This window comes from Abramis brama, assembly GCF_963993115.1.
Source record: "Abramis brama genome assembly, chromosome: 8".
NCBI classification, from domain to species: Eukaryota; Metazoa; Chordata; class Actinopteri; order Cypriniformes; family Leuciscidae; genus Abramis; species Abramis brama.
Window position 1 is genome coordinate 9,813,561 of NC_139970.1, and position 67,715 is coordinate 9,881,275.

At 40.0% G+C, this 67,715-nt stretch overlaps 4 protein-coding genes across 6 annotated transcripts in view; 3 read left to right on the top strand and 1 right to left on the bottom strand.

Annotated features, from left to right (window-relative positions):
* The window catches only part of rbm45 (RNA binding motif protein 45), a 15,111-nt gene extending 13,036 nt beyond the window's left edge, over positions 1–2,075 (bottom strand). The window contains exons 1-2 of the mRNA XM_084121851.1: positions 1,622–2,075; positions 472–594 (exon numbers count right to left, since the gene is read on the bottom strand). Coding sequence (XP_083977977.1) covers positions 472–594; positions 1,622–1,897 — 399 coding nt within the window. The 5' untranslated portion in view covers positions 1,898–2,075. The remainder of the gene's footprint in view (positions 1–471; positions 595–1,621) is intronic.
* Positions 2,076–25,138: 23,063 nt separating this feature from the next.
* Positions 25,139–53,966, top strand: LOC311088962 (nectin-3-like). 3 transcript variants are annotated; one of them, XR_014607601.1, is made up of 7 exons: positions 25,139–25,491; positions 25,580–25,921; positions 26,863–27,165; positions 27,478–27,583; positions 27,762–28,280; positions 42,611–42,750; positions 42,966–44,965. XR_014607601.1 is itself a non-coding variant. In XM_084123378.1 (7 exons), exons 1-6 carry the CDS (start codon positions 25,413–25,415, stop codon positions 43,058–43,060), a joined length of 1,065 nt encoding a protein of 354 aa, XP_083979504.1. In that variant the 5' UTR covers positions 25,139–25,412; the 3' UTR covers positions 43,061–43,094; positions 51,625–53,966. The 3 variants fall into 3 exon arrangements, 2 of the variants coding, with proteins under 2 accessions (XP_083979504.1, XP_083979503.1); XM_084123378.1 differs by lacking the exon at positions 27,762–28,280 and adding an exon at positions 51,625–53,966 and having other exon boundaries at positions 42,966–43,094; XM_084123377.1 differs by lacking the exon at positions 27,762–28,280.
* Positions 45,721–53,966, top strand: LOC311087828 (uncharacterized protein; the record flags this gene model as incomplete). The annotated part of the gene is made up of 3 exons (XM_084121299.1): positions 45,721–45,732; positions 46,311–46,427; positions 46,852–53,966. 3 exons carry the CDS (start codon positions 45,721–45,723, stop codon positions 47,821–47,823), a joined length of 1,101 nt encoding a protein of 366 aa, XP_083977425.1. The 3' UTR covers positions 47,824–53,966.
* Positions 53,967–64,675: 10,709 nt separating this feature from the next.
* Positions 64,676–66,076, top strand: LOC311087829 (zinc finger BED domain-containing protein 5-like; the record flags this gene model as incomplete). The annotated part of the gene is made up of 1 exon (XM_084121300.1): positions 64,676–66,076. One exon carries the CDS (start codon positions 64,676–64,678, stop codon positions 66,074–66,076), a length of 1,401 nt encoding a protein of 466 aa, XP_083977426.1.
* Between the last annotated feature and the right edge of the window lie 1,639 nt (positions 66,077–67,715).

Genomic DNA, 67,715 nt, shown 5'->3' on the forward strand with positions numbered 1-67,715 from the left:
CACAAAATATTAACGCATCTTTGGTGTTTTCATGGTTTCTACGAAAGACTGGTTAAAACAGCGGATTTCTCTGGATTTTAAACATTGTTAGAAACATTTGGGATCATTTAAGTACACAAGTCAACAAAATATTTGTTCTAGTGGTTTTTGGATATTTTCATCTAAAAATCTCAGACGTTGTGCCTTTAAATCGTCCCCAGTACAGGATTTTAGGATCATTCCAGATATTCTGGTGAGCTCCTCTTCCTTCACAACCACATTTTCTCAACTTAAACGAACCATTTAATCATATTATAATCTCAAAATAATTAGATACACGATAAATTGGTCATTAGAAATTCACGTGTTTGCTTTTATGCAAAATATAACTACATGCAATGTCAATTTCCTTTTAATTTGGGGGTAAAATTTGACATGCTTTGATACATTCAACCCTCAGGACATGCTTTCAAACTTCCCATGAGATAATACCTTGAAAGTGTCTTTTAAATCTTCCTCAGTGAAGGTCTTTGGGATCATCACGAATATCCTGGTCAGCTCCTCGTCCTCCACATCCCGGTGGCTCCCGGAGGATCTGGCCTGAGCGATGAACACCTGGACGAGCAGGACACGCTTACATTAACAGCTGCGATGAGGACTCATACTGTAACCAGCCTTGGGGAAAGCTACTTTCAAAAGTAACGCATTACAATATTGCGTTACTCCCTTAAAAAGTATAATGTTACTTTTTTAGAAAAATAATGCGTTATGTTACTTTTGCATTACTTTTTATAACAAAAAATATATATTTTTGGGCAAATGTAAAGATCCTTTCACACCAAAAGTGAAATAATAAGCCTCAGGCTGAAGGAAATGTAAATTCAGCTGAGCAGAAGAATAGATGCAGGAGAAAAATAGTTTAACACTTGCTTTACCAATAAATTAAAAAAAAATCTATTCTATAGTCATTTTTGCTCATGGTTTAACTGAATCATCAACGTTCAGAAGCAAGTACATTGGTCAGTTAAATTGAGATTAAATGCATAAAATGATTATGTTTTATTTAACATATTTAGTCATTGGAGGTTTGCATAGTATTCTGATTCTGCATTTCACTGATTTTATTCATTTTGAGGAATACTGAAACTTTTTTTGTGCAAGTGAGATGAGTAAATGCACGCTCACAATTAGTCTAGAACTACAATAACCATCATGTTCTCACACACACACACACACACACACACACACACACACACACACACACACAAACACACACAACGCCTCTGCACTTCGATTTGTCTCAACATGAGGACAGGAGAGCTGTCAGTCAATAAATGGGAAAGCAAAGTAACTTGCGTTACTTATTTGAAAAAGTAATCTGATTACGTAACTCAAGTTACTTGTAATGAGTAACACTGCATTTATATAGAGATTGTATTGCTTTACCCTCATCCCAGACCCAGTCATTAAATTGTAAAACATAAAAGTTAACGTTACTTGTAATGAGTTAACGTTACCCCCAACACGAACTGTAACTGTGTCTGGCACTATTAATGTCTTATTATCACTGTAAAGCTGCTTTGAAACGATCTACATGGCTAAAAGCGCTATAAATGAGGTGTTTGCCTCTGTTATGGATCACCTTGATGGGTTTGGTGCCCTCGGCCAGGCTCCTGCCGTGCATCTCCTCCATCGCCGTGCAGGCCTGAGAGGACTTGGAGAACTTCACAAACGACACTCCTTTCGACTCTTTCGTGTGCTTGTCCTTCACCACCCAGATGTCCTGGATCTCGCCGAAAGGGGTGAAGTGTTCTCGGATGATCTCCTCGGTTATGGACTTACTGGTGACGAGAAACAGACGACTGTTCGCCGGCTCGTCCAGGTACGAGGAGGCGCGGTTAGATTCGTCCATAGTCATGGATCAGATTTCTATTATTGATTTGTTAGACTTTCTAGTCAGCAAAACTGATCTAAAAATCCCTTTGAAGAAATACAGCGTAGGCTATAACTCGTTTAAAATTATATTATCCTGACAACATTTCAGCAACAACAACAACAGCTCTTCTTCTTCTTCTTCTTCTCTTCTTCTTCTTTTTGTTCCATGGCCGTTGACTCCTTAGGAGTATTACCGCCACCTACTGTTTACTTAGTACATATGGTTGATGGATCTGATTTGCGGAAAAAAAAAAAAAAAAAAAAAAAAAAAAAAAAAAAAAATACATCCCTTAGGATCAGAGCCCACTTTCAGCTGGCGCTGCGTGTTCAGCTCCTCCAGCTTACACATTAAGCTCTTCACCTCCAAGATGATCAGATCTATACTTTCTCCTCTTATAGTCTAAATCCGGTGATCTAGTCCTGTAACCTCTAAAAAAGTTATTACTTCCTTAATCCTCTGACTATTACTCAAAACCTTTCCCAATATATCCATAATGCCCACTGGTCTGTTCTTTATATTAATAAAAAGGTCTCTACGCTGTTCTTCATATTTACTACATTTTAAAAACACATGTTCTACTGTTTCAACAACACCACATTCATCACACATACCATTCCCATGCTTTCCCATTAATGCCAGAGTTGAATTTAACCCTGTATGACCCATCCTTAGTCTAGAAATCATTACCTCTTCCTTTCTATGCCTTCCATAATACAATTATTTTCCCGCTACAGATTTTACAATACTATAGTACCACCTACCTGTACTGCTACTTTCCCATCTTTGTTGCCACTTTCCTATTATTTCTCTATTAATTATTGATCTAACTTCATTTCTTCCTAAAAGTATCTTTACTTCTATCAAGTCTTTTTTTAACGCTTCTTTTGCTAATTTATCCGCTATTTCGTTTCCTACAATCCCAATATGTGCCGGCACCCAACAAAAGTATACAATTATACCCTCAGTATTCAGCCTATATAATAATGTATAAATTTCTAGTAGCAGGTCATCTCTATCGGTTTTTGTTGATATTATACTTTTAAGTGCTGATGCAGAATCTGAGCAAATTACAGTCGGCACCAGGTTTGGCTTAGTTTGCTCTAGCCACTGCAATCCTATTATTATAGCAGTTAGTTCTGCTGAATATACGGATAATTTGTCACTCAATCTTAAACTTATTTTTGTCTCAAATTTTGGAATATACACTCCTACTCCTACTTTTTGTTCTCCTGGATCTTTAGAACCATCTGTATAGATCTGTATACAAGAGAAAAAACGTTCTCTAATAAAAACATTAATTTCATATCTATTAGAATATTTTCCTTCTGCCTTCTCTCGATCCTCCAGCAGTCTCATCTCAACATTAGGTTCGGGAATATTCCAAACCGCTACCCCTTTTAATGGCATATTAGGACAAATATCTATATTTTCCATACCGCATTCCTTAACCCATTGTTTATGCTTCCACCCAAAACTATTTCCGTTATCCTTTTTATATTCCCAACAATTATTTAAAATTTCTCGTGTACGATGACTCTTTGTACAACCCTGTAAATTAACCCAGTACATCATTGTAAGCTTTTTCCTTCTTAAGTCTAGTGGCATCTCCCCCATTTCAACCCTGATGGCATCTAAAGGTGTTGATCTTATTGCTCCACAGCAAATTCTAAGTGCCCTAGCTTGTACACTGTCCAACCTCTGTAGCTCTGACTTTGCTGCATCACCATACACCGCACACCCATAATCTAAACTAGACCGTATTAAGGCTTGATACACATTTAATAGTGCACTTTTCCTTGCTCCCCATTCATATTTGGCTATAGCTCGCATGCAATTTATGATTCCTTTACATTTGTTCTCAACTTTCCTAATATGTTTATTCCATGTTAATTTGTCATCAAATATTAACCCAAGGTATTTAAATTCTGTCACTCTCTCTAATATCTGATCATATAATTTCAACTTCACTTGTTCCACTTTCCTTTTCCTTGTAAAAATCAAATATTGGGTCTTTAATACTGAAAACTTTAGTCCCCACTCCACTGACCACCTTTCAACTTCGTTTATTGATTCTTGTATTCCTTTTACTACATACCTTAAGTTCCTACCTCTTTTCCAAACTGCACCATCATCTGCATATAGTGCTTTCCCTATACTTGGTTTCACTCTTTCAAAAATATCGTTAATCATTATATTAAACAATATGGGACTGATTACACTCCCTTGTGGAGTCCCATTCAGAATATCTTGCAATGTTGACATTTCTTCCCCTATTCTTACCTGAAATGTCCGTTTAAACAAGAAATCCAATATCCAGTTATACATTCTCCCCCCCACTCCGATTGTGTCTAACTTAATTAATAGTCCCTCCCTCCATAAAGTGTCGTATGCCTTTTCAATATCAAAGAAAACAGTAACAAGATATTCTTTCATTAATAAAGCTTTTTTAACCTCATTTTCAAATAATATCAAGGCATCCATTGTAGATCTTTTCCTCCTGAATCCACTTTGAGCTGATGTTAAAATCTAATTTTTCTCAAGAAAATAATTTAATCTTCTAACTATCATTTTTTCCATCACTTTACATAATGTAGATGTAAGAGCAATTGGCCTATAGCTACTTGATTTTGTTGCATCTTTACCTGGTTTTGTTACTGGTATCACTATTGCATTTTTCCACTCTTTTGGTAATGTTCCTTCACTCCATATCTGATTATATACATCCATTATTACTTTAAGAGCTACATCCGGTAAATTCTTTAACATACTATAACTTATACTATCTCTCCCTGGTGTTGTATCCTTTGATGTGCTAATCGCAATTTTAAGCTCAAAAATATTAAAATCATCATTCATATTACTATAGTCATCTTGTTTTTTCATACACACATTCTCATACATTTTATTTAACTCTTGCCTTCTCTTTAAAAACTCATCACTCAAATTGTTTATACTGTGGACTTTAGCAAATGTTTTGGCCAATATTTCTGCTTTATCTGTTCTGGCCACCTTTCCATCTTCCTCAATTACAGGGACTTGTTTGTGTATATTAATACCATTCATTTTCCTTATCATTCTCCACACTACATGCATTCCAGTCTCTCTCCCAATTGTGTTGCAAAACTCCTGCCACGCTTTCCTCTTTGCACTTTTAATTACTCTTCTTGCAGCTGCCCTTTTTATCTGATAATCAATTACTGTATCTTGAGTTATTATCCTTTTTAAAACCCGGAATGCCTTATTCCTTTCTTTAATCGCTATTGTGCATTCTTCAGACCACCATGGAACATTTTTCTTTCTTTTTCCATTACCTCTTATTTTCTTCTTCTTCTTTTTCTTCTTCTGTGGGTTTATTGGCGGGTTTTCGGTTCATACCGCCATCTCCTGTGTGGAGTGTGAAGTGACTTCAGTCTACGTTTCTTAAAGGGGTGGTTGAATATGATTTCACTTTTCTAACTTTAGTTAATGTGCAATGTTGCTGTCTGAGCATAAACAACATCTGCTAAGTTACAATCCTCAAAGTTCAAAGCAAAGGGTGATATTTGCTTCTAAAGAAATTACTTTTTAAGGACTACAACAAACGACTGGTTGGTCAACATTCCTCCCGGGTTAGTGACATCACCAACCCAAACATTTACATAAACCCCGCCCCCAGAACACGATTTATAGATTATTAAGACAGAATATGCTAATCAATGACTAGAAGATGACTACACATCAGCAACTAACCATTCAGAAACGTCCTGTTGCTTCTACATGTTGTTACCTCTTTTTAAGTCTCTCCATCATTGTCTGAATCCGGTTTGAACATAAAAGGCTAAAACTTTTTGAAATTTTCAGTGCATGTCTGTGTGAGTGTAAGCTGTTGAAGCTCCGCCCTCTGTGCTGGGAGCAGAAGCTCATTTGCATTTAAAGGGACAGACACCAAACGAGGCGTTTTTGCTCATCTTCAAAAAGTGACAATTTTAACATGCTATATAAAAATATCTGTGGGGTATTTTGAGCTAAAACTTCACATACACACTCTGGGGACATCAAAGACTTATTTTACATCTTGTGAAAAGGGCATTATACCACCCCTTTAAAGAGATATTTCACCCAAAAATTTAAAATCTATCATCATATACTCAAACAGATATGGAAGCTTGTTTCCGCCACTGAATAATAAATAAATAATAATAATTGCTTTTTATCTCACAATTCTGACTTTTTTTCTCACAATTGCGATATACGAAGTCAGAATTGTGAGAAATAAAGTCGCAATTCTGAGAAAGTCAGTTTTTTTTCCCCTTAGAATTGGACTTTATATCTCACAATTCTGAGAAAAGATGTCAGAATTGCGAGAATTATGTGTTATATACAAAGTCGCAATTGCGAGAAAAAAAGTCAGAATTCTGACTTTACATCTCGCAATTCTGACTTTATAACACGCAATTGCGACTTTATTTCACGCAATTCTGACTTTATATCTCGCAATTCTGAGAAATAAAGTCAGAATTGCGAGATGTAAACTCGCAATTGTGAGATAAAAAGTCGCAATTATCTTTTAAAATGTTTTATTCTGTGGCGGAAACAAGCTTCCATAAACAGAAATTGTTTCAAACCTGTATGAATTTCTTTGTTCAACACAAAAGAAGATATTTAGAAGAATATGGGTAACCAAATATGTGATGGGCCCCATTGACTTCCATAGTATGGAGGGGGAAAAGAAACACAATGCAAGTCAATGGGGGCCGTCCTTTTTTGAGTGAACTATCCCTTTAAGGCGACTATTCTTTATGCATTTTAAAAATGCCTGTATCATTTTACCTGATGCTTGTTTTGCATTTAAGACTAAAATGCATGTTTGAGCTGTTTAAGCTGGAAACAACTTGCACCGGCATATCTTTAAAATCTGTCAGCAATTGTTTTGTCTCAAGATTCACACCAGTAATGTTTTGTTTTTCTAAGGCAGGTTTATAAAAGCTAGGTGAATGTCCTTGAACTAAGGTCTAATGGCTTAATCTAAGCCCTGTCTGTGAAACCAGGCCTAAGTGTGTTAAGATGACTACAATATGACAATTCAAAGTGCTTCACATAAAAGTGATTTAAAATAACCAGTAGTAAAAGATACCTGTAAATAATAAATAAATAAATAAATAAATAAACCTGGTCTCACTCTCAGTAACTGACTTGATCCTAATTACCTGAACAGTCTTTTAGGTTCACAATACTGTTCAAAAGTTTGGGATCAGTATATATATATATATATTAGGGCTTGCATAGACTAGTCGAGTAGTCGATAGATCGACTACTTCAACCACTAGTCGACGCTGTCAGAAACAATCGACTACTCGAGCGTCCATTAACCATAAATTAATTAAAAATGGCGAACGTCACCAACAGACACCACACGTCAGATGTGTGGATGTATTTCATCAAGGATGACAAAAATATTGTAATTGGCCAACTCTGCAAGAGGCCGTTCACATATTGCGTCTAAAAACGCGTGGAAAGCGCGGCCGTGCCGCTGTCTCCTACTTCCATGGCGTCTGTCGTTGCTATGCAACCGTGAACTGCGCTCTCCATGATGACTACGACGAAGAAGTATCAGCAAAGGATTAATTGATTTCTAGCCCTTGCATTAGCTTTACTACTAGGTATATTTCTGGAGATGAGAAGGAAAAACCCGTCTGGAAAAACTAGCGCACCACGTTGCTTTCCATTATAAGTGCACTTGCCGCGTGCCTACATTTTATGACAACCTTGAGCGCGAAAAAGACGCGATATGTGAACGGCCCCTAGAAGCAGACGTCTGAAATGAAAGGCAAGAACGGCTATTTATTTGGCTTTAGACTGTTACATGAAAATTTAAAAATATAATGTCATAATTATAATGTTTTGAGACTTTACTTATGTAATTGTTGCATTAGGCTATGAATTATGTTTATTGATAAGATCTAGCTATTTCATGTCTTTTCATTTACAGTAGCATGAACCACGAGTAGTCGAGTAACTCGAGTATTGTTTTGATAAGAAATCGACTAGCAGAAATCAGTAGTCGTGCAACCCCTAATATATATATATATATATATATATATATATATATATATATATATATACACATTTTTTTATATATATGATTCTTATGTTCAGCAAGTCAGCATTTATTGGATCAAAACTACAGTCAAAACAGTAAGATTCATTTCCAGCAGCCTTTGCTGCAGTGTCACATGATCCTTCAGAAATCATTCTAATATGATGATTTGATGCTTAAGAAACATTTCTGATTATTATTATTATTAATATTGTGATGCTTAATGACTGTGGAAACTGTGATGCAGTTGTTACTTCTGCAGTTCCGCACTTTGGTCAACAGGTGGAGCTATATTGATATTTGAAAGCTCGTCGGTTCAACGCTCATCCTTCAGCACTCTTTCCCCATTTTATGGGAATCAAATGATGCTCAAACGGAGGATGCAATCAACATTTTGTTTTAATCTGGACAAACAGGTGAGTTCAAATTAAATAATGCTCTTATGTATGTGCATTAAAACTAAAACAGCTGTGTTGACAGAATTAGAAAAAGTAATTTCTCAAATTTACACAACTCACTTAAAAATACTCTCCAGCCTTTGCTGAGGACTTTACAGAACTGTTATCAACACTTTCCTCAGAGTTTGACTGTTTTGCTATTGCTGGAGATTTTAACATCCACATAGATAATGCAGAAACCAATATGACAAAATAAATCAAAACTGTTTTAAAAACTTTTGATCTGACTCAGCATGTACACGGACCCACACACAATCACGGACACACTCTAGATTTACTGATCAGTAAGGGTCTAAACATTTCATCGATTGTTATTAAGGATGTAGCACTGTCTGATCATTTCTGTATTTTCTTTGATATATTGATCTCTCCTGCCACTGAAGCTAGATCTGTGTCTGTCAAGAAGAGATGCTTAAATGAGAACACTAGTGTACTATTTATGAAGGCTATATCCTTTTATGGGATACTTCAGGATTTAGCATTAAGCTTTGTATTAGTAGAAAACCTGTAGTATTTTCGAATTACCGTGCTTTCCACCCTCATATCCCCCTGAGACGAGAGATTTATGTATTTTTTGTCTGGAAAAAATCCTCCAATGACGCAAAAATCGTCATTTTGCGTCATCTGAGGATTTTTTGGCCAGAGGCTAAAGACTACAGCCAGTAGTAGGGCTGTCCCGCATGTTTTCAACCCGCCCATAGAGGGTGGGATCTCACTCACAGAATGTACACACAGTGTCAGCCGTCTTTCTTTGGAAGTTAAAAGCTAGCAGGTTCTTGTTCTGTGGAGAAAGCTGAGTAGTAGGGGTTACCATCCTCTTTTTCCCGGACATGTCAGGCCATCGAGATCGTCCAAAATGTCCGGGATTCGGCTTTTGCTTTCTGCAGTCGCCATTCATTGTTTACATGCACACCTTTTGTTTCAGTCTAACTGAATTCATTCCGATTGGTGAATCTGAATGTAGTGTTTACATGAACGCTAAACAAGTGATCGGTTGATGTGCGTTTTAACATTGCTAAGAAAATTCCCGCTCCTCCGTGAGAGATACGAGACCGGTGCGTCTCACAGGTGTCGGTCATCAGTAATCACGCCACCGGCCTCGCGCCGTTCTCCCGCGGCCCTCAGCCTCGTCCTGCTCGCCACAGTAAACATAATGAATGGCGACTATAGAACGCAAAAGCCGAATCCCGGACATTTTGGGCGATCTCGAAATCCCGGGCAGACTCATCACGGAGACTCACTAGTGGCCTAGTCTTGATGTTAAACTGCTCTCTTACCGGTAGGCGTGGCTTGGGAGTGGCTTCCTTGGGCAGCGAAGCAAATGCATTCTGGGAGTTGTTGTCTTTCATCCACATAAGCCAAAAATACATTTTCTGGCTTTTCTCAGTCTAGAAAGCTCCAAATTCAAAAATAATTTCACATTTCTTCTACATAAATGACCCATTTTAAATACACATTCATCTTTCCAGAGGTGAAGTATCCCTTTAACACCAAGCATCTGCAGACTCTGTTGATTTTCTCCTTGATTCGTTTAACTCAAAAGTTAAAAGTGTAATTGATGATATTGCTCCTGTGAAAGTCAGGAAGAAGAGTGGGAGACAAAAAGCACATTGGAGAAACTCAACAGCGGTGCAGAATATGAAAAGACAATGCAGAAAAGCAGAGCGCATGTGGCGGAAGACAAAACTTGTAGTCAGATTCCCAGGAAAATGCTCTCAGACAGCAAATTCAGTGAGTTTGCTTCCTCTTTCTCTGAGAAAATCAATAATATTAGAAAGACGATCAGCATATCCTCATGTGGCACTGAGTTAAAACAGATCAGATCACATCCTCAGAAAGTTACTATGTCTGATTTCACAGAAATTGATGGCAAAACTTTGGAAGAAACCAAACATCACCTTAAAACATCAACCTGCGCTCTTGACACACTCCCCACCTCCTTTTTCAAAAGTGTGTTAAACTGCTTAGGAGCAGATCTCCTAGAAGTGGTAAATGCCTCACTTCTCTCTGGGAGTTTTCCAAACTCCCTTAAAACTGCAGTTGTCAAGCCCCTCCTGAAAAAGAGCAATCTGGATAGCAGACCAATCTCAAATCTTCCTTTCATAGGCAAGATCATTGAAAAAGTTGTCTTCAATCAGCTGAACAAATTCCTAATCTCAAATGGATACTTTGACCATTTTCAATCTGGTTTCCGACCGCACCACAGCACAGAGACAGCACTCATACAGATAATAAACGATATTCGCTTAAATACTGATTCAGGAAAATTATCAGTGCTGGTACTACTCGACCTCAGTGCTGCATTCGACACTGTCGATCACAACATACTTCTTGACAGGCTGGAAAACTGGGTGGGGCTTTCTGGGATAGTCCTAAAATGGTTCAGGTCACTTAGGAGGGAGAGGTTATTAGTCTGAGTGGACATCCATGACATGCGGAGTCCCTCAAGGCTCGATTCTTGCGCCACTCCTGTTCAACCTGTATATGCTCCCAATGAGCCAAATAATAAGAAAGAACCAAATTGCTTACCACAGCTATGCAGACGACACACAGCTCTACTTAGCCCTATCGCCTAACGATTACAGCCCCATTGACTCCCTGTGCCAATGCATTGATGAAGTCAACAGTTGGATGTGCCAAAACTTTCTTCAATTAAACAAAGTCAAAACTGAAGTCATTGCGTTTGGAAACAAAGATGAAGTTCTCAAGGTGAACGCATACCTTCACTCTAGGGGTCAAACAACTAAACATCAAGTCAGGAATCTCGGTTTGATTCTGGAGTCAGACCTTAGTTTCAGTAGTCATGTCAAAGCAATAACTAAATCAGCATACTATCATCCGAAAAATATTGCAAGAATTAGATGATTTGTTTCCAGACAAGGCTTAGAGAAACTTGTTCATGCTTTCATCACCAGCAGGGTGGATTATTGTAATGGACTCCTCACTGGCCTTCCCAAAAACACCATAAGACAGTGTCAGCTCATACAGAACGCTGAGCAGAGCCAGAACAAATGAACACATCACACCAGTCCTCAGGTCTTTACACTGGCTCCCAGTTACATTTAGGGTTGATTTTAAAGTATTATTACTGGTATATAAATCATTCAATGGCCTAGGACCTCAATATATTGCAGATATGCTCACTGAATATAAACCCAACAGATCACTCAGATCATTAGGATCACATCAACTAGAAATACCAAGGGTTCACTCTAAGCATGGCAAATCTGCTTTTAGCTATTATGCTGGAACCAGCTTCCAGAGGAGATCAGACGTGCTCCTACAGTATCACATTCACATCCAGACTCAAAACAATTCTGTTTAGCTGTGCATTTACTGAATGAGCACTGTGCCAATGTTCGTCCGACTGTTTGTACTGTACTGTATTTTAGTTTTTTTTTAATTATTCTTATTTCTTTTTATTATTTTTAATTTCTTCTATGTAAAGCGCTTTGAATGGCCATTGTGTATGAAATGTGCTATATAAATAAACTTGCCTTGCCTTGCCTAACCTCAATACACAAGACCAGCCTAGGCATATATGTGGTCAGACATGAAGGAGCAGAGGCTACAGATCCTTACAAAGATGTTGGCATCATGATTTAAGGCATCTAAATACAGGAAAACCTGAACAATGTGCAGATGTGCGTTCTTCGATGCTTGGTCTTATTTATGCCTGAAAAATAAACTCCTGTAATCTGAGGACCATTTCTGCTTTTCCCATAATGTTGCACTGTTGGCTGTAGTCCATTTGTTTCAAAATCAACCGTTACATTCCTTTAGCGGAATGTAATAGTCTTGTTTTTCTCGATTGCTTAAACACTATAACCAGGCTTTTGAACTAAAATTTCAAAACCATAACGCCATTTATCAAAAAGCACACCCATTTCACTAAACTATAAACACTATTCCCTGTTTTGACACATGAGTCAGATTTGTTGAACTGTCACTGCAAAACTCTACACACAAATCCCTTAATTTCTCATTGCTTAGACCATGTTGTCATGTATAAAGCACTAGCATTCAAAATTGTTCACTCAAGTCAGCACAGCTTCAGCTCAGTTAGCACACAATTACCCAGGTGGAAACACTAAGAGTCAAAATTTAACACACATCAATCAGAACCTTCAATGGATAGATAAAAGGGCCCAAATCAGTTTATTGCGTTTTGGAACAATGGATCCAGAAAGACATGAAGGAAGAGGGATAAGAATGAGGAGGAAGAAGGGCAAGGACAAGAAGACAAGCAGTCTCAGATGAAATTCAAGCCACTCTAGTTGCCCATGTGTTAGTCAATGGTGTGACTATGAGGGAGGCTCGGCTACGAGTAAGGCCAAATTTGAGTCGCTTTACCGTCGCCTCGAGAACCTTCAGGGAGGTGTGGTGGCAAACAAAATTATATCACTGAATAAGAGACAAACATTTCCAATAGTCTTTGATGAGGTTTATTTTCTTGCAAGAAAAGGCCAGCAGTCGTACAGTCACACAGAGTGACACAGAGTGTGACAGTGAAGAGAGGGCATCCTTTCTCCTTTATAGTCTTGACTCCCAGAATGTTATCTTTCTAGGCAAATGATGGTATTTCAACCATATGTGGAACATTCTTAGACGTATCCATCATATTGTATCCTTGAGTGGAGACCCTCCTGTCACGTCCCAACACTCTTTACCATTCCAATACAATTCGAATTCCATATTAGAATAAGGTTTGTGTGTGCTCTTTTACTGTCATATGTTGGTCACACACATCTTACTGTAAGTATATATAAATAAAAAAAATTAGAGGAGAGAGTAAAAAAAAAAGAGTAAAAAAAAAAAAAAAAAGAGTAAAACAGGAAAAAAAATATTTTTGTGTGTGTGTGTTTTCTGTGTATGAATAAAAATGTGCCAATGTATCCACTGGTTGTGTCTTTTGTGTTCATCATGTGAAAAGGTTTGTGAGGGGGGGAACCACAAGCAACATAACTTACCAGTTTTGGAAATGTTGTTTTGAATTTATTGCACCAGTGTCTTAGACTATGTTGTAGTGTGTGTGATTTTGAGGGCTTGTGTGTCCTGTCTGAGGGCAAAGTTTGGTTTTTCAGCAAGAGTGAATGGTTTTGAGTGTAGAGCTTCATTTTGACCTGAAAATAGGATGTTTGGGGAACTGGGTGAGACGTTATGGATTTGTGTTTACAGTTTTGAGAATATGAGGCATAGTTTCAAGAAATGTGTTTAAGCAATCGAGAAAAACTGTAATGTGTTCTGCAAAAAAAGCAGCAAACAATTGATCAGTTATTACAGTTTTTCTCGATTGCTTAAACACATTTCTTGTTCCTCATTTCACTACCTCCTCGATCTCTTCCTTCATGTCTTTCTGGATCCATTGTTCCAAAACGCAATAAACTGATTTGGGCCCTTTTATATATCCATTGAAGGTTCTGATTGATGTGTGTTAAATTTTGACTCTTAGTGTTTCCACCTGGGTAATTGTGTGCTAACTGAGCTGAAGCTGTGCTGACTTGAGTGAACAATTTTGAATGCTAGTGCTTTATACATGACAACATGGTCTAAGCAATGAGAAATTAAGGGATTTGTGTGTAGAGTTTTGCAGTGACAGTTCAACAAATCTGACTCATGTGTCTGTAATAATTGTGGAGGAACAATAACACACGCAGAGACGGAGCCAAGGTGAGTGCTGTTTACTTTGTAGTACTTCACTTTCCAAACAAGTTCCGGTGTGCGTCACCCATCCCCTTTACCGTATTTACTCTAGTACTGATACTATCATTACCGTACAGTATAAACTACTACACTCCTTCCCCCTAGATTTGAACTCCTAACAAGAAATAACTGTACTGTTATCACTATTTTGTAACATAATATGCAGTGCTTAAATTATACCACATATACAAACCTCATTAACCTAACAGTAAGCACTCAGAACATGAATACTGTATTCATAACTCCTCTCTAATGAACACTTAGAGATTCAATCTACTTGGTGCTGTCCGCTGCCTTTCTGGATAGCGCCGCTCTTGTTGCACTTCCGAAGATGGACCAGCAGCAACATTTTCTGGCTCTGTGCTTTCTACTGGATCCCCACATCCTGCTGAGTACTCCAAGAAATCATCGTCATCCCTTCTGCTTGGTGAATATGAAGCTTTAGATGCACGCAGGTGATCCACATGCACCTTGACTTGACGATGATCAACTTGTACCTCATAGGTCAGAGATCCTCTTCGTTGCAGAATCGTTCCTGAAACCCACAGCTTCTTTGGATGTCTGAAATCCCGAACTAACACCCTCTCTCCCCGTTTAAACGTCCAGAGTGGCTTTGCTCGCTTGTCATGAGCCTTTTTCTGCTGTAGCTGATGCTTGAGCACTACTTCCGATATGTCCGGCTTCAATAATGACAGGCGAGTGCGAGGTAGTCTCTTTAGAAACATTTCAGCCGGGGTGCGCTCAGTGACTGTGTGAGGAGTGTTTCTGTATGTGAACAGGAACCGAGCAAGCCGTTGCTGGGGTGACACAGACTGAGCTTCCAGTCGAGTCCAGGCTTTCTTGAATGTCTGCACAGCTCGTTCTACTGCTCCATTGGATGCAGGATGGTAGGGTGGTGATAGAACATGGCGGACTCCATTATTCTTGAGGAACTGCTCAAACTCTACTGATGTAAATGGAGGGCCATTATCTGACACCAACACCTTTGGCAGGCCATAGGATGAAAATAGGTTTCTGAGAAGATGTGCAGTCTTCTCAGCTGTTGTCTGCTGTGTAGGCAGAACTTCTAGCCACTTTGAATAGACATCCACTACCAGCAAGTAGTGCTGCTTATTGATCTCAGCGAAATCAACATGTATTCTTTCCCACGGTGATGTAGCCCATGACCAAGGATGGAGGGGTGCTACTGCTGGCCTGTTCAGTGTCATCTCACATGCAGCACACTGACCTACAAGGTTCTCTACTTCCTGATCTAGTCCTGGCCACCACAGGAAACTTCGGGCTAATGCCTTCATTCGTGTTATTCCAGGATGTCCATCATGTACATCAGACAATAGTCTCCGTCTGAACTTTTGTGGTATAACCACCCTTGACCCCCAGAGAATACATCCCTGCTCTGTAGACAACTGATCCTTTCTCAGATAGAATGGTTTAAGATCGGGATTTGGCACAAACTTCGGCCAACCTGACAATGTCAGATCAAGAACTTTGGAAAGGACCGGGTCATGTCTTGTCTCTTCTGCAATGTCTTTTGCTGACACAGGCAGCTCATCAATGTGTGAGACACAGAGTACTCCGCCTTCATCTGTAGCGTCATCCATGTCATGATCACAAGGAAGACGTGACAATGCATCCGCATTGGCGTGGTCACTGGATCGTCTGTACTGAATGTCATAATCGTACGCCAACAGGATTAAAGCCCAGCGTTGCATGCGAAGTGCAGCGAGAGTTGGAACTGCACATTTGGGGCCTAGAATTGTCAGAAGTGGTTTGTGGTCCGTCAACAACTCAAACTTTTCAAGTACTTTTTCAAGTACTCAAAGTACTTATGGAACTTCTTGACACCGAAAATTATGCTCAATGCTTCCTTCTCAATTTGAGCATAATTCTTCTCACTAGATGAGAGAGTTCTTGATGCAAAAGCAATTGGTTGCTCTTCACCGGATGGAAACACATGAGAAATTACAGCTCCGACACCATATGGACTGGCGTCACAAGCAAGCCTGAGAGGCTTCTCTGGATCATAGTGTGCAAGACATTTGCTATTTAAGAGACGTTGTTTACAGCCCTGAAATGCATCTTCACATTGTGGAGACCACTTCCATGGTGCTTCAGCTTGTAGCAGCTGGTGAAGTGGGTGCAGCAATGTGGACAGATTTGCCAAAAATTTTCCATAGTAATTAAGCAACCCCAAAAATGATCTTAACTCTGTAACATTTTGCGGAGCTGGTGCGTTTACTATGGCCTCGACCTTGCTTGTGGTTGGGTGCAGTCCCTGTGCATCTATTCTGTACCCTAGGTACTCCACTGAGTCTTGCAGGAATGCACATTTGGAAAGCTTGATTCTCACTTGATTCTCACCCCATCACTTGATCCAAAATTTCCAGGTGTTCTTCCTTTGTAGGTGCTGACACAAGAATGTCATCCATAAAGCACACAACCTTCTCCATCCCATTCAGTATTTGATCCATTGTGTGTTGAAACACTGCTGGAGCTGTGGAAACTCCATAGGCAAGGCGATGGAATCTGAAGAGGCTTTGTGTGTGTTCACTGTAAGATACTGCTCTGACTCTGGATCTAATTGCAGTTGTTGATAAGCGAAAGACACGTCTAGCTTACTGAAAACTCTCCCACCTGCCAAAGTAGCAAACAAATCCTCAGCATTTGGAAGTGGATATTCATCCGGGAGTATGCATCGATTCACGGTCACTTTGTAATCACCACACAATCGCACTGCCTTGTCTTTCTTTGGCACCACGACCACAGGTGCCGCCCATTCACTCCTTTCCACTTGAGTTATGATGCCATTCTTCTGTAAGCGTTCCAGCTCTTTTTCCACTGATTCCCTCAACGCATAAGGTACTGGTCGTGGTTTGTGGAAGATGGGCTTGGCCTCACTTTGCACTCTAATCTTCGCTCTGAAGTCATTAATCTTCCCATATCCGTCTTTGAAGAGATCTTTGTGCTTTTCAAGCATTGCTTGCAGGGTGAGCTGTTCATTTTTCTCGCCGCCTTGAAGACTGAAAATCTTACCCCAGTTCAGCTTTATCTTCTGCATCCAATTTCTTCCCAGTAGTGGTGGTTTACTGCCTTTCACCACCACAAGTGGCAGCTTCCACTCATATCCCTCATACTTCACTGGCACTAGAATTTTCCCAAGCACAGGAATGGTTTCTCCTGTGTATGAAGACAGATGAATGGCTACTGGCTGCAGAGAACAGTCCTTCAGTTGGTCATGATAGAGAGACTCTGGAATCAAGGACACCGATGCGCCTGTATCAACTTGCATTTTCACTGGGTTCCCAGCTACTTCAACTTTGACAAAAATTCCATCTTTTGTTCCTTGAGCGGTGTACACCGTAATCAAGTCCAGTACATCATCTTTACAATCATCAGAGTCATCAGTTACACCAGTTGCGTTCACCATTTTAGCTTTGTCCCTATGCTTTATTTTCTTGCAGACTCTTTTTAGATGTCCGACTTTTCTAGCCTGGCTCCGCCCTCCTGCGTACTTCCGCTCAATTTCATTTTCCTTCAGTAACTCCGTCTGGGATTGTGGTGTATTCTTTGGTTTTCTCCGATCAATTTTTAACCGGTCCAATCAGCGAACAGAGGGAGTGGCTGAGAATGATGACGTTGAGATCGTGCGCTAGTTTGAGTTGACATACGTCACGACCAAAAGTTAGCGATTGGTTATGGCAGATCCAGAGTGACTCTGGTCAGATCCAATAGTTTTAAACTTCAACAGAGTACCCGCCTACAAGGAAGTAAACGCTTGTCAATGGAGAGAGGCCAGACTCTCTGTACAAATGAAATGTACGAGAGTCTGGTAGAACCAGGCTACGACTTTTCCACAGCCATGGCAGGTTTCGGTGCGATAGTAGCATTCAGTTGATTGATGATTGTCCTTGCCACATCGATAGCACTTCTGCTTTTTCTCTGTAGAGAAGCGCTGTTTAGCTCTTCCATCATCCTGCCGGTTGTAAAATGAACTGTTACTCTTCTTGTGATGCAGCCGGTCACCAGAAGTGTTAAAGACTCTGTGAACTGCCCCTTTTGGTTTTTCAGCATGTTCTCTCAATTCCATAGTGTCTTTGTAAGCCAACTCAAGAGCAAGTGCAATATCGCAGGCCTTTTTGAATGTAAGATCTTTTTCAGATAATAGCCGCTTGTGATATCCCTCCCCTGAGAGGCCGCAAACAAACTGATCTCTGAGGGCATCATTGAGAAATTGTCCAAACTCACAAGTGCTCGCTAATGTCTTCAGTACAAGAATGTATTCAGCCACAGTTTCATCTTGCTTTTGCTGTCTTTTGTAGAATCTGAATCGTTCTGCAATCAAAATGGGCTTCGGCTTAAAATACAGTGACAGGGCACTTGTGATATTGTCATATGACACTTCTGTAACCTTCTGAGGTGCAATCAAATTTTTCAACAGTCCATATTCAGTGGGACCCAAGACACTCAGAAACACGTCTGCTTTCTTTCCAGCATCAATCTCATTTGCTGACAGCCATCTTTCAAATCGTTCTAAATATGAATCAAAATCTTCTTTCTTACTTTCAATTTCTGGAACTCTTCCAATCAATGCCATCTCTTCAGGTGTTTTCTTTATTTAATTTCTTTACAATTTCCCCTCTTCCAGCACAATTCTTCCTATGGCTCCTTCTGTTAATCTCCACCTTTCATTTATAACTTGCTTCGTCTTGCAAGACACATTTTTGTTTTCAGTTACATCCACTCACCACAGGAGGGCGCTCATGCGCTTTCATGCGCTGTCCCTGTCCTAGCCGTTTGAGTAGCTAGCAGTCTCGATTTCCTCCGAACCCGAAAACAGGCGGAATGTTGCCTTTATACTGAGTTTCACTCGTCAGATATCTTCAATATCCTTCCTGATGTGGATTCATTAACTCTATTACCTCGTCGCCACTGTAATAATTGTGGAGGAACAATAACACACGCAGAGACGGAGCCAAGGTGAGTGCTGTTTACTTCGTAGTAGGCTACTTCACTTTCCAAACAAGTTCCGGTGTGCGTCACCCATCCCCTTTACCGTATTTACTCTAGTACTGATACTATCATTACCGTACAGTATAAACTACTACAGTGTCAAAACAGGGAATAGTGTTTATAGTTTAGGGAAATGGGTGTGCTTTTTGATAAATGGCGTTATGGTTTTGAAATTTTAGTTCAAAAGCCTGGTTATAGTGTTTAAGCAATCGAGAAAAACTATAATAAGTATTTAATAAACCCTTTCACTTAAAGGCAACATGCTTTTATTTTTAATTATTATTTAATTAACAATAATTTTTCTTGAAAAGTGAAGGCAGTCTTTACAGATTAAATCTTTTGTACATGTTCATGTTGGAAATGTTTTTAAAAATGTAAAAAATTGTAAAAAAGAAAAAGTGAATGTATTCATTGAATAAACTCATAATGAAACTGGATTATTTGTTTTGGTTGAATGTAAAAATATTAATTTTAGGATAATTAAACTTAATTAACTTTATTGTTTTGGACAAAATTAAGACTAAACTTATTCAACTAAACGGCATTGGATTAACCTTAATAATTAACTTAAGTTTATTGAAATAAATAATGTTACGTAAATGCAACGTAACCCAGTTACGTGGAACCTGTTGACATAAAAAAGTTAATCATATCATGTTAGTATCATAATATGTCCTTCATTGAAAACAGAATGCTTGTTACAACATGTTATCCTCACATAACTTACAGTAAACATTCTTTATAACAATTTGGTAAACAATCAGTATTACGCCTTTGTATAAATATATTAGCCCACTGTATCATATTTGATATGCACATTTCTAGAGCCTATAAATTATCAACAGGATCAAAACTTTGCTGAAAAACCTGTTGCACTCAATCTACTTCATGCAACTACAGGGATTTGAACATGGACATCAGGAAGACATGAACTGGGTGATCTAATATTCACATGCACCTATAAGAGAAACCCAGAAAAAAAGAGTTCATAAGCTGTCACTGGGGCAGTACCCTCAAACAAGTTTCTAATATGTACCATTTAGGTAGTAATATGTAAACTTTTGGTTCCAAATGTACCTCTGATGCACTAATATGCACTCGTGTGATCAGTGTTTATTCAGCGGATGACTGCTATTACTATTGAAACTATGACTATTAAAAAGAACAGCTGAACATCAGTTCACAAATAAAATGTATTGTTTAAATTGTTACAGTAATTATATTTTTTGGAATAAATGTAAAAATACTTCTTTTTTTTTTTAGACTGACTTGAGATTTATATTTAACCAGGAAAATGTAACATGAACTTGCATTTGATTTATTGATTTATATTATGAAGTGCACTTTTGAAAGGGTGATGCCACAGTAAATTATGTTTTAATAGTTTTGTTATTCATGGACTTTCAGTTTGTTTTCATTTGTCACGTCTCTTCCTTGCTCAGTTTTCCTGCTCCTCGTTTGTGTTTGTTTTTGGTTTCAGCTGTGTGTAATTATTTAATCTGGTTTGTGTTTGCTATATAAGTTGAACCTTCACATTCATTCTCTGTTCGGTCACGTTCTGTGTGTTTCTCTGCCCTTATTGGATTGTCTTGGATTATATTCTTCTTCTAGTCTTCGTCCATCCGTCTGCCTGCTACACACACACACACACACACACACACCCTCACACAGCCTCATATGCAACAGAGTTTGATGCACTGTTTGTGACACACTCCTCCAACTGTTGGTAAATCCTCATGACCTGCTGACCGGGAGCATCTCACGTGCCTCGCCGTTTCAGAGATGCTCTCTGACCCACTCGCCTTGTCACTCTTTATCAATAAATCAATATCTGTATTCCTGCCCTTTTCTCCTGCCTCCAACACAGTGATTACGAGAACTGATTGACATCTAATCTACCCAGACCTTAATATGTGGCTTTGTTAGGAGATAATGTCAAAGAAGAACCATTTTCATTTCCGAAAGAACCTTTCCGTAAACCGTTCTAAAAAGCTTCTCTTTTTTTTTAATGTATGAAGAACATTTTATAACCAATGGAAAGTTTCCATTGACATTGAAGGATCTTTATGGAGAGAGAGAGATATAATACAGTTTTTCTGAATTGCTAAAACACTAAACTCCATTCTCTGAACCAAATTCTCAATAGCCTAAACCAATTTGTCGAATAAATCACTCTTTCTGTAAAACATTAAACAAGTTCAGGTCGGTAAAACACTGTTTGCAAACTCATGCATTCTTTTTTCAAAACTCTAAACACAATCTCACTCATTAAAACACATTTTTTCACACTGTGATGCACTTATGTTTCAAAACGTTAAACACAGGCAGTCAAAAGTTGAACACAACTACAACACAGTTGTCATCGTTTACACACAACGACTCAAAATAGTTCACACTTATTATTTCTAATGATGTGACCAAACCAACTGTACATCATACAAGTCAGTTCAGAGTCCCTAAATTGACTCAAAATGTTGCACTGAATGTTGATACCAACAATGGATTGAACAATATTAGAGGGAGGGGAGGAAGAGTATGTGTGTAAGAGGTGGTGAACAAGGAGGAAGAGGAAGATGTGTATAGTGTTGTCAAGGCTGGATCTGCTTTAGGGTTTTTCTCTTCTCCTGCAGAGATTGTCTGTGATGTGGACAAACTCCTCAGACTGACTCAACATGAAGACGTGATGCTGAAGCAGAATTCTGCAGTCGCACAACTCTTCTGAGTGACTGTAACATGCTTTTCATTTAGAGTTTTTTACTGTAACCTTTTTGGCTTTTGCAGTTGGGTCACTGTATTTTCACAGTGTGCAAGAGCTGAATATACAGACATTCGATAGGCCTATACTATTCAATATTCAGTGCAATACTACACTTGCAGTGGACACAGTATACAATTTATTCACCTTACTTCTGTAAGTTGTCATTACTATACTTTTTTACGTAATTGCAAAATTAGTTTACTTTGTTACGATATACTTTTTTTTCTGTTACTGCACGCTTTGTATTCTGTATTCTGTAGTGTCTAATGAATGATCTGTAGTGTTTATAATACTGACTCTCTGTGTGTGTGATCTGAGAGCATTGTTTGATTCTGAGCTCAGATAAAATGGGGCAATTGTTTGATTTTGCCAGAAGAGTCAGAGGTTCTGTGAATGTGGTTTGAAAAAATGTTGAGAAAGTGAGTGATGGTTTCAAGAAATGCATTTTAGCAATTCAGAAAAACTGTAAAAGAACCTTTATTTTTGAGAGTGAACACTTCATCACCAGTCGAGCAACACACTCCTCCAGTGGATTGTGCAATTGACAGTGAATTTGAAAAAGCATTGTGATGGAATTTTTAACATAACTAACATTTTTTTTTCTTGCAGGATTAATATTTGCCCCATTTGTGTAAGACTTGATTATAAGACAAAAGCTGAGGTCAAACCCCCTGCAATAAAGTAATAAAATACACCCTGGGGAGAAGATCTCAGAGAAAGAGTGTGCGACATCGCCTTGCCAAAACTTCTCTCATTGTTTATCCATGCATCCCCCTCTCCCTATACTCCCTTCCTTTCCCCGATTCAAGTCACGGAAAGTTCACTGAGAATGTCTATATACTAATACCACATATGATGTATCTTGTGAATCTGTTGTTTTTTCCTTTTCATGTGTGGTATCATTTTAAAAGTCTCAGTGTGATTGGTATAACGGTCTCAATATCAGTGCAGTCATTGGTATTATGAGAAAGATTGAAAACTTAGGAGAATTCTGTTCTCCTTTTTTCTCTTCAAAATATCTGAGAATCCTCTCCTCTTCCCCGATAGGTGTTACCCGCCTTGGGTACATGAATAGACCCTTTTGTTTTGGTCTGGTTATGGGGAAGTGGCAGAGCAGTCTTTTAAAATTACACCTTTTGTTATGAGTCAGCAGAGAGCGACCGCTTAAGGGTAAACTAGTTTGCACTGCACCCTCTGACTATTTCAGAACTGGCTAGTTTGTGTCCGTGAGCTCACATTCACGACATGCAGTCTCGAAGCGACACCGGGTCTTTTAATGAATGAATAACTGATGGTTTCAATGGGATACCCAGAATAATCAAAGATCTAAATTAAATCATAATCAATATTTATAATTATTTTCTAATAAGAAACATGATCTAAATTTTATAAGCATTTGGAATTGGAGTCAGATTAAACGTGGAGCTAAAATAAAATTGAAACTAAATTCTAATAAATGAAGTGAACTTCACAGAACGCTGAAAAGACAAACGCGCATTATACCTTCGCACACACCGTTGGAATCCGTCGTTGGGCCGACGGGAGGCCTTTACATTTGCTGAGTTTGCACCAATGTAGAATCGATCATATTAGAGAAAAATTATGTGCTGATGAGTAATATGTCATGTTACCTTTTCTATGCTCCCATTCTATCAAAATTCTATCAAAACTGTTGTACTCTTTTTGTTGGTGGGATTCTCACTGAAATTGGTCTGAGGTCCTCTGGCCGTGATTAAAAGCATATTCCACTTACTTCCACTTACTTCCACATACTTCCACTTACTTCTCACTTCTATTCTCAAGTGAGAGTGTTTAGTGGAGCAATAGAGACCTTATTCCTGAGTGATCGTGTTCAAAAGGGTCGAGACGTCGGCCGACTCGAACAGGTATTGAAGTACGCTTAGTAGAGTATAAACTCATAGGTGTCTGGGACACCAAGTTTTAACTTAAGTCTGATGCGTTGGGGAAAGTCTGCCACAGCATCTGAGAGCGTCCCAGAGCATCTGAGAGACTTGAAAAATTTTTAAATAATAATTTTTATGCAGCCATTTTTATTCCTTATAAAGGAATGTTTTCACATCACCACCATCAGCAACTTCACAACCTAAATGGCTAAGTACTCTCCACACTCATATCTGTTTCCGTTCCTAAGTCGTTAATCGTGTCATCCGTGTCTCTCGCAGACTCTAGGGGATTTTCCTCTTAAAAGCCTTGGGCGGGTGTCTCCAGCATCCTGTAAACACAGAGCTGGACACTGCCGACAAGGGTAGCTAGCCCCAATGGGGTCTCTTTCCTTTTAATCTTTTACGATTATTAGGGCCCGAGGACCGATGGTGAGAGGACCCTATTGTTTTTGCTCCGTTTATTCTTCTTCTTCTTCTTCTTCTTCTCCAAAGTGAATCACTTTTTAGAGGGCCTAAACATGCTCGAAAACTGGTTTTCAAAATTGGTTGGGGCAAATTCGGTAAATTATTGCCCCCACATTTTGCCCCGGCTCTACGTTTCACGTACAGGTATGAAATTTGGTACATACTTGTAATGACCCAATACCTACAAAAAAGTCTCTTGGAGCATAGCCCTAAACACAACAGCAAGTCAGCTATTTTGAACTTCCTCTCAGATTTTGGGCAGTTTTTGCTATTTCCTGATGTTGTACTTTAACAAACTCCTCCTACAGTTTTGATCTGATCCTCTTCAAATTTGGTGAGTGTAATCTTAAGGCCTTTCCTGAAGGCGCCGGGTGGCGGTGGCAGGGGTGCGAGGGCCCTTTTCATCGCTGCTTGCAGCTTTAATGATTTGAAGTTATTTTTTGACTCTATCAAAACATTTGCTGTGGAAAACTTAACAGACTAAGACTAACTTCCATATGCTGTGGCACTCTGTGTGCTGACCTGGACTCCACCGTCCCCCACTGCTGTGATTGTCACAACATATATGTTCACACCTCTGTCTCTTAAGAAGCACTCAAAAGATTTTATATTACTAAAAATTTAGTAAGATGTTTATTTTTATATTGAGTGATATAATCATTTCATTTATATTATTTTAAAAGAACAGAATGATTTTTTTTTCACTTTCTTCAACTTTGGTTAACGTGTAATACTTGTTTGAAATGTGTGTGTATGCGTGCGTGTATGTGTGTGTGTGAGAGAGGGAGAGAGAGAGAGAGAGAGAGAGAGAGAGGAAATGACTCCAGCACAGGTTCTGTTCTGTCCTGTCAGTGGAGGAGCCGCATATTGTGATTCACCCTTATGATATGGTCTGTTATTTTATTTTTTTCCTTAAACTAGATTTAAATTTTGAGAGTGACCCCATAAAATGCCCTTGAGCTGGAATGCAGAGGGAGTGAGGGGTGTGATGCTTGCATGCGTCATTTTATAATCTGAGGTGCAACCCATTGATGTAAATTTAGGGAACTGCCTTTGAATCGGGGACAGTTGGTTCACTCTGAGCACTGAGAGGGAAGTAGATTTTTAACAGCTGCACGACAACATGCACGGGAGAAGAAACACTTTCGATCTATCACTCTATGGACTGTTTTTGACTTATCTCAAATACTCCAGCATAGCCGGTAAGTGAAATATTTATACTTTTGTTTATGTTAGATATGCCAGCAGATATATATACGTTCACTCACTCTTTTTCTATTATTTGTGCAGGTTTTAAGATTATTGGCCATGATTCAACAGTCATGAAAGGAAGGAATGCCACTTTGTTTTGTCATCTGACTGAGACAGAAGATAATTTAACTCATATCGTCTGGCAGAAACAGACAAGAGGAAACCCTGAACAGCACAGCTTCTTTATCATCTACAAAGATGGGAAAACTGAACACACAAAGGATTTACAGGACAAGGTCAAATTTATTGGGAACTTTAAAGAGAAGAATGGATCGATTCAGCTGCTGGGAATGTCACTTCTGGATGACGGGATCTACACTTGCATCTTCAACACATTTCCTATTGGACAAATTCTGACAAACATCAGTGTCACAGTACATGGTAAGACTGCGAATGTTATTCTCTCACTTTGGGTTTCAAGTTCAAACAAAATGGACAAATCTGTCATTTATTAACCCATGTAGTGTAACTGTGTAACTCTCTTTCTTTCACAAAATACACTGTTTTCATGCAATTACAATGGTTGGGGACTGAAGCTTTCAAGCTTCAAAACCAGGACACAAAAGCATAATTGTCATAGTGATATATTCCAAATCCCGTACAGTTTTAGGAAAACATGAAGCGGGAGAAACATGACGACAGGATTTTCAGTTTTTGGATGAACTACTGACAGTCATTTAAATGATTCATGAAGATATTTCCCCTCACAAACATGGTGTAAATCAACACTTGGAAAGTGAAATTACATTAAAATAGATAATTCTCTGATCCTGTTACACACCCTTCATGTCTTTCCAAACCTGTATGGATTTTATTTTTTTAATAATAAGGGGATGTTTTGAAGAGTATTATCTTTTCCCTACAATTACTATAAAGTTCCTCATGTAAATCTACCATATGGTTTTACAAGATTTGTAATATCGCAAATGAGTCATATAAATCACTACTATTATATTTTAATGGTGTTTTTGTGTTCTTTTTTGAAGCTTGGAAGTACGGATATTTTTATTTTTGCAAAGGTCCCATTAGGGGCTCCGTATGAAAGTCTGCAAAAAAATTAAATAAAGGATTTTCAGTTTTGGATGAACTACTGAATGTAATATGTAATGATGTAATGTAAAAATAATGTAATAATACTGAGTATATTTCATGAGTATATTTCCTCTCACAAACATGGTGTGTGTAGAGCAAAACTCGTAAAAATGTGAAATGGCAGTGTTTGTAAGTTAGGTATGCACAATCTGGGCCATATCAATTATTGGCTAATTTTGATGACTCATGGTTCACAATTCATTTATTGTCCTTTTTCTTTTAAAATGTAGTTCCTCCTGCGGGGAAAGTAACGGGAAGCACACATGTTTCTGATCATTACGACGTTACTTTGGCATCATGTGTAGCCTCGAATGCCCGTCCTGCAGCAGAAGTGTTGTGGAGATTAGGAGCTCTGAATGACTCTCTGAGAACAGAAACCAGCAGCACACAGCACTCAGACGGCACCGTCACTGTTGTGACCAACATACTGGGAGCACCGTCTAAACATCTAAACCAGAAGACGATCCAGTGTGTGGTCAAACACAGCACACTGACAAAGCAGCTTGAACTCGACTATGTGATAAATGTCCACTGTAAGTAACACTGTATACACAGTAAAAGTCAAGCTAGCGTACAAATTATATAACAGTCAGGGGCATCACTAGGAGGTCTGGGCCCCTGTTTATCATGTTTGTTTGTTGGTGGATTTATTTTTTACTCCTATAAAAACATTAATCACTGTTTTTGGCCTAACTAATGATTATACTTGGACAGAAGTGTAACTGGGTCAGTACAAGTTCAGGCTGCCCTCCTGTAACTAAGCATACCTAAATTTCAACGCCACATGAACAATGTTTATGATAAGCCAATATTATTATTATTTTCATATTTTTGAATTCTCTTAGATGCTCCAGAAGTGGTGGTGATAATCCCTGATGATCCAACAGAGGCTGTAGAATATCACTGTCTAGTGGATTGTAACCCAAAACCGACAAGCTACATCTGGATCAGGTAATTAAGTCCTTAGTTCCCTTCCATTTGCATCTCACGCTCTGCCCTGCAGTGCGGGTATAAATAGGAAGCAGATGCACGTACCATTGGTCTTTCGCTTCGGAGCCGAACAGTTGACTGTATGTATTTTGGCTGAGCGCTCTGGCCCCTTTCATGACCAGCCAGTCGTGTCATTCAGGGCTCCCCCTGCCGATCAGATGTCAATCGCAGCATCAGAGGGTGAGCTTGGGTTTTTGGAGATGAGGACTCGGCTGCACTTCCTCCTTCTGTGAGAGTTGCATTGCCCAAGCCTGATCCAGAGTTGATGGCTATGCTTGCCCGGGCCGCCTCTCCCGCCCGGCCTGCTCAGCAGCCTTCACCCAGACCCCAGCGTGGAGCCAGCCGCAGGAAGGCCGCCCAGCCCGTCCCAGCTACTGCCAAGTCAGGTGGCAAGCGCAAGCACAAGCAGCCCTGAGACGGGAAACCCAGGGATGGATGAAGTAGCTCTTTGGGAGATGGTGTCTGCATCTCTCCCTCCCCCGGAGGAGGGCTGGGTGGAGGGGGCTTCAGTTTGATTTCTGTTCTGTTCTGCCAATGGCCGTACAGCCAATAAAAGAGCAATTTCCTCTGTCCCTGGGTCCCAAGAGGGCAAGGTTGGCGGTGTGTGCCTTGCCACCCTCAGCCCCTCTTACAACGCCAGCCGGCAGCGAGTATGCAGGTAAGTGTTGCACCGCACACTCAGACCCCACTTTGGACCTCTATGCCGTACGAGTCGGGTCCCTGCCTTCCATCTTGCTGACCCACTGCGGGTCTGTCTGTGGTCCCGTTGGTCCCCCTGGCTAGGTGCCTGGGAGCCTGGCTAGCGCTTCCTAGTCTGGCATAGCCAGACCTTCAGACTGATGGCAGAATGTCTGGACTCTATCACAGCTTTTCTTGCCCAAGGACCAGAGTATGTGAGCGGTGAGGAGTGGGAGTGGAGCGAGGAGCGGAGTTGCGTGATTTTGCCAGGAGCGAGGAGCGGATTTTTTTAATTTTGATTTGATTTGATTTTGTTGTGATTTTCTCTCACTCTGAAAACGCTCCACTATCGCTCAATTACGAATTACGAGCCAGGACCAAACCACTGTGAGGCAACAGAGGGGGACTCAAAATGTTTCTAATCATATTTTGCATTTGTTTGCATTTGTATTGTTTTACTAGTACTTTATACAATACAATACAATACAAACTTTATTTCTATAGCACATTTAAAAACAACCATGTTGACCAAAGTGCTGTACATTGAGAAGAAACAATAAGTAGACAAGATACAACACCAGACAATTACAACAATTCTCATGCCGGATTATAAGCCAAGGAATAAAAATGTGTTTTAAGTCGCGATTTAAAAACCAGAAGACTGGGAGCCAGTCTAACATGAAGAGGCAATTCATTCCACAGTCTCGGGGCTACGACTGAGAAAGCTCGATCCCCTCTGCTTTTGAGACGTGTTTTAGGGACGACAAGAAGAGACTGGTTTGCAGATCTTAAAGATCTTGAAGGAGCATGTGGCTTCAACAGAGAAGTAATATAAACAGGAGCTAGTCCATGAAGGGCTTTAAAAACAAACAATAGAATCTTAAAATCAATCCTAAAATTAACAGGGAGCCAGTGAAGAGAGGCAAGGACAGGGGTGATATGCTCACGTTTACGAGTTCCAATAAGAAGACGAGCGGCCGAATTTTGAACCAGTTGTAGACGAGAAAGGGAGGCCTGGCTAACACCTACATACAGAGCATTACAATAATCAAGACGTGTTGTGATAAATGCATGTATAACCCTCTCAAAGTCTGTGAAGGATAAAAAGGGCTTAAGCTTAATGAGAAGCCTAAGTTGAAAGAAACTGGCTTTCACAACAGAATTGATCTGCTTCTCCATTTTAAAATCACAATCCATTTTAACTCCCAGGTTTATTACAACAGACTTAACATAAGATTGCAAAATGGCCAGATTTATTTGTGAGACATCAGAAGTGCCACTGGGTTTAAAAATCATGGCCTCAGTTTTACTCTCGTTAAAGTTTAAAAAATTTACAGCCATCCAGGCTTTAATATCATTAAGACAGTCAACCAATCTTGTTAAAGAATTACCATCATTTCTTTTGATGGGCAGATAGATTTGCAAATCATCTGCATAGAGATGGAAACTGATGTTGTGTCTTTTTAGTATTAATCCAAGAGGGAGCAAATAGAGTGAAAAGAGAATTGGCCCGAGAATCGAACCCTGGGGAACTCCAGATGTGAGAGACACAGAAGGTGAAATAGAGCCACCAAAACTGACTTTAAAATCTCTGTCTGACAAGTATGACCTAAACCATTCTAAGGCAGTGCCCTTAATCCCTACGGCATGCTCGAGGCGAGATATAAGGATACTGTGGTCAACTGTGTCAAATGCTGCTGTAAGATCTAAAAGCATAAGAATTGCACAATCTCCAGAGTCAGTTGAAATTAAAAGATCATTAAAAACTCTCAAAAGTGCGGATTCAGTGCTATGAAATGTCTTAAAACCCGATTGGAAAACCTCAAGAACACCATGTGTGTCTAAAAAGGACTGCAACTGTAATAGAACTGCCTTCTCTAAAATCTTCGAGACAAATGGAAGTTTAGAGATAGGGCGATAGTTTGAGAGTACTGATGTGTCCAAATTAGTTTTTTTAATGAGTGGCTGCACCACTGCTTGTTTTAAATAGACTGGTACAAAGCCTGAAGCAAGGCTGCTATTTATAATTTCTTGAATATTAGGTCCAATAGTGTCCCACACCTCTTTAAAAAGGCGAGGTGAGACAATATCAGTGTGACAAACTGAGGGTTTCAAATGTGTAACAATATTTGTAAGAGTAGCGATGGATACAGACTCAAATCGGGTGAAAACAGCTGCACACTCTATGGAAATGGAGGGGTCTAAAGCAGGAAGTGAGATGCTTGCTCTGATTGAGGCAACCTTATCCACAAAGAAATGGAGAAATTTTTCACAGGCCTCAGAAGATGCTACATGATAAACGGATTGGGGGGTATTCAGAACAGAGTTAATTGTTTTAAAAAGAACATGAGGTTTATGGCAATTATTTAAAATAAAATCTGAGAGATACTTGGTCTTCTCAGCTTTAACAGTTCTCTGATAACTATGCAAACTTTCTCTAAGAATCTCATAAGAAACCTGCAAATGATCTTTTTTCCACTTGCGCTCAGCTTTTCTACACTTTTGTCTAGCAGCCCGAGTAAAATCATTTATCCAAGGTTCAGATTTAGGTTTTGAACACGTGGATTTAAATGGGGCAATGGTGTCAAGAATGTTGCAACAAGTGGATAGAAAAGAAGAGATTAACTCCGCTGTATTTTGACAGGCAGAGGATCCCATAGTCTCCCTAGCAATATTAAAAGCACCAGAGAATTGCGCAGCAGTGGTGGGTTTGATCATCCTGCAGATATGAGGTGGAACGTATTGCTTAGTGGTTTGATAGGGAAGAGAAACATCAAATAAAACAGGCGCGTGATCAGAGAAAACAGCTTCTAATACCTCTACATTACAAATAGGTACACCATATGACAGAACAAGGTCTAATGTGTGACCATGGACCTGTGTCGGACCAGAAACAAACTGTGTAAGATTAAAAACATCGATAAGATTTAAAAAGTCTTTTACCAGCGGGTTCGTAGGACAACACACATGAATATTCATATCACCTAGAATTAAAATCCGATCATATTTCGGCATAATTTCAGACAGGAAATCAGAAAAATCACTGATGAAGTCCTTATTATACTTAGGAGGACGATATATCACTGCACATAGTACTGGCTGAGCTTGACCCAATTCAAACATGGTTAGTTCAAAACTTGAGAAGGAGACCGGTAACAGCTGTCTACAGCTGTACTTTTTCTTAAAGATAGTAACAAGTCAACCTCCTCGACCAGTAGTCCTCGGAGAATTAAAATAAGAGCAATCAGCCGGTAAAAGTTCAGAAAACACACTCGACTCACCAATGTTTAGCCAGGTTTCAGTCACGAATAAGAAATCCAATTCATGACAGGTAAAAAAGTCATTTAGGATAAAAGTCTTATTCGCCAGCGATCTAGCATTGACCAAGGCAGCTCTGACAGGAGCAGCCTGTGTCGCCGGACTGGCCGTCCTAGGTATTCGACTCAGCGGCTGAAGATATCCATGGTTGACGCCACCTCTGTGGAGTCGGGGCGAAACTCGGCGAGCAGGCCGAGCCTCCACATCCGTGCCGACGACAACAGGTACCAGCCAGGTGTCCGCAGGGTCCAAAACTCGAAACGAGATATTACGACCATAACTTGATCCATATTCTGACAAGAAGCTTCGAGGAGTCCGACCCGATCCGACCGATCCAGGAGTGAGCACCAGGTATGCTTTAAGCTTCACCAGCTGTCCACTGCGCTTTCCCCGCCGCTTGTAGCGACTTCTCCGAGGCCGAGATGACGGATTGTACAGGAGATGAGCAGGTATCTCTGACAGTAAAGGAGGAAGAGAGGTTTTCTGCCCACCCTGATCATATTTGATCAATGATCCCACAGATATTCGGAGATCAAACAGCGTTTGGCGATCGTAGACCAGCAGAGAGTCAATATTTTGTATTAACAGTGACAAAAACAGAAAAAATACAAACAAGTTTGACAGCGACGGACGGCCGGCCACACACACTGGCGCCATCTTTAACCAGACAGTTGACAACTTTCACAAACATTTATATAAAGTATATATCATGTAATTAATTTTACACATGCTTTTAATGATATTTTTACCGACCCCCTCGCGATTTCCGCCTGTGCAACTCAATTATATGATGGACGATTTTATAAGTTGTTAATAAGCACAGTTAAAGAAAGACAGAAAGATGGAGTTTCTGAAATATTACCGTGAAGAAGGGGAAAAATATATAAATGTATTGTAAAAGGTAGTGATGACAAAGGAGAACGCGAGTGCGGGGAGGTGATTACAACGTCAAAAGATTCCTTGTGGAATCTTAAAAGGCACGTGTCAAGGAAACACGATCAAGTTTCTCGCTCACACGTGGAAAAAAAATCTGAAGGTCGGTATTATTCAGCTTGAACAACCTAAACCACCAACGCAGAATTAATACATTTGTAAATATTTTGCAGCATTTAGGCTACTTATTATTTACATTTAATTTTAGCACCATAATATGTTCAATTTACATTTATTTGCAGAGAAAAAATCACAGCAAACATGTAAAGAGACACAGAGCAGTAAATTTAAAGGCTTCTTTCAACAAAGAACGACAAAAATAAATATTTCACAGGAGAGGAAGAGTGAACTAGACCAGGCTTTCTTTAAAAAGATCTACATGGACTATGAGCCACTCACCAAAGGAGAAAGAGAAGGGATGCGCTATTTTGCGAACATTGCACAGCCTGGCTACACCCCACCTTGCAACAGCACGGTCCGTGACACACTCATGCCACATGCTTTATTAGAGTTGGAGAATAAATTGTGCATTCTGCTACAGAACTGCAATGGACTCTCAGTGGCCCTTGATATTTGGACGAGCCGACGAGGTCACAGTTTTCTGGGTATCGTGGGCAGTTTTGTAGATGAAAACTTTCAAGGCCACACTGTTCTTCTGAGTTGTGAACACATTCAGGGACACCACACAGTGAAGCACATTTATGAAAAATATGAGGAGGTCCTGAGACGCTGGAATATTCAGCGTGGTGTGATCAGAGTAGTAACTGATAGCGCCAGCAATATGGTAAAAGCCTTCAATCTGCCTGGTCTTAGCGAATTCGGGGATCAGCTGGACCAAGATGTCGGGGACAGGGAGACAGTTGGTGAGGGTGATGCTCCAGATGCTGCACTCCTGCAGCTCCATGCAGACCAGCTGGCCATCCAATTGAACATGATGGTAGAGCACTACATCACAAATCTTGATGTATGTACAAATCATCAAATCTTCACCTGAGATGTCCGATCCACTTACTCCAACTGGCAATTAAAGACGCAATCGCAAAGCACAATGCAATCAATTCAATAATCAACAAGGTTGGAAAAGTAGTCAAAACAGTCAGAAAAAGCACACTGAACACAGAGGAAATCGACAAATTAGGAGTTCGTCCCACAACTGCATGCGCAACCAGATGGAACAGTCAGTTGCGGATGACCGAGTCGATGCTGAAAATGTTTGTTGTGGCAAAACAGGCTGACGTCGATCACAGATGATGGGAAAATCACATGCAATGATGTCCTCATTCTTCAAGGCTTAGTGAGAGTACTCACACCATTTGCTGAACTGACAGACAGTTTACAAAAGGAACTGGGAAACCTGGGGATGATCCTACCGGCAGTTGCAGAAATACACAGAATGATGTCTGATGTTTCCAGTGACACTCCACTGGGAATAGCCGCATTCACAGAAACTCTAGCTGAGAACTTTTCGACTCGTTATCAAAGGTTTTATGATGACACCCACGTTATTCTGGCTGCATTATTAGATCCACGCTTCAAGAACGAGTGGATTGCAAGAGATGAAAAGGCAAGTAATTTATTACACAAAGGCATAGCATTCAGAAATTAACCATGGTTTATTAAAAGAAAAGAGTAGTATGCTAACTAACAATAATGCTAAAAAATAATACAGTAGGCCTACATGTATGAAAACTCATTATTATTATTATTATAAATAATAATAATAATAATAATAACAATACAGAAGGGCAAAATAATCATAGCTAATTGTATTGTTCTTGTAGGTTCAAGGCAAACAGATTGAGATCCGGGAGTTGTTAGTTCGAACTTCAGAACTTCTCTGCAGTGTAAATAAAAAAGTAACATCCCCTTCCCTTGTCGCTGACCCTGTGACTGTCTCTGACCCTGAGCCATCGAGCGCAAAAAAAGTCAAGTCAGTGTTCCAGTCATACGCAACTGTGACCTGTTCGTCTTCTACAACACTAGACGTAAAAGGAGAAGTCGAGCAATACCTTGGAATGCCAAGATTGAACAGCGAAGTTGACGTCCTTCGCTTCTGGAAAGAAAACTCTAATGTACTGCCACAACTTTCACAAATTGCAAGACGCATATTTAGCATTCCCAGCGGCTCGGCCAGCGTGGAAAGGGTGTTTTCTATTGCTGGTCTGATGTCCAGCAATAATCGCATGTTCTTTGGCACCTGCCACTCTGCAAAAACTCATTTTTCTGAAAGTTAACGCAGCACTGGAGATATAGCTTTGCTAATAAAAAATATGTTCAACCAGCCAGCATTTTTTCTGTTCATAGTATTTCTCAATATTAATATAAAAGTTGGCTTAAAGAGATCTATATTTTTTCGTTTGGCAATTTGTTTAACTTCATATTTTAGTTTGTGATTTATTTATTTTATTTAATGTAATGTTTTTCATTTGATAATTTATTTAATTTAGCCTCATTCAACACTAATTTTTTATTTTGCTTTGTTTAAAAGTGAGCTAAAGGATAGCCTAATTTATTGGTTTGGGGCAATATGTTCTTCTCTTAGTACTGCGTATTCGTTTTACAGTACATGCATCTTCTGACCAGAGGTTGGTGTTATTTAAAAAAAAAGAATAAAAATTTACCGTGGAGCGAAAACGGAGCGAGACGTATTAAGGACGGCGTGGGGAGGGAGCGAGGAGCGGAAAATTGTACACCCAGAGCGGAGCTTGAGCGGAGTAATTATGAAATGATTTGAGCGTGGAGCGCAAATTCTTTCCGCTCCGCTCCGCTCACATACTCTGCCAAGGACCACCCAATAGGACGTCTGACTGACATGTAACGCAACCAATCACAGTTCATTTTGTTCTGCGTCATGTTTAGGGGCGTGACAATATAATGGGAAGCTGTCGTAAACACCATCACTTCGGCGAGAGCGCCCTCTACGATGTACGCTTACGCCCTAAAGTGGAACCTATTCGTTGAGTGTTGTTCTTCTCACCGAGAAGACCCCTGAAGATGTTCGGTCAGCACGGTGCTTTCCTTCCTGCAAGATGGGTTGGAGTGAAGACTGTCTCCCTCCACGCTCAAAGTGTATGTTGCCGCGATTGCCGCACATCACAATGCAGTGGATGGAAAATCCTTGGGAAAGCGTTCCTGAGGGGAGCGAGGAGACTAAATCTGCCGCACCCTAAATACCCTCTTGGGACTTATCTCTGGTGCTCACGGCACTGCAGAGTAGGCATGGGCCGGTATAAGATTCTGACGGTATGATAACCTTGGATAAAAAAATATCACGGTTTCACGGTATCACGGTATTGTAATTACTGCTTTACAATGTTATATTTAAATGTCTGGGTAAAAAAACAACTCTTTTTTTCCCAACTGAACACAGTATATTTTATTTTAGGAAACATATAGAACATTTTGTAACATTGAACATCAGGCAAAATAATTAAAATAAATAATTGAATCTTCTTAATTAAATTAAATTGCAGTCACTTGTGTGAGCCTAATCCTGCAGCTCAACAATAATCAACATAAATAAACATAAATGTTTATTCTCCTTCTAAATGGAAAAAATGCAATCACTAATCAAAACAAAAACATGACCATTTGTCACAGTTCCAAAAATAAATAAATATATAAATAAATAAATGTAGTCATTTTAGCAGCTCAACAATTTTTGTAGACATGCTCACTTTTTACACATTCTTTATTCAGTTCAGTCCAAGTTAAGATGCAGGAATGTGAGCATGTTCACCTTTCCTGGATTAAGTTTGGACCGGTGAGGTACGAGGATATGTCCGCTACAACTGAACACCCTTTCTGAGGGCACACTGGTGGCTGGGATGCAGAGAAATTTTCTTGCTACCTTGCCAAGTAGAGGTAACTCTTGAGCATGAATTTTCCACCATGCCAGTGGGTCAGTATCAGAGGATATGGGAGACTGAGACATATACAATTTAACCTCCGCTATCACTCTTTCTTTTAATGGGACATCTCCTTCTTTGACCGTTTCTTGTTTTGCTGATGTAATTTTTTTGAGCAAGCAAGACAGAGATTTGTATTTCTTCTTTGTTGCAGCAGAAGGGACAGTGGTTGTGGAAGTGCTGTTTCCTTGCTCTTGAGCAGTAGTGAAGGCAGGTAATTCTTGAGGTGGCCGTGATGTAATTTCTTCCAGTTTCACAGCTTCCTCTACAGTGAACATGACAGTCTCATCCTTGTTCTGCGAAAAGTTGCCCTTGAAACGGGGATCAATGAAGCAAGCAATGTCAATCAGCTTACTGACATCCTCAGAGGAGTAATGTTGTTGCAGATCATCCCTCATTACTTTTTTCATTTGTTTTGTTAGGGCATCATCTTCCTCTTTTTCTTCCAGTATGCCAGTGATGTGCTCCATAACAGGCTTCACTGATGACAGGGTGGTCTTTGTTTCAGAAGCCAGTAGATCTGTGAAGTCATTTAGAGGCCTCAGAAGTTGGCAGACCATCTCCAAAGTGCGCACATCACTGTCTTTTGGCATTAAATGCCATGAGCTTCTGTCTGCTGCAAGCACTGCACAACAAGCCTGCTGCTGTTCCAGAAATCTTTCAATCATTTTGAAGGTGGACCCCCATCTTGTCACTACATCATGAATGAGTGATTTTTCAGGAATATTCAGGAGTCCCTGATTTTTCTTTAGTTCCCTCTTTCTTCTCCAGCTGCGAGAGAATCCTTGAACAAGATGCCTGCATGCTCGAACAGCGGATTCAACTCTTTGAAGTTTTAGCACTTTGACTATAGCCAAATTTAGGTTATGGCCAAAACAGCTGAGCCAGACACAGGGTAAGCCTTGGAATGCTTTTTTCATGTTTGACGCATTGTCTGTTGTGATGCTGGACAAATGGTCCCTTGTGATGCTCCACTCCTGCAGAATGTTTTCAAAAAATTCCAAGATGTTTTCAGGTGTGGTCCTCTGGAAAAAAAACAGCTTCGAGGCAGAAGGACTTCAATTCCCAATCTGGAGAGAGGAAATGAACTGTGAAGCTTATGTATGGTTCTCCACTACCACCACTGCTGGTCCAAACATCTGTAGTAACAGAAAACCACACCCCTTCTGCCACTTGTTTTTGCACATGACCCCTGACTTCTGTGTACATCGTGGGGATTTCATTCTTTGAAAATAATTTTCTTGATGGTGTTGCTGTTTTCATTAGTTTTAAAAAAACAGGTTTCTCCACAGTTTGAAAAGGCATCATGTCTTTTGCAATAAAGTATGCCACCGCACTGTTCAGGTCCTTTGCAGCCTTGGATGTGGGTGCATAAGCAAGCTGTTTCTCAAAAGTTTCTTGGATTGTTGGCTGACCTGCAGCTTTTGAGGAGGATGGTCCTTTGCTGCTGAAGCCACAGCTGCTCTACAAAGAAGAAAAACAAAGACTGACATGTTAAATTTAAGCTAAATCTGTAACTAGTCTTTTTTTTCACTTCATCTTTTAATCAGTATACTTTTAAAAATAGATGCGATGTGGTAATTTACTAGATTTAACAAAAACAACTAATTACATTATTTAATTTTTTGTGTGTAAAAACAAATAGTACTGCTAAAAATATCAAAATAATGCTCTAAAATAAATTTTAATTTCAGTGTTGATGCATATTAACGCAGAGAGTGCGAGTGTACTGCAAACATGCACACACACACACACACACACAGTCTCATCAGTTCACGAACACTCAAAGACACGTGAGAGCCAGCGAGGAGTTTATTTTTTTTTAATGGCGTGATTTTGAAAAGATGTTAACGTGGCAGAAGGCTTAAAAGCAAAGACGTGATTTCACCTTAACTTAATTGTTGTACTAATGTTCAATCACAGAAACGTAACGTTAGAACATATAGGGCCCTATCTTGCACCCAGCGCAATTGACTTTGTACACTGACGCATGTATCATTCCTATTTTGCACCCGCACAAAGCGCGCTTTTCCCTCCACAGAAGCACGTCGCTAAACTAGGGAATGAACTTGCGCTCCCTGGGCGGTTCAGCGCAAAAAAGGAGGCGTGTTCCGGCGCAAACGTTCCTTCATGCTATTTTGCAGGTTTAGAAAACAATTGCGCCACTAACCAGGAAAAAATAGTTTAAAGTCAGTGGCGCGTTGCGCATGTTATTCATATACTATTTTAAGGGCGCATGCTTGGCCATAATCAATGTAGCGTGTGCACAACGCGCATACACTTTGATTCTCTCATCTACACAGAAGCAGCAGTTTTCATTTTTGCAAATCATACATTATTATGATAGATAGATAGATAGATAGACAATTTATTATAAAAGCATACATCTAGCTTACACATTTACCCAAATTATCATACGCCTTTTTAACCGAAGTTAATTTGGGTGTGTTTCTCCATCCCCAACGTCCCTGACGAGAGCGTTGCTCTCCTTGGCTGTGAACCGCTCCTGGCGCGCGTCTGGCAAATCCGCCGTTATAATAGGAATCCGCTTTAGAACAAAGCGCGTCTGCTCTTAAAGGGAATGTGAGATGACGCTCTGATAGGTTTATTTCACGTTACGCCCAAACCACACCTATGAATAATGAAGCTACTTCAGACCAACCCATTTTAGATTTGCGCCTGGCGCAAGAGTCATTTATCCCGCTGGGAAAATAGCAACAGCGCCAAGACCCGCCCACAAAGTTACTTGCGCTTTGCGCTTTGACACTTGCGTTTCAGATCGTTAAAATAGGGCCCATAGTCTGCTATTCCCCACTCTGTAAAGTAACGTGCAAGAGGAAATTAGTTGATGTTAGCTAATGTTTATTAATTAGCCGTGTTATCTGACTCGGTAACTTAGATGTTTGCAAAAGTTCATTTCAAGACAGCTTTAAGTTAACAACTCACCTTGAATTTAGCGAAGAGTGCTGGATGGTGCTCCCGTAGATGAGAAATCATATTTGATGTATTGCCTCCTTTAGCAGCGACTCTTTTTAAACATGATTTGCATGTCGGTTGACCTTCCTCTTCCAAGCCGTGGCCGTCAGAATTTTTCCGGTACCCAAAAAAATCCCACACCGCTGACTTGGTCTTTTTTGATGGGGGGAAAAGTTGTGGGGGTTCACCTCCTTCGACCATCCTGAACTTAAATTACTGCTGAGTCTCACTGACTGCGGATCACGTGCACAATCACATACACATGCGTGCCTGCCAGCAGTAACCGGTGGGGGAGGGGCTGCATTGTCTTCGCTACAGGTACGCACACACACAATCTAGTAGGGAGTCCTGCGCTTTCACTTTGACGACACAAAAAATGCACATATCGTAGGAACGGTATAACTTTTTTTGTTTGCGGTTTTGAAACTGTGACTTTTTCAAACCGCGGTAAACCTTGAAACCGGTTATCATCCCATGCCTACTGCAGAGACAACCCTTTGAACTACTGCAGGCAGCCGAGTTAAAAATTCTGTCCATGAAAACAGTTCTCCTGCTTGCTTTGGCTTCCATCAAGAGGGTAGGGGGACTTGCACGCATTTTTCTCGCCCGGATATTTGCACAAGGTTCCTACCACGCCAGGTAGTGAACCTTCTAGCGCTGCCCCTGGAAAGGCAGACCCAGCCCTGGCTTTTCTCTGTCCCGTTCATGCTCTGCACCTGTACGTGGACAGAACGCAAAGCCTCAGGACCTCAGACCAGCTCTTCGTCTGTTACGGAGGCCAGCAGAAGGGAAAGGCTGTCTCCAAGCAGAGGTTGGCCCACTGGATAGTGGATGCCATCGTCTTCCGTACCAATCCCAAGAAATAATCGTGCCCCCTCAGGTTGCTAGCCCACTCCACTTGGAGTTTTGCTTCTTCTTGGGCACTGGCACAAGGTGCCTCGCTGACAGATATCTGTAGAGGTGTGGGCTGGGTGACACCAAACGTTCACTAGGTTTTATAGTCTTCGGGTCCTCCCGTGTACTTGCTTCCCATAGCCAGTAAACACTGTAGGCCCGCTCAAAGTGTCGGCTTGCTGCGCCATTCCCCTCCTATGGACCGGATACGTGTGCCATTCTGCTCCAGGTGAGTTCCCATTTAGCCGAACCCTGTAGTGTTCCTCTGCACCCCTAGGCCTGAGCCCTGTCCTGTCTTCCTCCCCAATGTGCGGGGGGATCAGGAGGCTTACGCTGGGCACCGGAAGGTGGCAGAAATAGGAGGCATGTTACTTGGGATCCCAATAGGTTGATGACATCGGCGTTATGTCGGATGTGACCGACTGAAAGGGAACGTCTCGGTTACGTATGTATTGCTGGACCACTGCTGAGGCCAGGCTCCTGCACGGCTCCTCAGTGAAAAACCAAATGGTGCGTGCTTCCGCTTCCTGTTTATACCCGCACTGAGGGGCGGAGCGCGCGATGCATCGTCCATACTGGCGTTTCCACTGTGTTTAAGAAAAGATCTCCGTCAACACTACATGACCAAAAACGCATGTCATTCATACACAATGGTGTGCGTGTAGTGTAAACTGTTGCCGGCTGTTACGATTGCTCTAATAATAGTCAATAATGGGCAGCTGCAGTATTATAAAATACAGAGTTTAACTGCACAATGGATGCTAAAAAAGGGCAACAAAGTCTTGCAGTTCCATCTCCATGTTAATGTTTACACCCATGGTTCTCAAACTTGTCCTGGAGTACATTTTGTTATTCTTCCAGTTATTTACCTAGAGCTGCAAATAAACCTGAAGTGCCCTACACATTCACAGAAAATAGCCTGCTTCTGCATTTAAAAATAAGGTGGATAGCTTGAGTTTGGGGCTACTATATTTGGGGCGAGTCCAAGTCATGACAGAGTCCAATTATTTCCAGGTCCATGACATTATCAAGACCATTGCTGCATCTAAATTCGCCTACTTATGCTACACTCTAAAAGTATGTACTCTTTTTGTGAAGAAAAAGTAGATACATTTGAGTGTGTAGCAGAAGAGTAGACAAGCTTTGGTACATACTGTCACGTCATAAAATAGTGTCTTTTAACGGTTGCGCTCTGTCGCTTAGCTACACGCATCCTGTCACGTAATCTGACCTGTCGATCATGTCAAAGATAAAATCCTTCACATTTAATTTAATTTCCTACTGTATCGGAAAGAAATGCAGAAGCATGTTGATCTGCCAGTCACGGGTCTTGCATTTAAAAGCGAATGGCCAAACGGATCTACACTATATAAAAGTTCACATTGTTGTTGCAGATGAAATACAACATGGATACATCGAATCCTCCTCGAAAGCGCAATGGGTTGTGGGCGATATTAGCTGTTATAGTGAGCATGGATCCACACTTTGAAAATCCACCGGAAATAGTAGACCATCCGGGGACTGGTCATACTCTTTTCAACATACTATGCTTTGGGACACACTTATTTTAATCTCACATACTGTTTAGGATGGATAGTGTAGATATTGAGACGCAGGGCATGATGAAAATCCAATCTTGAGTATACATGACTATACTATTCATCACTTGACTATACATCACTCCCATGTATTACATTTTATATACATTTGCAATCCATCATCCAAACTAGGCTAAATATAAAGTATAGCAGGCCAGGCCATTGTGATGCAATTATCCAATTATCCTCTCGTCCTATGTATCACTTATTAGTGTAAAACGGTGGTAAAAATTTTATGCTTGGGTTTTAAATTTTATATTTATATATTAACCTGTCCCTGTAGTTCAATGTAAGAATATAAATAAGAATGTAAATGTGTACCTTGAAATGCAATGTAAGTCGCTTTGGATTAAAGCGTCTGCCAAATGCATAAATGTAAATATCATAAACAACAAAAATGCCAGCCTGGCCCGTTGAAAGCCCTGGCTCACACTGGCCTGACAGTGGAAATGCGACTAATAATGATTTAATGATTGATACTTCAATAAAAAAAAAAAAAATAAAAAAAAAAGAGGAAATAAAAGTGTAACGTGCCAGTCCAGTAAGGAGGCTACACAAAATAATGATATGTGCAATTTTAAATTTCAAGTTTCCAGATTATTGCCCTTTACCATTTTACATCATCACACATATACATGTACTTTCTTCTTATGTCAGTTTCTCTCATGTGTCTTCATTAACAGAGTGAATGGAAGTACTCCGCATTCTGAAGGCAACAAACTTTTCATCCCAAAATCATCCTCTGATTCGAATGGTGTGTACATCTGTATAGCCTCAACCGAGTATGGAAGTGTGTCAGGTGTGCTCTATGTGGATAACACTGGTGAGTCCTTTAAAATCTTTATATTTTAAAATAATTATGTTTTTTTTATTATTATTTATTCATATTATTCTTCTGTTCTATTTAATTTTAGTCTATACATGTATGCATTTAGGAACAGAAGTAAATCAACAGAGACAACAATATTCATAGACAAAACTTAAATATGTAACCTGACAGTTCTCTTTTTCTCGACCCCTTATTCCATGTTTTTGTAGGATCCACTGATGTCTGTTGGGATCTGTTGGGTTTTATCTCCAGCTGTGCCATCCTGGGTTTACTTTGCACATTCTGCACAGTGTCTCGAGTTTGAAACTTCTACTGAAGTAAAAGTAGATTTTACTAAAGTAAGCACCATCATAGGTCATCTCATGGTAAAGTCAACCACAGCTAAACTGATGTGTTGTGACAGAACAGTGCTGGTCAAATTTGTATAAAGACAACACATTTGTCATAGTAAACACTAATTACTTTTACATTCACGTTTTACAGCGTTCAAATAACACCCGATAGTACTTAAAGGCAGAGGCGGACAGAGTACACAGCTTCATTACTTGAGTAAAGGTACAGATACCCCTTGCTAAATTTTACTCAAGTACAAGTAAAAGTACTACAGTCAGATGTCTACTTAAGTAAAAGTACTAAAGTACTTGTTTTTAAAAGTACTTGAGTATCAAAAGTACAAAAGTACATTTTCTAAATATTGCATTAGGCCTACTACTGCCACAGTGCTTACATTGGTAAACACAGCAAACACTTGAAGCGAAAACTATCATTAACTTGTTCAGAAAATTGAAATAGTCTGGCGAGGTGGGGCCACGGGTTCGGGATGCGATATTTTTTTTCCCAGGATGGTAGGGGAAGACTCATGAAAATTCATTAGGGAAGTCATCCCTGATTGGTCTGATGACCTACCCCTAACCCCACCCCTAAACCTACCCGTCACTGGGGTTAAGACCAATCAGGGATGACTTCCCTAATGAATATTCATGAGTCTTCCCCTACCATCCTGGGAAAAAAAATACTCCCAGGAAAAAATACTCCTGCTGCGTCTTCATCTATTGTTTCATCCATGGTATCTAAATCTGACCATGGAGTTGACTTTGGCGGAAAGCTGAAGGTGATTGCTGATAGGCTGTCCCAATCAGTGGCGCCTGCACAATCCAATCACATTTGAGAGGGAACCAACAAATTGAGGGTTTCCGAGATGTTTCTTTTTTCCTTTTTTTTTTTTTTTTTTTAGAAGAAGTAATGGGTACTCACAGTTATGGATAGAAATGTAGTGGAGTAAAGAGTACAATATTTGCCTCTCAAATGTACTTGAGTAAAGTCATGAGTACTCCCCAAAAATGATACTCGAGTAAAGTACAGATCCCTCAAAATTGTACTTAAGTACTGTACTCAAGTAAATGTACTCCGTTACTGTCCGGCTCTGCTTAAAGGTAAATACAATATAACAAAAAAGAAAGTTTTTTTTCTTCTTCTGAAAATGCAACATTTTTGATATGTCTGTATCTGCCCATGTCATGTTTCATGACCGTTTCAATGCTTGTGTGTGAATTATGTGTGCATCTGTTTAAAGCTGCTGTCGGGAACATTTTTTTTATCATACCCAGCGAGCAAAAAGTGGTCTAGAACACGTCTAAAAGACGTAATTGTTAGACATCCAGAAGACGTCCTCACAGGAGTGTGGTGGATTTTTAATAAATAAGATAGTAAACTAATTTTTCTGAATCTAACCTGTGTTAAACTTCTAACCTTAATTCAACTTGTTAAACTTTTAACCTGACTTCTCCTTTGAGTCTAACATTATGATAAACACTTACCTAACTTCCTCCTCTAGGTCTAAAAAAATAACAAACTAAATTTTACTTCTTCTTTTAGGAACAGGTCTTACTAACCTTTTGTTTTTAGCCTGCATTATGTCATGATATATATATTGAGTAATCAACTGACTAACCCTGTACAATGTTTTTTTGATGATTCTGCATATGCCAGTAACAGAGGGTAAAGAAGGGAGGGGCTTGCTTTATAAATTGAACCAATCATATTGATAGAAGGTGACGATATGTTAGTGATTTTAGTCATGCTGAGTTTATTTTGATGTGTCTGTATTTTTGTCCTATAAAAACCTGATGTATTCTTTTTCTTGAGAGAGATTCTCTGAGAATTGCTCGAGTACTCTCCCGGCCGTAAATAAAGAACTCAAAGGACATTTGCTGAAGTCTGTCTGTCATTTTCTGCTGCGCAGCAGGTGAGATAGTTTAGATAAATAGGTATTTATCAAGTGTTGATTGGAGACGTTAGGGATCGTCGATTGGAGACGGCCCAGGTGTTTATTAAGCGTCGATTGGAGACGTTAGGGATCGTCGATTGGAGACGGCCCAGGTGTTTATTAAGCGTCGATTGGAGACGTTAGGGATCGTCGATTGGAGACGGCCCAGGGAGATCGTCGATTGGAGACGGCCCCGGTAGATTTAGGTCAGATGAGATAGGACTTAGTTAGATTTAAGAAAAATCTACGACAATTTTGGCGAGCTGCCAGGAGCCCAAGGACCTCCCTCCGTCGGCGAGGGACTTTCTTTGTTCTGATAATAGAGGAACTTTTATTTTTCATATCATTTGAATTCGTTCTGCCAACTTGCAGCAGATCCTACACCGACGGAGGGACCATCCCGGACGGGCAGAAAAAAAAAAGAACTTAGGTTGAGGTAAGGACCCACAGACTTCAGTTTTTCTCCTTTTGATGTGTGAAATTGAAATATTGAATTTTCTGTTTTTATCTGAAATCTATAAGAAGGATTTTAAAAGTGAAATTTTAGTATGTAAAGACAAAGAGAAAAAGAGGAAAAAAGTAAAATCAAACACTGGCAGGGGCCAGATTTAAAAGGTGTATCCCATTATCCTATGGAGAAGACGAAAGTCGACTAAATTCACCACAACAATATAATTTCTATTTAACAAGATATACGTATGTACGGCGACGTATAGGATTGGGATTAAGTGGCCAGATAGAACAAATAATTGAAGAAGATTCTGCAGTGTTAGCAATTGGGTGCACTAGGGCGTGGCATCAATCTCACCCAGAACCAGAGTTAACAGTAGGGCAAACATCTCTATATTTGATTATCAAGCCAAACTTTAGGCCTTATATGGATAGGGCCACAGGGGAATTGGGATTAATTCCTATTGCTACCATTCTACCAAGATATCCACAGATTTGGGCTTGGAGATATACATCTGATATATACCCAGTGAACTGAAATTATAAGATTGTTCTCTTATACGCAACGAAGAACTTGCTTTTTCCTTGTTTGTATACTGCTGTTTTCTATTAAATTTCTTCTGCCAATTTTTCTGCAATTGAAGAACTGCTTTTGACTAAAAAATGGGGAACTGCTGTGGTAAAGAAAAAACAGATAAAACAGAAATTCAGGGTCCGTTTAAAGAGTTGATCAGGAAGTGGAATTTGTGAGAGGAGCAAATTGCTCAAATTAAACTGTGGTCTAAATTCACAAAGGGACAGTTTGCTGATTGTGGAACTTTGAGTGTGTCAATTTTAGGAGAGACGCGGCGTCTCCTTGAAAATTTGCCCCCAAAGAAACGAAAGAGGATTGACTGGACACTTTTCCGAAGATGGGAACGGGAGGCAGAGAGACGTTACGAAAGCCAAAAAGAAGGTGAGAAAGCTGCAGATTCTTTGATTGCTTTGCAGACAAAAAAGAGAAAGCAGGAATTGGACTACTTGCAGCAGCCGCCCATCAAAAAGCCTCCTCCTTACACTGCGGATGCTGCTAAAGCTGAAGAAGGGGAAATTGACCAGGTGCCAAGAGCTGGAGGCTCTGCAGACCTGCTCCAAGAAAAAGAGGAAGTGGAAACGGAATGTGAGAGTTCGGACGAGGGTGAATGTGGCATCTACAGAGAGGTTAGACAACTGTTAGATGAAGCGATGACACCTGAGCTAAAAACACCACTCAAAAAAGTGTTTAAAAGTGTTAAAAGAAAAGCAGCTGAAAAACCACCTCTCCCTCACCCAATGAAACCTCTGCAATCTCCATGATTGAGGGAAAACCCAAAGTAGCTTGTAATATGCCTATGCTTCAGTTTCCAGGTGCGGACGGCCCCGTGTGGCTGGAACGACCATGGGATCTGGAGGAACTACGGAATGTGACAGCTGCCCTTCCAAATCCAGAAAAGGGAGTAGAACGTTTTATAGTCGCAGTAACAAATGTTGATGTGACTTATAAACCAACAGGTCGAGACTGGGCTGCCATTTTCAGTGGAAAACTGGGGCTAAAATGGGCTGAAATTCGTGGAGTTGCTCCAGGGGCTGTGTTCAACCCCGCCCTGCAGCGCCTGGATGAAGGAGGAACTGAAACTCAAGAGTGGAGGGCTCAGTGGACAGCGATGATTGAAAGACTGAAACTAGCTTTCCCCATGAAACCTGACTGGGCAGCCATCAATAACACAAAACAAGTGAAAGGTGAGACTGTCACTGCTTATCTTGCCAGACTAAAGACTGTTGTTGATGAATGTGCAGGTCTTCCAGAAGGAACTGACAACACTGGAGTTCTGAAACATCACTTTGTCAACGGCCTCCTTCCAAACATTCAGGGAGCTGTGCGACTGACCTGCATTGCGTGGGAAGCGCAGGATTTGGAAGTGGTGATGCAACATGCGAAGCATGCTGAACAGAATGATGAAAAGAAGAACACAGAAAAGGAGAATAAATTGCAGACTGCCCAGTATATGTTTTACCAAACTCAGTCCAACAACCAAAGGCCAAGAAACAACAATCAACTGCCAGGAAATGGAAGGTGGAATCAATGGCAAGAGAGAGGGCGTGGCCGAGCTAAGTCTGCGGACATGTGCAGAAACTGTGGCCAAAGAGGACACTGGGCTAAAGAATGTCCAAACAACTTTCCACAACAACAACGTCACCCACAACAGCAGTACTCAAGTTACTACCCACAGCAACAGCAACAGCAGAGCTATCCGCCAAGAAAGCAGAACTACAGAGAGCAGAGTGCTTCCTCATTTCACCCGCCCCCACCTGCGCCGTACAGGACTGCATAGGATAAGGAGGGAGACACTCAAACAGCATCTCAACTGATACAACTGACTAAAGACCCAAATTCGAACCCAATGATGACAATATCTGTACAAGGACTTTCAGTTTCATTTTTAATTGATACTGGAGCCATTTTTTCAACTCTCACGACAAAGACCGCATCCAGGTTTGACAAATTGCCACTTTCTGATCAAACTCGTACAACGTATGGTATATCAGGTTTAGCACAAATTGATAAATTGTCAATGCCATTAACAGTGGTAGATGGGAATAAAACATGTACACACCAATTTTTGATTTCTGAAACATGCCCTTTAAATTTATTAGGTAGAGATTTAATGTCTAAATTAGAAATGACAATTGATATTTCATTGGAAGGGATAACGGTGACACCAAAGAATGGAATTTTTGCTCAATTGTCACAAAATTGGTATTATAACTGGGCTATAACTCCTGCATTTGACCCATATTCAGAGTATGAGTTTTTACCAGCAGACCATGAAAAGCCATCTCATTTCCACTGTACCTCGTGGTTTGTGGGCCCCGAGAGAAATAGTGAGTATGAGGAGAAATGGTTTAATGAGCAGCTGGGTGAGAAATTAACTCTTGAATACCTGCTAATATCACAGCATTTCTCTGCATTTACTGTAAAGCTAACGCACTCTCAATCTGCTTTATTCCAACAGTTGCAAGTCCAGCCTCATGTCTCAGTGGGGAAGAAGGGAAAAAGTTCTTGGGCGGAAGTAGGAGTGTGGCTCACAGAGCAAGTGGAGAAAGGGGGCTGGACTTGGCAAGATGATGGGTATTATCAAAATAATGCCGGGGTAAGAGCGTAATCCAACAATGCAGACAGTGACAGTTCACAGATTGTGCAGTGAGGAGAGAAAATTTATTCCTGATACAATTGATAACAATTTTGATTTATTATCAGGAATTCCAGAAACCCTTTGGGCTAAAGATAAATTTGATATTGGTCGGATAAAGAATGCAATGCCTCTCGTTATCACACCAATGACTCAACATAGGCCATTTAGGCCTCAATATCCTCTCAGCAAAGAAGCTGTAGAGGGAATTTCAAAGGTACACGCTGCGCTTGTTGAAAAAGGTGCTATTGTACCTTGTCAAAATTCACCAATAAATTCACCCATACTTCCTGTAAGGAAGGCATCGGGTGAATGGCGCTTTGTTCAGGATTTGCGATTGGTGAATGCGGCTGTTCAACCGCGTTCACCAATAGTACCTAATCCATCGACAATTTTATATGAAATACCAAACAATGCTACCCATTTTACTGTGATCGATTTGGCAAACGCATTCTTTTCAATCCCAGTACATCCAGATAGTCAATATTGGCTGGTGTTCATATTCAAAAATAGACGCTGGACCTGGACTGTGATGCCGCAGGGCTACACAGAATCTCCGACCGTTTTTACAGAAGAACTTTCTAGAAATTTGGAAAGTTTCGTCCCACCAAAGGGGAGTACATTAATTCAGTATGTTGATGATCTATTGATCTGTTCTCCAGACAAAGCCTCCTGTGAATGTGACACATATGCATTGTTGAATTTCTTGTCACAAAATGGACATAAAGTGTCTAAAAATAAGTTGCAGTTAGTAAAAGAGGAAGTGAGATATCTTGGCCACCTTATCTCAGCAAATGGCCGAGCTTTAGGCCTAGATCGAATTGAGGCGATCAGGAAAATTCCGAAACCAATTACAAAATCACAAATGATGTCATTCTTAGGGGTAACGGGATACTGTAGGCCATGGATCCAAGATTATGCTGAGATCTCGAACCCTCTCCTCATGGCAGCACATGAGGTTAAAAAAATGACTGATCCAGTTACCTGGACAGATGAACGTCAAATTGCATTTGAGAGACTAAAGTTATCACTTACCACCGCGCCTAGCCTAGGGTTGGCTGATTATACAAAAGTGTTTGAATTATTCGTATCTGAAAAAAAGGGGTTCATGTCCGCCATCCTAACACAACCTCACGGTGACCGTCGACGTCCAATTGCATACTATTCGAAAAGATTAGACACTGTTGCACAGGGAATGCCACAGTGCCTACGGTCCGTAGCCTTTGCAGTCGAAGCAGTGTTGGCATGTTCAGATTTGGTGGCTTTCCATCAATTAACAGTGTATGTTCCCCATGCGGTACATGCTTTGTTAATGCAGTCAAGGACAGCTCATCTCACTGCTGCACGTTCACTGCATTGGCAAAATGTCCTGCTCACAATGTCAAATGTTACATTGAAAAGGTGCACTGTATTGAATCCATCTACGCTGCTGCCAACTGAAGAAGATGGGGAACCCCATGATTGCACGCAGGTAGTAGAAATAATGACTAAACCACGGCTTGATTTATTAGACACACCATTATCAAATCCTGAATTGGTTTATTATGTGGACGGATCGTGTCTCTGAAATCCACATACAGGATTGCTTTCAACTGCATATGCTATTTGCACAAAATTTTAGATAGTTGAGACTAAATGCTTGCCACAGAATCATTCGGCTCAGGCAGCAGAACTTGCAGCACTCGCACGCACATGTGAATTGGCCAGGGGTCACTCAGTCAATATATATACCGACTCACGTTATGCATTTGGTGTATGTCATGACCATGGGGCAGTTTGGAAAAATCGAGGTTTCCTCACTGCGAACGGGAAACCGGTGGCACATTCAAAATTGATTGATAAATTGCTTGAGAATTTGTTAATGCCTAAAGAAATTGCTATTTGCAAATGTGCAGCACATATGAGAACCGGTGATGAAGTATCAAAAGGAAATAATTTTGCTGACTCAGTAGCAAAAACACAGCGCTGACTGGATGTAGACTGACTGACTTTATAGGTTTTGCATCCCTTTCTACCGATAGCACACAATTACCACCGACATTAAATGAAATTCAGAGATTGGGTACTAACCGGGAATTAAAAACCTGGTCAGAGAGGGGTGTAAAAGACGACGAAGGTGTCTGGAAAGATACCAAAACAAACAAACCATTTCTACCTAAACAACTGTATCCTAATTTTGCAAATTGGGCTCATGGGTTAGACCATGCCTCAAAATTGGCTATGAATGATCTGATAAGTACATCCTGGGTGGCTCCAGGATTTACATCAGTGGCAGAAAGATTCTGCCGAAATTGCCATATCTGCGCTGCGAATAATGTGGGAAGACAGAGTAAAAAAGCTATTTACTCTGCCCATCCCACACCCAATCTTCCTTTCCAGCATCTACAAATGGATTTCATCGAGTTGACACCATGTCAAGGGTTTAAATATTGTCTTGTGATTGTTGATATGTTTTCAAAGTGGGTTGAGTGTTTCCCTAGTAGAAAAGCTAATGCTGCGGCTGTAGCAAAAGCTCTAGTAAGAGAGGTAATTCCCAGATGGGGAGTACCTGAGAAATTGTCTAGTGACAATGGAACTCATTTTGTAAATAAAGTAATAACTGAATTGGCAAGGGGACTACGAATAAATTTGAGACGACATTGCTCCTATAGACCACAAAGTGCTGGAACTGTAGAGAAAGCTAATCAAACGATAAAAAACAAATTGTGTAAAGTAATGGCCGAAACTGGAATGACGTGGGTTCAAGCCCTGCCCATAGTTTTAATGGCCATGAGAGCCCGAAAAGGGGCAAGAACAACCCTCAGCCCACATGAAATTCTTACAGGTCGGCCCATGAGAGTAGGAATTGAACCTCCTCCCCAGGAGGGTTTGGCGGGGGTGGATGAGCAAATGAGAAAGTATATACTGTCCCTAACAAGAACCATTAAAACAATTCATTCACAGGTCAAAGCTGCCTTACCGGTTCCAGGTACAGAGCCGCAGCACTCTTACGAGCCAGGACAGTGGGTCTGGATCAAGGACCACAGACGTAAAGCGTGGAACAACCCAAGGTGGCTGGGTCCATATGAAATCATTCTAACAACAAATACAGCAATCAAGGTTGCCGAGCGTGACACCTGGGTTCACGTATCACATTGTAAGCCCCACCAACCCCCACCCAGTGGAAAGTAGGGGAAAAAAAAGGGCGTACTGGTGACGTACCTCCTCTACCGACGAGGGAAGACCTTGCTACGGCTCGCAAAGAGTCATCGAGGTGAAAATGGATTCAGACATCTGTGGGGCCAACGGGACGACCAGCGCACCTGGGAGCGAATGTGGTCTGACAGAATGTTTAAGTATAGAATATGTGTTGGTGTATTCATAAGTGTGTTGATTTTGATCATATTGCTGTTTCTGTTTGAATTTCCTCCAGGAAGTGTTCAGGATAGAAAGGAAAGAGAAGTGCCTGTTCATCATGACTACTCATCTGACACCGACAAAAATCACTATGGGTTAAATTTGTTCTGGAAGTATGCTAATTACACAGCTAAAAAACTTGCACCTAACAAAGATTGTTATGTTTATGCTCATGCCTCCTTTTCTGCCGCGTATCCGTATCCTCTGTTGCCAGAGCCAGTAGAGGGTCACCAACTGAAGTGTATTCTGTCTCACGTTGCTGGGCTGGGGTCAGAATGTTCCCGGAAAATTTTCCGTAAAAGATTTCCCCCTGAGTGTGATAATGTAACTATCCCGGCACCGGTTCTTTCTCTCTCTACCGAGGGGAAAAGGAAGGTCTGGCCTTTGCCAGAGCAGAAATTTAAAGAGTGTTACAGGTCACGAAAGGGAAATAAATTTATGGGGATGCTTGAGGGATGTGAAACAATCCACAATGTTAGAACAAGGGCTTTGAAGAAAAAAGAAGATGACACTTGATGGAGAAATGACATTTCTGACATCCCTGAAGAAAGCCGTGTAATTGCCAAAACATCTCAGTTCTGGAAGGCTTTCCTGATCCATAATGCTGTAACTGACTCAATGAATTGGATTAATAGAATCCATTATGAATTATATCGATTTGCAAATGACACCCAATTGGCTTTAGAATTATTGAAAAATGAAGTGGGGGCCCTCAGACAAATGACTCTGGAAAACAGAATGGTATTGGATACAATTCTTGCGGACGAGGGAGGTGTCTGTGTTAAAATTGGAAAAGAATGTTGTACTTTCATTCCAGCTTATGATGCGGATGGGGGTACCATCTCAAAGGTGCTAGACGATATGACAAAGGTGCGGAATGATTTGTGGCAGGATGAACAGGCAAAGAATAAAGCAATGGAATGGGGATTAGATTGGGTTGCTGATGCCTTCCGCAATGCTTTTGGTAATATCTTCGGACCCATACTTAAGCTTTTGTTACCAGTAATTGCTACCTTGTTTATTGCAATAATTATGATTGGATGTTTGATCAAATGTATCCGAGCTTGTCTGAGGAAATTTATCAGGAGCATTGTCTGGGGAGGCATTGGGAGAGAAAATAGTGAAGAAGAATCCCACTATGAGCGGTTGCACCCGGTCAGATTGCGGTTGCCTGTGGCCTACAGGTTGCGTCCAATCGAGCGACCAGAGAGTCAGTACCGTAATATTCTTGTTGCACCTGATCAGCCAAATGCAGCTGTAGCCGAGCGGCCAATCAGAGAACCAATACCATAATGTTCTTTTACATTAAACAATCCAGATATTTGGTCGTTGTGGAAATTACGACCAGAGAGGGGAATCTGTGGTGGATTTTTAATAAATAAGATAGTAAACTAATTTTTCTGAATATAACCTGTGTTAAACTTCTAACCTTAGTTCAACTTGTTAAACTTTTAACCTGACTTCTCCTTTGAGTCTAACATTATGATAAACACTTACCTAACTTCCTCCTCTAGGTCTAAAAAAATAACAAACTAAATTTTACTTCTTCTTTTAGGAACAGGTCTTACTAACCTTTTGTTTTTAGCCTGCATTATGTCATGATATATATATTGAGTAATCAACTGACTAACCCTGTACAATGTTTTTTTGATGATTCTGCATATGCCAGTAACAGAGGGTAAAGAAGGGAGGGGCTTGCTTTATAAATTGAACCAATCATATTGATAGAAGGTGACGATATGTTAGTGATTTTAGTCATGCTGAGTTTATTTTGATGTGTCTGTATTTTTGTCCTATAAAAACCTGATGTATTCTTTTTCTTGAGAGAGATTCTCTGAGAATTGCTCGAGTACTCTCCCGGCCGTAAATAAAGAACTCAAAGGACATTTGCTGAAGTCTGTCTGTCATTTTCTGCTGCGCATCAGGTGAGAGAGTTTAGATAAATAGGTATTTATCAAGTGTTGATTGGAGACGTTAGGGATCGTCGATTGGAGATGGCCCAGGTGTTTATTAAGCGTCGATTGGAGACGTTAGGGATCGTCGATTGGAGACGGCCCAGGTGTTTATTAAGCGTCGATTGGAGACGTTAGGGATCGTCGATTGGAGACGGCCCAGGGAGATCGTCGATTGGAGACGGCCCCGGTAGATTTAGGTCAGATGAAATAGGACTTAGTTAGATTTAAGAAAAATCTACGACAGGAGCCAGAATGAAAGTTTTTTATACGTCTTTTCTGGACATTGTATAGGCGTAAATTAAAGACATGTTACAGACGTAATTGTTAGACATCTAAAAGCAGCCAGAATAAAAGTTGTATTAGACACATTTTCTGTAGTAGAAATGTCAAAGAAGACTGACTGTTAAAGACCCATACTGACAATGAAATCCCAACTGTGCATATATGCAAGGATCCAACTTTAAAAAATGTTTACTTCAAAACAGTGGCAGTGAGTTAGTTCTCACAGAGAAAAACCCAGTTACTCATTGTTAATGGTTGTTCGTGTCATGAAACTGCAGACACACAGATCATAGACCTAAATAAGAAAAATATTGATAATATTGAATATTCAATTGAATAACTGTGTACTGTATACACTAGTCTTGCATTTTTATATCTTATCAATATAATTGCAATAAACTGCTTTCCCTTTTCCTGTAAACCAAACTGACCACTCCAAGAAATTAACTATTTAAAATCTCAAAATATATTTATTACTATTTTGTTCTGCTGGACCAAAACTTAACAGCCAGAACAGTAAAGTATAAATAAATTAACACAGTAAAGCTTAAAAGCCAGAACAGTAAAGTTATAAATTAACACATTTTCCCTTTAAATAATCTATAAAATGTTGTTAAAACAGTATAACATAACAATTAACAAAATGTGGCTGCTATAAGGTCCACAAGATTAATTTATAGCAGCAAGCCCCGACTCTCTCGGGGGCATGTTTCAGATGATCGGCTGCCAAATGATCTTTATTTGGGCCTCTGTTGCAGCTGGGTCCCATTTCATGACAGCGGCTACAAACAAAGCAAAAAAAATCCACATGTAAAATAAATAAATACAAACACCACTGTTGTGGTTTAGTGTGCAGCAGAGATACATAGTAGAAAATCGAGAACTCGAATCAATTAAATGAAATGGTTATTAAATCACAAATAAAGTAAAATTACATCAAGCCTGATATTAAGCATTCCACACACATATACACACACTCTATATATATACAGTGGTGGACAGAATTAATGGCACCCCTGGTAAATATGATCAAAAATGGCTGTAAAAAAATAGATCTGCATTGTTTATCCTTTTGATCTCTCATTCAAAAAATTCGCAAAAATGTAACCTTTCATTGAAGTAAAAGAATTAAAAGTGGGGAGGAAATCACATTATGAGATAAATGTTTGTCTCCAAAACACGTCGGCCACAATTATTGGCACCCCTAAAATTGTTTATGAATAAAATATCTCCGAAGTATATTCTCATTAATGTTTACCTTTTTTTAGCACACCAGGGTGACTAGGAACATGAAATTGTCCAGCTATAACTTCTTGTTTCACAGGAGTTTAAATATGAGGAAACACAAAGGCCAAATTCCCTTAATCTTCCATCACAATAGCCGCTTTCCGACCAAGTAGTTACAGGAACTTAGTTCTAGGAACTGTCCACTTCTAAACAGTTCTATGAACTACTCTCCCCCAAACTCGATTTTGCTGTTTGCGTTCGCACTGGCCAAGTGGCCATATGAACTGGTAGGAGGGGTAAGGGAGTGACGCAAGCACGGTGACTTTTATTTTGACTGCGCTGAGAACGCCAGAGCAAACAATGCTCGCATTCTCTGTGTTTATTAGTTAGCGATCTGTCTAACAGTACTGTTTAATATGTTTTTAGATAGAACTGTTATAGAAAGTAGACAGTATATGAAAAAAAGGTTATTAGCCTATGCCATGTGGTTGATGTCCAGTGTTGCTAGCTGGGCAGATAAACAATCATGTTTGGCTTGGTCCTCTCAAAGTTGCGTTGGATTTTCTCTTCAGCATAAAGGTTTAGAGACCCATCTATCACTGTTTTCCATGTTTGTATAGTTAGTTTATGTAGTAAATATATAGGCTATATAATCTGTGTGTTTACATTCTAGCTGTTTTAAAAATGACGGGTGCTGGTGTTCCGCGTGCGTTCGGTCAATCAGCGAACACTAACGGATAGTTCCTATAGTGCTGGTTTAGACCCTACTCTGAAGTAGGACCTAAATTAGTTCCTCCAAATGGAATTCCTAGAACTAAAATCGTTCCTAGTTCCTGCGGTGCAAACACGCCGACATCCGGGTACTTTAGCCAATAGTTCTAGGAACTGTGAAAAGGTTCCTCTGGTCGGAAAGCGGCTAATGAGTAAAACCGAAGAATATAGTTCTGATGTGCAGCAAAAGATTGTTGAGCATCACAAAATAGAAAGTGGCTGTAAGAAAATAGCTAAAGAATTGAAAATCCCCATTTTGACCATCAGGGCAATAATTAAGAAGTTATAATCAACTAAAGATGTTATGAATCTGCCAGGAAGAGGACGTGTGTCTATATTATCTTAATGGACGGTGAAGAGGAAAGTTTGGGTGGCCAAAGACTCTCCAAGGATCATAGATGGAGAATTGCAGAGATTACTTGAGTCTTGGGGGTCAGAAAGCCTAAAAAAATATGATCAAACAACCCCTACATCCCCACATGTTGTTTGGGAGGGTTTCAAGAAAAATCCTCCTCGCTCCTCCAAAAATAAACTCCAGCATATTCAGTTGTCAGACACGACTGGATCTTCAAAAGGGACCGGATTCTGTGGTCAGATGAAACAAAAAAAGGGCTTTTTTGGCAGCAAACCCAGCAGATGTGTTTGGTGCAAACAGGGTTGAAGAGTACCCCATGCCTACGGTTAATTAAATATACTGCTGGATCTTATATGTTGTGGGTCTATTTTTTTGCTGGAGGTCCTGGACTTCTTGTTCAGATACATGGTATTATGGATTCTAGTAAATACCAACAGATAAAAAATCAAAACCTGTCTGCCTCTGCTAGAAATCTTATAACGGGCCATGTTTGGATCTTCCATCAGGACAACGGTCCAAAACAAACATCAAAATCAACACAAAAATGGGTAACTGAGCACAAAATGAAGCTTCTGCCATGACCGTCCCAGTCCCCTAAACTGAACCCCATAGAAGATGAGTGGGGTGAACTGAAGAGAAGAAGCGCCAACATGAACTTGTGAATCTGCAGGATCTGGAGAGATTCTGTATGCAGGAATGGTCTCTGATCTCTTGTCAGTTATTCTCCAAACTCATCAGGCATTATAGAAGAAAACTCAGATTACTTTCCTATCGATATGTATGATACAAAATGTAACGCCGCTTGTACAAGAGCTTTTCGACAGCGATGATGACAATGTAAGAGATGATTAGGATTGGAATTATTTCACCTGTCAGTCCACGGTTGGTGCTGGGATGGTTCCTGTCTTTAAGCTGTTCACACATTCACTGCACTTGGCAGTCTGTAGAAAATGCCTGATGAGACATTATGGCATATGCCTGAGTTCTGCTGATTTATCTTCCAGCTCTTTCTCAACCTCTTTGAGTTCTGTGATTTTTTCTTTGTATCTTTTTCTGAGTATGTTTGACTTTGTGATTAACTGGGCCATGAGTGTGCCTGATTTACCCTCAGCTTGCTCTGCCAGTTTGTCTGCGTCTTTCTCTAGGCTGTTTGCTACCTTAATCAGTATCATCATCTTCTTTTTGAGCTGCTCAAGTTGATCTTCTGCAACTTTTCTCTTTTCTCTTTGTGCATTGCTCGCATGCTTTCTCTTTTCCTGGTCCAGGTGTAGCCGATACTGAGACCTCGCTGAAGCTGAAGCTGCCAAAAGCTCCTTTGTCAGAGGTACTTTGAGAACCCCCCCACAGACAGAGACGTAGTCACATATCATCCTCTGAGCAACCACTGTGTCCTCCTTCATGTTATCAGCCTCTATCTCCTTGTTTATTGAAAAGCCCCTCTCAACCGTTGCTTGGCCATGGGAGAGGAGCAGAAGTTTCTTGGAGAAAGTCCAGAGTTCAGGGTAGGATTGATGGAGGAACCCATGCAAGAAAACGTCCAGTCTTGTACGCATGAGTAGGAAAGAGGAGAATGATTCATCTTTTGCCTCCAGAGACAAGACATTTCCAAATTGCTGGACAATCACATCACCTGTTGTGAAACAGATTAACAAAAAAAAATAATAAAAAAATAAAAAATGTAATGAAAAAGTTTAGACAGACAAACCACAAAAAAATATATAATAATAATAAAAATAATAATAATTAAAAAGTGTGACAGTGTACATTCTGGTAGACTTCTAAATTTTAAGTACCAGCAGAGATGCCTCCTGACAGCTGGTGATCATGCAGAAACCTCTGAACAACTCCTTTCATTCTTTCATAGCACAAATCTGGGTCTGAGAACATGTTCGTTGGGTCCAAACATGCCATCTGCCTCACAATGGTGTACTTCAGTGGGCTCTTGTCTTGCATTTTCTTGACAATGTCAAACAGTCCATGCAGTCCTTTCTAAATGCCAACACACTGAGCTCACCAACGCTGCTGTCGGGGCTACTCTGGAGTTTGTTGTAAAGTTTTCTTTCTTCAAAGCAGAAACCAGGAGACGTTGGGATCACGTTCAAACAGAAGTATTCTTTATTGAGCGCGGCTGCGGATTCTTCCAACATGATCTAATCTAACATAACTTTACATGGTATCTTATAGGCATTTTAGGAGGAGGGACTTTTGGGGGTGGAGACAAATTCAAACAAAGCATGTAAATGAGTATACAGGTTAAGGAACCTGCCACAGACCGGCAGTCTCAATCCAATCAGCATAACCACTCAAATGCATATGTGCTAATCCAATCAGCCAAACGATTCAACGTCTGGACTGTGGTTCTTGCTCCAAGAGCCATTAAAGACAATAGGTTAGCGTCTCCGTGATCTGACTCATTTAACTTACAAAGGAAAAACAGGTCGGGCAGGAATATCTTGCTGTAAACTCAGTAATCACTTTCTCAGTTTATATACTATCTAAATTAAAACCTCAAATGCTAAAATCAGTATTCTTCACTGTGATGTTATGTAAGGAAGCATATCTGAAAACATATTCTTAAATTTGAATCCTTCAGTCCCCTCTTTGAGAGTTCTTAAAAACTCTCACAAAAATACAAATTTAGACACATAAAGTTCATTCTTGTAACTGGTGTAAGTTACAGGCACATATAACTTGCTCTGTGTTGTTCATCTGTAATTGCATGCTGACACAGAAACAAACATGCAATTTAGGGTCCGTGAATTTTCGTTCAGCAGTGGGTCGGTTGTCTTCTTGAGGTTGGGCTTCATATGCAGATGAGACGGTCATTGCATATGGATCTCGGAAAAGCCATCAAGTTTTATCTGCACACTGTAAGACAGAAAACAGAAAAACAGAGAGCAGTATTTCTTCAAAACACTACGGTTGTAGCAGTTTAAACACTATGGTTGTATCGTTTTCAAAGTCTACTGTTGTCGTTTCATTCTTTCCCTATTTCTTAATGTATTTGACACCTATGGACCAGTGAGGTGAGGATGGACTATGGTTGGGAAGGGCCTATAAGGGAATCTTCACCACAGGGTTGGCCCCCGAAAGCCTGTTGCTTCCAGTTCTTCCTGGGCTCCTCACTGTCCGTGTCCTATTCTGTCCCTGTGTTGTGTACACACTGTACAGTGTGTGAGAAAATTGGCACATTTCCATTCTCCAGTGAAACATCAGTCCTAATAAACATCATTAACAGAGGATGGTGTCTGATTGTAGTGTTCTGCAGTAACATTTAAGGCTGTGAGTTTTCTGAGTGTCCCCCAAACAAAGGCTGTGACAGTCACTAAGTCTTTCATCTTTGTTGTGAGTTACTGGGGAGATTAAGCAATCACAGCCCAAATGGTTAACACCTCAAAAAGCTTAGCCACGAGTCCAATGACGAGGGGAGGGGCAAACAAATGTAGTAAGAGCTGCATAACATTGTCAACTTGTCTTAAGTTATTTTTTGTTTTTTCTACATTCTTTTCCAAAATGTCCGTGCTTGCCACAGTAAGAACAACTGGCTTCTCTAGGACTTTTGCGTTTCTTTGGCTTCTCTGAGTTGACCTTAAAGGATGCTGCTGCAATTTTTACCCTTGCCTTGACATCAGAGTCTCTTTCCCAAGTAGCTAACTTGTCCAAGTTGCTTTGCAGGGTTCTACTGGACCATGTTAGTTCTAAGTAAGGCAAGGCCTTTTTATGTTCTGACAGAAGACCCTGAAACCATGCGCGAACTAGGGGACCATTATCACCTAGCACCTGCTCTGAAGTGTCAGCGATTCCGCTGTAAGCGGCAGCGGTCTGGCAAAATCTTTCTGTGTACTCACAAACAGTTTCCCCCTTCTTCTGTACACAATTGGTAATTTTCGACCAATCGATTTTGGGTCCTAAGATATTCTTTAGGGTTTTCAAAACACCTTCTCTCAAATCGCCTTTACTGACATGTTGCAGTTCGGAAGTAACAGCAGACTCAAAATTGTTGAATTCAGATTCAGTTAGAATTTGTGACATCAGCTGTGTGACTTCCGGCAACGACATGTCGTAAAGATGCATTTTACTGAACAATGCTCTTCTAAATTCAGAAAAATTTGTGCGTGCTGAGGGTAAACTCTGGGAGAGTCTATCTATATCCTTAGGACATAAAGATGTTTTGGCAACCGTTTGTATATGGACAACAGAAGAGTTTGGAGTAACACTTTTAGTTCCCTGAGATCTTCTCCTAGCCCCACAAACCTGCACTGAATCTACAGGCTGATCAGTTACTGATTGGATGGCTACATTTGTTTCAAAGACAGCTTTTAAGTCAGGATAATTGTTATCAGGCTGACTAACTTCTTCCACATCAGTTTTTTCTGCATCTTTGTTGCGGTTTACTTTCTTAGTCAACGAAGATATTCTAGCACGGAGCTCTTTGATCTGTTTCTCTAGCTCGGAGTTGCGCTTAGACTGTTCTGTAGCTAGTGTTAAACCAAATTCTCTGTGACAACAGATAAAACTTTTCACACTGTTCTTGCGAATACTTTCTCCTAGTACCTTCTTACAATCTTCAATTGACCAAACTTTGCCTGGATCAATGGCAAATTTCTTTGTTAAATTCAATCTGACTTCCTCAGTCATGATTGAGTCCATGTGCTCTGATAACAAAGACTTGAATTCACTATCTGTCCAAAAAGGTGTAATCTGTCTAGTACTTTTCCTAAACATTTTGTGAATTTCTGTTACCACAAACAAACACTAAAAAAACTTCTCTCTACTGTCTTGCAAACAGAGGGTACAATCTTATTAGCACATGAGGCTAAATCTAATTCTAAAGCTAATTCTCTAGCTTACAGATAGGTCTTCTCTAGCAAGAGCATACACACAATATTAACATGTAACTGTTAATCTTCCCTGCCATCAACAGAGGATCAATTTCATCTCTAAAAGAAAACTTTTTAGAGGCTTATCTTTAGTTAACCAAACTCTACAGCTGTTTGTTAACTACTTCTCTGAACGGCGCAGAGGAAAACATTTGTACTGGTCTGCATTGGTTCTTTGAATGGAGTGTAAACTCACCGAATCGTTGGTTGTACAGAAAAATTTCGTCTGGAACTCAGTCAGCTTTGTTGAGATCTTTGAGCTTGAAGTTTCAAGATTCAGTCTGGAACTCAGTCAGCTTTGTTGAGATCTTTGAGCTTGAAGTTTTCAATCTGGAGGAAGCTGGAAAGATTCAGTCTGGCAATCTTTGTCAAATCTTTTGTTGAGCTTGAAGTTTCAAGATTCAGTTCATTGAGCTTAAAATTCTTTGAGTTTCCTTCTCCATCCGGGTCACGGCACCATCTGTTGTAAAGTTTTCTTTCTTCAAAGCAGAAACCAGGAGACGTTGGGATCACGTTCAAACAGAAGTATTCTTTATTGAGCGCGGCCCTAACAGGAAGAGGGGAGGAGGGCCTTTGAGACTGACTAAAAGTTTTATGCAAAAATAAAGTTTTGATTTCCTGTACCTTAACCATTGTTTGATATTTGTCACCTTTGCCTTTACCTTTAGGACTGCTTCTGCTCCTAATCCAATGTCCACATCCTTTGCGAGCCCTTGCTTCCTTGGCAGTTGTGTCCAGTTTGACCATTTGCAGTGCTGTGATTTCATTAAGGATCTCTGCCTTGATGAACCTCTTCAGCAAGCTCTGAGAACATATACAGAACAACATATAAATAACAATACAAATAAAGAAAAGTGTTGGGAGGGTAATTGTTTAATTAAAATAGAAATTTCATACACTTTATCTATCCATGGCATATTATACATTACCTTCATGAGAATAGCCAGATCTTTACTGATGAATGGAATCACAGGCTCATCTGTCTGATACTTGGTCAAAAAAAGTGGTGAAGGTCCTAGAGACAGCCATGAAGAAATGCAACTTGGCCTGCATTTTCGCGGTGACGTGACACAAACATATTTAAGACCTATCCAATCTGAATTTAAAGGTATTGTAGGTAGGATTTTTATAAAAAACTTCTTTTCCAAATTTGTTTAAACTTTATTTATATATTAAAACATAATTAAAATGTAAGTACTCTGAAAAAGAAAGTATAAAAATCGAGTGTCTGTAGACCTCTCACGACTGTTTTAAAGACAGCTCATTATTTCCATTCACTCCACCCCCTCCCTTCTGGGCTCCTTCCAAAGCCACGCCCCCAAAACACATGAACCGCTGAGCTGAAGACGCATTATTTACCTGAGACAAGCGGAGAGGAAGGAGCGCAGTGCATGTAGTGACATCATGTCAGAATCACATGTAATAAAAAAAATCTAACTTTATCATTATGAAGATAAACAAATAAGATGTATTTTAGTACTCACTATCAAGCTAGCATATTGATATTGGTAAAGTTTAAAATATATATTTTTTGATTCTCTAACGAGCTAGTTATCTATAAGGCAAAGCTTAAAAACAGGTTGCATGATACACGTTTTTCCATTACCATCATTTACACTGTGATGAAGATGAATTTCGTGTAAGATTCATAACATATATGGTGTTCTGCATGTAAGAGTTTCCATGATGAAAGCATTGTTGACTCTGATGAGGACTACACTCCAGAGACAACGCGCATATTGACACGCGTTTTATTCAAAGACTTTTTGTTCATTACCTTTTCTAGTACTGTCTTCCTTTTTTGCCTTGTTTGCCTTCGCTAACTGCATATGCTGGTAATGTGAATTTTTGATTGCTCTTTCTCTGCCATTGTTTTGCTATTCCTAGGTTCCGTGCCTCTTGAATTCCTCAAATCAAACGGGTGCGCGCGCATATGGGCAGATCCTGTGTGGCAAAAGGGTGGTTGCCATGGTTGCGAGAGAGTGACAGTCGCCTAAGCCAATCCTTTGTTTCGTCCCGAATGGAAATAATGAGCTGTGTTTAATACAGATTAAACGGTCTAGAGTCACTCGATTTTTATACTCTTTTTATCAGAGTACTTACATTTTAATTATGCATTGATATATATAAAAAGTTTAAACAAATTTGGAAAAAAGTTTTTTATAACAATCCTACCTACACTACCTTTAAGACAATTTAATACTTTTTAAGGCCTTTTTTTAGGAAAAGTGATTTAAGACTTTTTAAGGACCCGCGGCCACCCTCCTTATAATGGGCCGTGGTTGGATCTTCCATCAGGACAACGGTCCAAAACAAACATCAAAATCAACACAAAAATGGGTAACTGAGCACAAAATGAAGCTTCTGCCATGACCGTCCCAGTCCCCTAAACCAGTGTTTCTCAACCGGGGACCCCTAGTGGTCCGTGGCATAATTGCAGGGGGTCCGTAAAACCATTTAAAAATGTATATTTTTTAAATATCCTAAATTTATTTTTTAGCTTTATTGCTTAGTATTACTAAAACCAGAATTAAGGTTGAAATTACAAATTATTTTAAATTACCTCATGTGCGTTTTTAGTTTTGCCGCCATTTTACTCAGTATGTTTACTGCGCATTGATTTCAGTCAGAGAACTGTCACATAGGGGAGAGCAGCAATCATGGACAGGTGGCTTAAAAAAAATGATGGGCCATCTACCAGCGGGTCTGACACAAGACAAGAAAATTCCAGCCCACCAGAAAAGCGAATTAAAAAGGACAGAACAAAAACACGTCAATATCAAGACAGTTACAAAATGTTTGGGTTTACCACAACAACGACTGAGCCTCCACAGCCATTATGTTTTCTGTGTAGTGAGGTCCTGTCTAACCACGCAATGAAACCATCCCATTTACAGCGACATCTGACAACGAGACATGCTTCATATGTAGGTAAATCGGCAGACTTTTTCTACAGAAAACTTTCTAAATTTCGGAAAAGTCAAGACACACTAAAAGAGGCAACACAGATGAACAGTTCTTCCCTGCTTGCTTCATATGAGGTATCTTTGCTTGTAGCCAAATCGAAAAAACCATACTCAGTTGCTGAGGAATTAATTGTGCCAGCAGCTGCCATCCTAGCAGAAACAATGTTAGACAAGAAGGCAGCTGATGAAATTAAAACGGTGCCTTTATCCAACGACACTGTATGCCGTCGGATTGATGATATGTCTGCGGATATCATTGCGCAAGTGGTGGAAAAATTAAAGCGGCCTGACTATTTTGCTTTACAATTAGATGAGTCAACTGACGTTAGTGGCAAATCACAACTGGTAGCGTTTGTTCGCTTCAAGGACACAGATAATATCACCGAACATATTCTTTTCTGCAAGCCAATGCTGGCCAGAACAACTGGCGAGGATGTTTTTAATGTTGTGGATTCTTTTTTCACGGAGCACTCGTTGAACTGGCAGCGCTGCTCACATATCTGCACGGACGGTGCAGCATCAATGACGGGGCGCACCCGTGGATTCCTCGCACGCCTGAAACAGGTAAACCCTGGCATTAAGACAGTTCACAGCATAATTCACAGGGACGCTTTAGCTTCAAAACGTATGTGCCCCAAATTACACGAAGTCCTTAATGATGCTGTTAAAATCATCAACTTCATTAAATCCAGACCTTTAAATGCCAGACTGTTTGTAAAACTATGTGATGGAGCAAATTCTGAACACCAGAAATTATTGCTTCACACTGATATACGCTGGCTCTCAAGGGGAAAAACACTCCAGAGACTGTTTGAGTTACGGGATCAAGTCAGTGACTTTCTCTCTGAGCACTTGCATTCACTTGCACCACTGCTGAAGAACAACAGCTGGCTGGCATATTTAGCTTACCTGGCAGATGTTTTCAGCAGGCTGAATGACTTGAACTTGGAATTGCAAGGTAAAGACACAACTGTCCTACACCTGTATGATCGAGTTTCAGGGTTCATGAAGAAAATTGAGCTCTGGTGTCAGAAATGCCAGAATGGGGATGTCAGTAGTTTCCCTCAGCTGGACATGTGCCTTGTTAATGTTAGAGCTGAAAAAGTGAGCATTCTGCAGACAGTACAGGCACACTTGGACAAACTTTCCTCTGAGTTCAGATCATATTTTCCTGACATTGAGGTTCATAATTCTGCACTTGACTGGATAAGGAACCCTTTTGTGGCTACCTGCACCCAGACCGCTCCTGTTACTCTCCAGGAAAGACTTATTGATTTGTCCTCAGATAGGGGTTTGAAAATAATGTTTTCAGAAACATCACTGACACAGTTTTGGTGCAATGTTGAAAAGGAGTACCCTGATGTTGGGAAACATGCTCTGTATGAACTGCTGCCTTTTGGATCAACCTATCTGTGTGAGGTCACATTTTCAGCCATGGCACACATAAAAACAAAACAGAGAAACAGACTCAGCTTGGAGAGGAACCTTATTGCTGCTGTTGCTACACTTCACCCCAGGATGCAAAAGCTTATTTGTGATAAACAGGTGCAAATTTCACATTAAACAAAAGATTCAAGCAAAATAACATTCAGATGGACGTGTTAAAAAGTTAAAGCCAAATTAGATAGATGGCAGTGTTGAAACTGTTCCATGTGTTGAAAGAGAATGTTGTTCCAAAGAATTGGCTGTATATGAAGCATGTGTTGTGTAATTTTAATGCAGTAGAATGACATTTTAGTATTAAAAAAGTGTAAATTTTACAAAAGAAAGTAACATTCAAATGGACGTTGTTAAAATATTAATCTCAAATTGGACATTAATGGACATGTGATGTTTTACACTTCACAGAATGCAGTAGAATATTGTTCTGAAATTGACAATGTTGTTGTGATTGATTGAGTAATGTGTTGTGCCATTTCAAAGCAATCAAATGAAATGGCCAGATGCAATTCTAGTTGCCAGTCATTAAAAAATATATTAATTACTTAACTTGCATTCACTGATATTGCATTCATAGTGTTTCACTGTGAAAATCATTGTGATGGGAAAGAAAACAGAGGATGGCGGGTGAGAACAGGGGTAGGGGGTCCATGAGGCTGGTTTCAGATATTATGGGGGTCCAATACTCCAAAAAGGTTGAGAAACACTGCCCTAAACTGAACACTATAGAAAATGAGTGGGCTGAACTGAAGAGAAGCAGCACCAACATGAACTTGTGAATCTGAAGGATCTGGAGAGATTCTGTACGGAGGAATGATCTCTGATCTCTTATCAGTTATTCTCCAAACTCATCAGGCATTATAGAAGAAGACTCAGATCTGTTATCTTGGCAAAAGGAGGTTGCAAAAAGTATTTAATAACAGGGAGCCAATAATTATGGCTAGCGTGTTTTGGAGAAAAACATTTATTTTATAATGTGATTTACCCCCCACTTTCAATTCTTTTAGTTCAATGAAAGGTGAGATATATATATATATACATACACACACACACACACAGTATATACTGTAAGAAATTGTAGTCTGCCTCGACCCAGATTCCACTCCTAAATATATTTTAGAATGAGCTCATCCCCAAAATGGCTTAATTATCATAGAGATTAAGGCAGTCAAGTTATATTGTTTCTTGACCATTTGGGTTGATCACATCCTGAGCAAATGGTAGTCAATTGTAGAATGGGAATGGGTGTGGGACACAGAGAACCTTCTCAGACAATGGGTCTCAGTGTCTCAACTTCATTAACATACAGACCACAGCTGTAACAACAAGGGCAACTTAATTTACATTAAGAGTTGTAAACTGTAACAGGATAAAATGTTTAAGATTTGGATGTTCTGGGTTCATTCTGACGCCGGTGAACCCAAGGTGCTTTGTGTACCTTGCCACTGCTAAGCTGTAATAAACTTCATTTTTGAAATCTTTAACGTCCACATCATTTTTTCTTACATATATACACACACACACATATACATTATATTATATATATATATATATATATATATATATATATATATATATATATATATATATATATATATATATATATATATATTAGGGCTGGGGGAATTAAAGAGTTAATCTTTGTGATTAATTTGAGATGTTTAACGCGTTAAAAAAAACGCAATTAATGCAGCACTTTTTTTTTTGCCTCGTTTTAATGACTTTCTGTTGCTGCTGCTATTGAAAAGGCCGAAAATATGCC

Bases quoted from the DNA above. Each gene is read 5' to 3' on its own strand.
- LOC311088962 (XM_084123378.1), top strand. From the start codon at position 25,413: ATGCACGGGAGAAGAAACACTTTCGATCTATCACTCTATGGACTGTTT. The intron at 27,584-42,610 runs GTAATTAAGTCC...CTTCATTAACAG, and splicing joins ACAAGCTACATCTGGATCAG to AGTGAATGGAAGTACTCCGC. The intron at 42,751-42,965 runs GTGAGTCCTTTA...ATGTTTTTGTAG, and splicing joins GCTCTATGTGGATAACACTG to GATCCACTGATGTCTGTTGG.